Here is a 72,089-nt window from a genome sequence, read left to right on the forward strand (position 1 = left end):
GCCTCTGCATCACTCTCTTGAGCCTCTGCATTACTCTATTGAGTGTCTGCATCACTCTCTTAAGCCTCTGAATCCCTCTCTTGAGCCTCTGAATCCCTCTCTTGAGCCTCTGCATCACTCTCTCGAGCCTCTGCATCACTCTCTTGATCCTCTGCATCACTCTCTTGAGCCTCTGCATCACTCTCTTAAGCCTATGCATCACTCTGTAGAGCCTCTGCATCTCTCTCATCAGCCTCTCCATCACTCTCTTAAGCCTCTGCTTCCCTCTCTTGAGCCTCTGCATCACTCTCTTGAGCCTCTGCATCACTCTCTTGAGCCTCTAAATCCCGCTCTTGACCCTCTGCATCACTCTCTCGAGCTGCTGCATCACTCTCTTGATCCTCTGCATCACTCTCTTAAGCCTTTGCATCATTCTCTTGAGCCTCTACATCCCTCTCTTAAGCCTCATTCTCTTGAGCCCCTGCATCACTCTCTTGAGCCTCTGCATCACTCTCTTAAGCCTCTGCATCTATCTCTTCAACCTCTGCATCACTCTCTTGATCCTCTGCATCACTCTCTTGAGCCTCTGCATCATTTCGTGAGCCTCTGCAACCCTCTCTTAAGCCTTTGCAACACTCTCTTGAGCCTCTGCATCCCTCTCTAGAGCCTCTGCATCCCTCTCTTGAGCCTCTGCATCCCTCTCTTAAGCCTTTGAATCACTCACTTAAGCCTCTGCATCACTCTCGTAAGCCTCTGAATCACTCTCCTGAGCCTCTGCATCCCTCTCTTGAGCCTCTGCATCACTCTCTTGAGCCTCTGCATCCCTCTTTTGAGCCTTTGCATCATTCTCCTAAGCCTCTGCATCACTCTCCTTAGCCTCTACATCACTCACTTTACCCTCTGCATCACTCTCTTGGGGCCTCTGTATCACTCTCTTGAGCCTCTGCATCACACTCCTGAGCCTCTGCATCACTATCTTGAGCCTCTGCATCACTCTCTTGAGCCTCTGCATCACTCTCTTAAGCCTATGCATCACTCTGTAGAGCCTCTGCATCTCTCTCATCAGCCTCTCCATCACTGTCTTAAGCCTCTGCTTCCCTCTCTTGAGCCTCTGCATCACTCTCTTGAGCCTCTGCATCACTCTCTTGAGCCTCTAAATCCCTCTCTTGAGCCTCTAAATCCCTCTCTTGAGCCTCTGCATCACTCTCCCGAGCTGCTGCATCACTCTCTTGATCCTCTGCATCACTCTCTTGAGCCTCTGCTTCATCCTCTTAAGCCTCTGCATCACTCTCTTGAGGCTCTGCATCCCTCTCCTAAGCCTCTACCTCACTCTCTTAAGCCTCTGCATCACTCTTGTAAGCCTCCGAATCACTCTCCTGAGCCTCTGCATCCCTCTCTTGAGCCTCTGCAGCACTCTTTTCAGCCTCTTCATCCCTCTTTTGAGCCTCTGCAACACTCTCTTCAGCCTCTGCATCACTCTCTTAAGCCTCTGAATCCTTCTCTTCTGGCCTCTGCATCACTCTCTTAAGCCTCTGAATCCCTCTCTTGAGGCCTTTGCATAACTCTCTCGAGGCTCTGCATCACTCTCTTGATCCTCTGCATCACTCTTTGTAATCCTCGGAACCACTCTCTTGAGCCTCTGCATCCCTCTCTTGAGCCTCTGCATCCCTCTCTTAAGCCTCTGCATCACTCTCTTAAGCCTCTGCATCACTCTCTAGAGCCTCTGCATCACTCTCTTCAGCCTCTTCATCACTCTGTTAAGCCTCTGCTTCCTTCTCTTGATCCTCTGCATCACTCTCTTGAGCCTCTGCATCACTCTCTTGATCGTCTGCATCACTCTCTTCCCAGCAAACACAAATCATCTACACAACGTTCGCCTATCTCTTCCCATAGGTGTGGGAATGATTTGCATTGAGAATGGTGCAGGAGAGCCTTTGAGAAACTTTTACTCAAAAAATCCAAACACAAAGGTTTAATTATAAATAGTTTTTCTACAATTATTTTCTTCCAAATGTAAAACAAATAGTTTTTACATGTTTAAATATAAAATTTATGGTGTTTTTTTGTAAAATTCATTAATAAATTGTGAATGATATATATTGGGTGAGTGAAACCTTTAAAATCCATTTAGTTATAATTTGAACAGAAAAAAGGAGTTTTCCAAATTTTCTAAAAATCGCTCTTTTTAACACAATTTGACTCCTTATGCATTCCACTAAACACTAATATCATGTTTAAATATATAATTTATGTATTATTCCCTAAGATAATTTATATAAATTATAAAAGTTGCTGGAAAGTGGTGAGAAAGAATCTGAAAACGTTTTGTTGTCTTATATTGGCGTGTTCTTATTAACTAGAGTGAGTAAGAGTGAGCGAGAGTGGGTAAGAGTGAGTAAGAGTGACTGAAGGTGAGTGAGAGTGCCAGAGAGTGTGTAAGTGTGAGTAAGAGTGAGTATAAGTAAGAGTGACTGAGAGTGAGTAAGAGTGACAGAGTGAGTAAGAGTGAGAGTAAGGGTGACAGAATGAGTAAGAGTGAGAGTAAAGTGATTGAGAGTAAGGGTGAGTATGAGAGTAAGAGTGATTGAGAGTTAGAGTGAGAGTAAGAGTGATTGAGAGTTAGTGAGAGTAAGAGTGATTGAGAGTAAGAGTGATTGAGTAAGAGTGATTGAGAGTAAGAGTGATTGGGAGTAAGAGTGATTGAGAGTAAGAGTGATTGGGAGTAAGAGTGATTGGGAGTAAGAGTGAGAGTAAGAGTAAGAATGAGAATAAGAGTGATTGAGAGTAAGAGTGATTGGGAGTAAGAGTAAGAATGAGAGGAGGAGTGATTGAGAGTAGGAGTGATTGGGAGTAGGAGTGATTGGGAGTAAGAGTGATTGAGAGTAAGAGTAATTGAGAGTAAGAGTATGAGAGTAAGAGTGAGAGAGTGAGTATGAATGGGTAAGGGTGACTGAGAGTGAGTAAGAGTGACAGAGTAAGAATGACAGAGTAAGAGTGATAGAGAGTAAGAGTGACAGAGAGTAAGAGTGACAGAGAGTAAGAGTGACAGAGTGTAAGAGTGACAGAGAGTAAGAGTGACAGAGAGTAAGAGTGACAGAGAGTAAGAGTGACAGAGAGTATAAGTGACAGAGTAAGAGTGAGTATGAGAGTGAGTAAGGATGACTGAGAGAAAGAGTGAGTAATAGTGCGTAGGAGTGATTGAGAGTTAGAGTGAGAGTAAGAGTGATTGAGAGTTAGTGAGAGTAAGAGTGATTGAGAGTAAGAGTGATTGAGAGTAAAAGTGATTGAGAGTAAGAGTGATTGAGAGTAAGAGTGATTGGGAGTAAGAGTGATTGAGAGTAAGAGTGATTGAGAGTAAGAGTGATTGGGAGTAAGAATGATTGGGAGTAGGAGTAAGAATGAGAATAAGAGTGATTGAGAGTAAGAGTGAGTAAGGGTAAGAATGAGAGTAAGAGTGATTGAGAGTAGGAGTGATTGAGAGTAAGAGTGATTGAGAGTAAGAGTGATTGGGAGTAAGAATGATTGGGAGTAGGAGTAAGAATGAGAATAAGAGTGATTGAGAGTAAGAGTGAGTAAGGGTAAGAATGAGAGTAAGAGTGATTGAGAGTAAGAGTGATTGGGAGTAAGAGTGATTGAGAGTAAGAGTGATTGGGAGTAAGAGTGATTGGGAGTAGGAGTAAGAATGAGAATAAGAGTGATTGAGAGTAAGAGTGAGTAAGAGTAAGAATGAGAGTAAGAGTGATTGAGAGTAAGAGTGATTGAGAGTAAGAGTGATTGAGAGTAAGAGTGATTGGGAGTAAGAGTGATTGGGAGTAAGAGTAAGAGTGAGAGTAAGAGTAAGAATGAGAATAAGAGTGATTGAGAGTAAGAGTGATTGGGAGTAAGAGTAAGAGTAAGAATGTGAGTAGGAGTGATTGAGAGTAGGAGTGATTGGGAGTAGGAGTGATTGGGAGTAGGAGTGATTGGGAGTAAGAGTGATTGAGAGTAAGAGTAATTGAGAGTAAGAGTATGAGAGTAAGAGTGAGAGAGTGAGTATGAATGGGTAAGGGTGACTGAGAGTGAGTAAGAATGACAGAGTAAGAGTGACAGAGAGTAAGAGTGACAGAGAGTAAGAGTGACAGAGAGTAAGAGTGAAAGAGTAAGAGAGACAGAGAGTAAGAGTGACAGAGAGTAAGAGTGACAGAGAGTAAGAGTGATAGAGAGTAAGAGTGACAGAGAGTAAGAGTGACAGAGTAAGAGTGACAGAGTAAGAGTGACAGAGTAAGAGTGACAGAGAGTAAGAGTGACAGAGAGTAAGAGTGACAGAGAGTAAGAGTGACAGAGTAAGAGTGACAGAGAGTAAGAGTGACAGAGTAAGAGTGACAGAGTAAGAGTGATAGAGAGTAAGAGTGACAGAGAGTAGGAGTGACAGAGAGTAAGAGTGACAGAGTAAGAGTGACAGAGTAAGAGTGATAGAGAGTAAGAGTGACAGTGAGTAAGAGTGACAGGGAGTAAGAGTGACAGAGTAAGAGTGACAGAGAGTAAGAGTGACAGAGTGTAAGAGTGACAGAGTAAGAGTGACAGAGTAAGAGTGACAGAGAGTAAGAGTGACAGAGAGTAAGAGTGACAGAGTGTAAGAGTGACAGAGTAAGAGTGACAGAGTAAGAGTGACAGAGAGTAAGAGTGACAGAGTGTAAGAGTGACAGAGTAAGAGTGACAGAGTAAGAGTGACAGAGAGTAAGAGTGACAGAGTGTAAGAGTGACAGAGTAAGAGTGACAGAGTAAGAGTGACAGAGTAAGAGTGACAGAGAGTAAGAGTGACAGAGAGTAAGAGTGACAGAGAGTAAGAGTGACAGAGAGTAAGAGTGACAGAGAGTAAGAGTGACAGAGTAAGAGAGTGAGAGTGATTATGAGAGAGTTAAGAGTGTGAGGTGTGTGAGTGTAGCAGGCCAGGGAGGCAGGATGTGTGGTCACAGGCGAGGCCTAGGCCTCGTGATCTCTAATGTTGGTTTTTATATATATGTGGGATTTTTTGTCCTGTTTCAAATTATAATTATTTAGCAGGAATGTAATAAGATATTGCACAGTATTAATGTGACAATAATATATGCATTATTTCCTTGATAATCAAACTTGTTGTTCAAAGATAATATACAATCTTTGAAGGAAACATTTTGAGAGCGCGAGCTGGCAACACTGGGCTGGTGGGTGAGAGAGACATATGGTTAGTTGTGCTCAGACCTTCAGTGGTGAAGGGTGTGTCCCAGCTGGCCGCCACCAGCCGCCACCCGCCGCCACCCGCCGCCACCCGGCGCCACCCGCCACCCACCACCCACCACCCACCACCCACCACCAGCCGCCACCTGCCGCCCACCACCAGCCACCACCCGCCGCCCACCCACCACCAGCCGCCACCCACCACCAGCCGCCACCCGCCACCACCCACCACCAGCCGCCACCCGCCGCCACCCCGCCACCCACCACCAGCCGCCACCCGCCACCCACCACCCACCACCAGCTGCCACCCGCCACCACCCACCACCCACCACCAGCCGCCACCTGCCACCACCAGCCGCCACCCGCCACCACCCACCACCAGCCGCCACCCGCCACCACCCACCACCCGCCACCACCCACCACCAGCCGCCACCCGCCACCACCCACCACCAGCCGCCACCGCCACTCACCACCCGCCGCCACCACCCACCACCCGCCACCCACCACCAGCCGCCACCCGCCACCACCCACCACCAGCCGCCACCCGCCACCACCAGCCGCCACCCGCCACCACCCACCACCAGCCGCCACCCGCCACCAGCCGCCACCAGCCGCCACCAGCCACCGCCACCCACCACCGCCACTCACCACCCGCCGCCACCACCCACCACCAGCCGCCACCCGCCACCAGCCACCGCCACCCACCACCGCCACCCGCCGCCACCACCCACCACCAGCCGCCACCCGCCACCACCACCACCAGCCGCCACCCGCCACCAGCCACCGCCACCCACCACCGCCATTCACCACCCGCCGCCACCACCCACCACCCGCCGCCACCCGCACCCACCACCAGCCGCCACCCGCCACCACCCACCACAGCCGCCACCCACCACCAGCCGCCACCCGCCACCACCCACCACCAGCCGCCACCCGCCGCCACCCACCACCAGCCGCCACCCGCCACCCACCCGCCACCAGCCGCCTCCCGCCACCAGCCACCGCCACCCGCCGCCACCACCCACCACCAGCCGCCACCCGCCCACCACGCACCACCAGCCGCCACCCGCCACCACCCACACCAGCCGCCACCCGCCACCAGCCACCGCCACCCACCACCGCCATTCACCACCCGCCGCCACCACCCACCACCCGCCGCCACCCGCCACCCACCACCAGCCGTCACCCCGCCACCACCCACCACCAGCCGCCACCCACCACCAGCCGCCACCCGCCACCACCCACCACCAGCCGCCACCCGCCGCACCCACCACCAGCCGCCACCCGCCACCACCCGCCACCAGCCACCACCCGCCACCAGCGCACCGCCACCCACCACCGCCACTCACCACCCGCCGCCACCACCCACCACCAGCCGCCACCCGCCACCAGCCACCGCCACCCACCACCGCCACCCGCCGCCACCACCCACCACCACCACCCAGCACCACCAGCCGCCGCCGCCACCACCACCCACCACCACCGCCGCCGCCAACCACCCATCACCGCCGCCGCCACCACCACCTGCCACCAGCCGCCACCACCGCCCGCTATCAGCCGTCACCGCCCGTTGCCACAGTCGCCACCGCAAGCCGCCACCGCCAGCCGCCACCAGCCCCCCCACCGCCGATCGTCACCACCCACCACAGCCGCCGCCGCCCGCCACCGCCCGCCACCGCCCGCCACCACCCACCACAGCCGCCACCACCCGCCCGCCACCACCCGCCGCCACCACCCACCACCACCAGCCGCCGCCGCCACCCACCACCCGCCGCCACAACCCACTACCACCACCAGCCGCCGCCGCCACCACCACCCACCACCACCCACCACCACCAGCCGCCGCCGCCATCACCACCCACCACCACCGCCGCCACCACCACCCCACCACCACCACCGCCGCCCACCACCCACCACTGCCAGCCTGCCACTACTCATCACAGACGCCGCCACCCGCCACCGCCCGCCACCACCGCCAGACACAGCCGCCAGTGTCCGCCACCGCCGCCACTGTCCGCCACCGCCGCCACTGTCCGCCACCGCCGCCACTTTCCGCCCGCCGCCACTGTCCGCCCGCTGCCACTATCCGCCACCGCCACCACTGTCCGCCACCGCCACCACTGTCTGCCACCGCCACCACTGTCTGCCACCGCCACCACTGTCCGCCCGCCGCCACCACTGTCCGCCCGCCGCCACTACTGTCCGCCCGCCGCCACCACTGTCCGCCCGCCGCCACCACTGTCCGCCCGCCGCCTCCACTGTCCGCCCGCCGCCACCACTGTCCGCCCGCCGCCACCACTGCCGCCCGCCGCCGCCACTGTCCGCCCGCCGCCGCCACTGTCCGCCCGCCGCCGCCACTGTCCGCCCGCCGCCACTGTCCACCACCGCCGCCGCCACTGTCCACCACCGCCGCCAAAGCCGCCACGGTCCGCCCGCCGCCACTATCCGCCACAGCCGCCACTATCCGCCACCGCCGCCACTGTCCGCCCGCCGCCACTATCCGCCACCGCCGCCACTGTCCGCCCGCCGCCACTATCCGCCACCGCCGCCACTGTCCGCCCGCCGCCACTGTCCGCCCGCCGCCGCCACTGTCCGCCCGCCGCCACTGTCCGCCCGCCGCCACTATCCGCCACCGCCGCCACTGTTCGCCACAGCCGCCACTCTCCGCCATACAGCCTCCCCTCTCTCCGGTAGTAAATAATTTTAATTGTTAGTAAATAATAAAAGAAATATAAATTATTAGATTTTTTTTACCCTTCAATTGGTTTTAATATTAAAATTGAAAATAATAATATAATATAAAATATAATAAAATAATATAATATAAAATATAATAAAATAATATAATATAAAATATAATTTAATTTCAAGAAATTTATCTTTACACACAAAGATGTGAAAAGGGTTCAGATATTGGCTCAAACCTTTCATAAGAGATTCATATTGGTATATGAATGGATTATGAATGACTCATGTTAGGAGTGTAAAGTTGCCACAACATCTCAAAATTAGTGTTAGATACATATGTCTTGGTTATAAGTTTTGGAAACCTATTTAAGTCCACACACAATATCGTATCTGATACGATAAAACAAACGTTTCCAATACTTTCAAATACTTTCCAGATATGTTGTGGCAACCTAAAATTGTTTGCTGGGTTGAGCCTCTGCATCACTCTCTTGAGCCCCTGCAATCCTTTCTTGAGCCTCCTGCATCACTCTCTTAAGCCTCTGCATTTCTCTCTTCAGCCTCTGCATCACTCTCTTGAGCCTCTGCATTACTCTATTGAGTGCCTGCATCACTCTCTTAAGCCTCTGAATCCCTCTCTGAGCCTCTGAATCCCTCTCTTGAGCCTCTGCATCACTCTCTCGAGCCTCTGCATCACTCTCTTGATCCTCTGCATCACTCTCTTGAGCCTCTGCATCACTCTCTTAAGCCTATGCATCACTCTGTAGAGCCTCTGCATCTCTCTCATCAGCCTCTCCATCACTCTCTTAAGCTCTGCTTCCCTCTCTTGAGCCTCTGCATCACTCTCTTGAGCCTCTGCATCACTCTCTGAGCCTGTGTATCACTCTCTTGAGCCTCTGCATCACTCTCTTGAGCCTCTGCATCACTCTCTTGAGCCCTCTGCATCCCTCTCTGGAGCCTCAGCATCCCTCTCTTAAGCCTCTGCATCACTCTCTTGAGCCTCTGCATCATACTCTTGAGCCTCTGCATCCCCTCTCTTAAGCCACTGCATCACTCTCTTGAGCCTCTGCATCCCTCTATTAAGCCTCTGCATCACTCTCTTGAGCCTCTGCATCCCTCTCTAGAGCGTCTGCATCACTGTCTTGAGCCTCTGCATCACTCTCTTGAACCTCTGCATCACTCTCTTGAGCCTCTGCATTACTCTCTAAAACGTCTGCATCCCTCTCTTGATCCTCTGCATCACTCTCTTGAGCCTTTGCATCATTCTCTTGAGCCTCTACATCCCTCTCTTAAGCCTCATTCTCTTGAGCCCCTGCATCCCTCTCTTGAGCCCCTGCATCCCTCTCTTGAGCCTCTGCATCCCTCTCTATAAGCCTCTGCATCACTCTCGTAAGCCTCCTGAATCACTCTCTTGAAGCCTCTGCATCCCTCTCTTGAGCCTCTGCATCACTCTCTTGAGCCTCTGCATCCCTCTTTTGAGCCTTTGCATCCCTCTTTTGAGCCTTTGCATCATTCTCCTAAGCCTCTGCATCACTCTCCTTAGCCTCTACATCACTCACTTTACCCTCTGCATCACTCTCTTGGGGCCTCTGTATCACTCTCTTGAGCCTCTGCATCACACTCTTGAGCCTCTTGCATCACTATCTTGAGCCTCTGCATCACTCTCTTGAGCCTCTGCATCACTCTCTTAAGCCTATGCATCACTCTGTAGAGCCTATGCATCTCTCTCATCAGCCTCTCCATCACTGTCTTAAGCCTCTGCTTCCCTCTCTTGAGCCTCTGCATCACTCTCTTGAGCCTCTGCATCACTCTCTTGAGCCTCTAAATCCCTCTCTTGAGCCTCTAAATCCCTCTCTTGAGCTCTGCATCACTCTCCCGAGCTGCTGCATCACTCTCTTGATCCTCTGCATCACTCTCTTGAGCCTCTGCCTTCATCCTCTTAAGCCTCTGCATCACTCTCTTGAGGCTCTGCATCCCTCTCCTAAGCCTCTACCTCACTCTCTTAAGCCTCTGCATCACTCTCGTAAGCCTCCGAATCACTCTCCTGAGCCTCTGCATCCCTCTCTTGAGCCTCTGCAGCACTCTTTTCAGCCTCTTTCATCCCTCTTTTGAGCCTCTGCAACACTCTCTTCAGCCTCTGCATCACTCTCTTAAGCCTCTGAATCCTTCTCTTCTGGCCTCCTGCATCACTCTCTTAAGCCTCTGAATCCCTCTCTTGAGGCCTTTTGCATAACTCTCTCGAGGCTCTGCATCACTCTCTTGATCCTCTGCATCACTCTTTGTAATCCTCGGAACCTCTCTCTTGAGCCTCTGCATCCCTCTCTTGAGCCTCTGCATCCCTCTCTTAAGCCTCTGCATCACTCTCTTAAGCCTCTGCATCACTCTCTAGAGCCTCTGCATCACTCTCTTCAGCCTCTTCATCACTCTGTTAAGCCTCTGCTTCCTTCTCTTGATCCTCTGCATCACTCTCTTGAGCCTCTGCATCACTCTCTTGATCGTCTGCATCACTCTCTTGAGCCTCTGCATCACTCTCTTGAGCCCCTGCAATCCTTTCTTGAGCCTCTGCATCACTCTCTTAAGCCTCTGCATTTCTCTCTTCAGCCTCTGCATCACTCTCTTGAGCCTCTGCATTACTCTATTGAGTGCCTGCATCACTCTCTAAGCCTCTGAATCCCTCTCTTGAGCCTCTGAATCCCTCTCTTGAGCCTCTGCATCACTCTCTCGAGCCTCTGCATCACTCTCTTTATCCTCTGCATCACTCTCTTGAGCCTCTGCATCACTCTCTTAAGCCTATGCATCACTCTGTAGAGCCTTTGCATCTCTCTCATCAGCCTCTCCATCACTCTCTTAAGCCTCTGCTTCCCTCTCTTGAGCCTCTGCATCACTCTCTTGAGCCTCTGCATCACTCTCTTGAGCCTGTGTATCACTCTCTTGAGCCTCTGCATCACTCTCTTGAGCCTCTGCATCACTCTCTTGAGCCTCTGCATCCCTCTCTGGAGCCTCAGCATCCCTCTCTTAAGCCTCTGCATCACTCTCTTGAGCCTCTGCATCATACTCTTGAGCCTCTGCATCCCTCTCTTAAGCCACTGCATCACTCTCTTGAGCCTCTGCATCCCTCTATTAAGCCTCTGCATCACTCTCTTGATCCTCTGCATCACTCTCTTGAGCCTCTGCATCATATTCTTGAGCCTCTGCAACCCTCTCTTAAGCCTTTGCAACACTCTCTTGAGCCTCTGCATCCTTCTCTGGAGCCTCTGCATCCCTCTCTTGAGCCTCTGCATCCCTCTCTTAAGCCTTTGAATCACTCACTTAAGCCTCTGCATCACTCTCGTAAGCCTCTGAATCACTCTCATGAGCCTCTGCATCCCTCTCCTGAGCCTCTGCATCACTCTCTTGAGCCTCTGCATCCCTCTTTTGAGCCTTTGCATCATTCTCCTAAGCCTCTGCATCACTCTCCTTAGGCTCTACATCACTCACTTTACCCTCTGCATCACTCTCTTGGGGCCTCTGTATCAACTCTCTTGAGCCTCTGCATCATACTCCTGAGCCTCTGCATCACTATCTTGAGCCTCTGCATCACTCTCTTGAGCCTCTGCATCACTCTCTTAAGCCTATGCATCACTCTGTAGAGCCTCTGCATCTCTCTCATCAGCCTCTCCATCACTGTCTTAAGCCTCTGCTTCCCTCTCTTGAGCCTCTGCATCACTCTCTTGAGCCTCTGCATCACTCTCTTGAGCCTCTAAATCCCTCTCTTGAGCCTCTAAATCCCTCTCTTGAGCCTCTGCATCACTCTCCCGAGCTGCTGCATCACTCTCTTGATCCTCTGCATCACTCTCTTGAGCCTCTGCTTCATCCTCTTAAGCCTCTGCATCACTCTCTTGAGGCTCTGCATCCCTCTCCTAAGCCTCTACCTCACTCTCTTAAGCCTCTGCATCACTCTCGTAAGCCTCCGAATCACTCTCCTGAGCCTCTGCATCCCTCTCTTGAGCCTCTGCAGCACTCTTTTCAGCCTCTTCATCCCTCTTTTGAGCCTCTGCAACACTCTCTTCAGCCTCTGCATCACTCTCTTAAGCCTCTGAATCCTTCTCTTCTGGCCTCTGCATCACTCTCTTAAGCCTCTGAATCCCTCTCTTGAGGCCTTTGCATAACTCTCTCGAGCCTCTGCATCACTCTCTTGATCCTCTGCATCACTCTTTATAATCCTCGGAACCACTCTCTTGAGCCTCTGCATCCCTCTCTTGAGCCTCTGCATCCCTCTCTTAAGCCTCTGCATAACTCTCTTAAGCCTCTGCATCACTCTCTAGAGCCTCTGCATCACTCTCTTCAGCCTCTTCATCACTCTGTTAAGCCTCTGCTTCCTTCTCTTGATCCTCTGCATCACTCTCTTGAGCCTCTGCATCACCCTCTTGATCGTCTGCATCACTCTCTTGAGCCTCTGAATCACTATCTTGAGCCCCTGCAATCCTTTCTTGAGCCTCTGCATCACTCTCTTAAGCCTCTGCATTTCTCTCTTCAGCCTCTGCATCACTCTCTTGAGCCTCTGCATTACTCTATTGAGTGTCTGCATCACTCTCTTAAGCCTCTGAATCCCTCTCTTGAGCCTCTGAATCCCTCTCTTGAGCCTCTACATCACTCTCTCGAGCCTCTGCATCACTCTCTTGATCCTCTGCATCACTCTCTTGAGCCTCTGCATCACTCTCTTAAGCCTATGCATCACTCTGTAGAGCCTCTGCATCTCTCTCATCAGCCTCTCCATCACTCTCTTAAGCCTCTGCTTCCCTCTCTTGAGCCTCTGCATCACTCTCTTGAGCCTCTGCATCACTCTCTTGAGCCTCTAAATCCCGCTCTTGACCCTCTGCATCACTCTCTCGAGCTGCTGCATCACTCTCTTGATCCTCTGCATCACTCTCTTGAGCCTCTGCTTCATCCTCTTAAGCCTCTGCTTCATCCTCTTAAGCCTCTGCATCACTCTCTTGAGGCTCTGCATCCCTCTCCTAAGCCTCTACCTCACTCTCTTAAGCCTCTGCATCACTCTCGTAAGCCTCCGAATCACTCTCCTGAGCCTCTGCATCCCTCTCTTGAGCCTCTGCAGCACTCTTTTCAGCCTCTTCATCCCTCTTTTGAGCCTCTGCAACACTCTCTTCAGCCTCTGCATCACTCTCTTAAGCCTCTGAATCCTTATCTTCTGGCCTCTGCATCACTCTCTTAAGCCTCTGAATCCCTCTCTTGAGGCCTTTGCATAACTCTCTCGAGCCTCTGCATCACTCTCTTGATCCTCTGCATCACTCTTTGTAATCCTCGGAACCACTCTCTTGAGCCTCTGCATCCCTCTCTTGAGCCTCTGCATCCCTCTCTTAAGCCTCTGCATCACTCTCTTAAGCCTCTACATCACTCTCTTGAGCCTCTGCATCACTCTCTTGATCGTCTGCATCACTCTCTTGAGCCTCTGCATCACTCTCTTGAGCCCCTGCAATCCTTTCTTGAGCCTCTGCATCACTCTCTTAAGCCTCTGCATTTCTCTCTTCAGCCTCTGCATCACTCTCTTGAGCCTCTGCATTACTCTATTGAGTGTCTGCATCACTCTCTTAAGCCTCTGAATCCCTCTCTTGAGCCTCTGAATCCCTCTCTTGAGCCTCTGCATCACTCTCTCGAGCCTCTGCATCACTCTCTTGATCCTCTGCATCACTCTCTTGAGCCTCTGCATCACTCTCTTAAGCCTATGCATCACTCTGTAGAGCCTCTGCATCTCTCTCATCAGCCTCTCCATCACTCTCTTAAGCCTCTGCTTCCCTCTCTTGAGCCTCTGCATCACTCTCTTGAGCCTCTGCATCACTCTCTTGAGCCTCTAAATCCCGCTCTTGACCCTCTGCATCACTCTCTCGAGCTGCTGCATCACTCTCTTGATCCTCTGCATCACTCTCTTGAGCCTCTGCTTCATCCTCTTAAGCCTCTGCTTCATCCTCTTAAGCCTCTGCATCACTCTCTTGAGGCTCTGCATCCCTCTCCTAAGCCTCTACCTCACTCTCTTAAGCCTCTGCATCACTCTCGTAGGCCTCCAAATCACTCTCCTGAGCCTCTGCATCCCTCTCTTGAGCCTCTGCAGCACTCTTTTCAGCCTCTTCATCCCTCTTTTGAGCCTCTGCAACACTCTCTTCAGCCTCTGCATCACTCTCTTAAGCCTCTGAATCCTTCTCTTCTGGCCTCTGCATCACTCTCTTAAGCCTCTGAATCCCTCTCTTGAGGCCTTTGCATAACTCTCTCGAGCCTCTGCATCACTCTCTTGATCCTCTGCATCACTCTTTGTAATCCTCGGAACCACTCTCTTGAGCCTCTGCATCCCTCTCTTGAGCCTCTGCATCCCTCTCTTGAGCCTCTGCATCCCTCTCTTAAGCCTCTGCATCACTCTCTTAAGCCTCTGCATCACTCTCTAGAGCCTCTGCATCACTCTCTTCAGCCTCTTCATCACTCTGTTAAGCCTCTGCTTCCTTCTCTTGATCCTCTGCATCACTCTCTTGAGCCTCTGCATCCCTCTCTAGAGCGTCTGCATCACTGTCTTGAGCCTCTGCATCACTCTCTTGAACCTCTGCATCACTCTCTTGAGCCTCTGCATTACTCTCTAAAACGTCTGCATCCCTCTCTTGATCCTCTGCATCACTCTCTTGAGCCTTTGCATCATTCTCTTGAGCCTCTACATCCCTCTCTTAAGCCTCATTCTCTTGAGCCCCTGCATCCCTCTCTTGAGCCCCTGCATCCCTCTCTTGAGCCTCTGCATCCCTCTCTTAAGCCTCTGCATCACTCTCGTAAGCCTCTGAATCACTCTCTTGAGCCTCTGCATCCCTCTCTTGAGCCTCTGCATCACTCTCTTGAGCCTCTGCATCCCTCTTTTGAGCCTTTGCATCCCTCTTTTGAGCCTTTGCATCATTCTCCTAAGCCTCTGCATCACTCTCCTTAGCCTCTACATCACTCACTTTACCCTCTGCATCACTCTCTTGGGGCCTCTGTATCACTCTCTTGAGCCTCTGCATCACACTCTTGAGCCTCTGCATCACTATCTTGAGCCTCTGCATCACTCTCTTGAGCCTCTGCATCACTCTCTTAAGCCTATGCATCACTCTGTAGAGCCTATGCATCTCTCTCATCAGCCTCTCCATCACTGTCTTAAGCCTCTGCTTCCCTCTCTTGAGCCTCTGCATCACTCTCTTGAGCCTCTGCATCACTCTCTTGAGCCTCTAAATCCCTCTCTTGAGCCTCTAAATCCCTCTCTTGAGCCTCTGCATCACTCTCCCGAGCTGCTGCATCACTCTCTTGATCCTCTGCATCACTCTCATGAGCCTCTGCTTCATCCTCTTAAGCCTCTGCATCACTCTCTTGAGGCTCTGCATCCCTCTCCTAAGCCTCTACCTCACTCTCTTAAGCCTCTGCATCACTCTCGTAAGCCTCCGAATCACTCTCCTGAGCCTCTGCATCCCTCTCTTGAGCCTCTGCAGCACTCTTTTCAGCCTCTTCATCCCTCTTTTGAGCCTCTGCAACACTCTCTTCAGCCTCTGCATCACTCTCTTAAGCCTCTGAATCCTTCTCTTCTGGCCTCTGCATCACTCTCTTAAGCCTCTGAATCCCTCTCTTGAGGCCTTTGCATAACTCTCTCGAGGCTCTGCATCACTCTCTTGATCCTCTGCATCACTCTTTGTAATCCTCGGAACCACTCTCTTGAGCCTCTGCATCCCTCTCTTGAGCCTCTGCATCCCTCTCTTAAGCCTCTGCATCACTCTCTTAAGCCTCTGCATCACTCTCTAGAGCCTCTGCATCACTCTCTTCTGCCTCTTCATCACTCTGTTAAGCCTCTGCTTCCTTCTCTTGATCCTCTGCATCACTCTCTTGAGCCTCTGCATCACTCTCTTGATCGTCTGCATCACTCTCTTGAGCCTCTGCATCACTCTCTTGAGCCCCTGCAATCCTTTCTTGAGCCTCTGCATCACTCTCTTAAGCCTCTGCATTTCTCTCTTCAGCCTCTGCATCACTCTCTTGAGCCTCTGCATTACTCTATTGAGTGCCTGCATCACTCTCTTAAGCCTCTGAATCCCTCTCTTGAGCCTCTGAATCCCTCTCTTGAGCCTCTGCATCACTCTCTCGAGCCTCTGCATCACTCTCTTTATCCTCTGCATCACTCTCTTGAGCCTCTGCATCACTCTCTTAAGCCTATGCATCACTCTGTAGAGCCTTTGCATCTCTCTCATCAGCCTCTCCATCACTCTCTTAAGCCTCTGCTTCCCTCTCTTGAGCCTCTGCATCACTCTCTTGAGCCTCTGCATCACTCTCTTGAGCCTGTGTATCACTCTCTTGAGCCTCTGCATCACTCTCTTGAGCCTCTGCATCACTCTCTTGAGCCTCTGCATCCCTCTCTGGAGCCTCAGCATCCCTCTCTTAAGCCTCTGCATCACTCTCTTGAGCCTCTGCATCATACTCTTGAGCCTCTGCATCCCTCTCTTAAGCCACTGCATCACTCTCTTGAGCCTCTGCATCCCTCTATTAAGCCTCTGCATCACTCTCTTGATCCTCTGCATCACTCTCTTGAGCCTCTGCATCATATTCTTGAGCCTCTGCAACCCTCTCTTAAGCCTTTGCAACACTCTCTTGAGCCTCTGCATCCTTCTCTGGAGCCTCTGCATCCCTCTCTTGAGCCTCTGCATCCCTCTCTTAAGCCTTTGAATCACTCACTTAAGCCTCTGCATCACTCTCGTAAGCCTCTGAATCACTCTCTTGAGCCTCTGCATCCCTCTCCTGAGCCTCTGCATCACTCTCTTGAGCCTCTGCATCCCTCTTTTGAGCCTTTGCATCATTCTCCTAAGCCTCTGCATCACTCTCCTTAGGCTCTACATCACTCACTTTACCCTCTGCATCACTCTCTTGGGGCCTCTGTATCACTCTCTTGAGCCTCTGCATCATACTCCTGAGCCTCTGCATCACTATCTTGAGCCTCTGCATCACTCTCTTGAGCCTCTGCATCACTCTCTTAAGCCTATGCATCACTCTGTAGAGCCTCTGCATCTCTCTCATCAGCCTCTCCATCACTGTCTTAAGCCTCTGCTTCCCTCTCTTGAGCCTCTGCATCACTCTCTTGAGCCTCTGCATCACTCTCTTGAGCCTCTAAATCCCTCTCTTGAGCCTCTAAATCCCTCTCTTGAGCCTCTGCATCACTCTCCCGAGCTGCTGCATCACTCTCTTGATCCTCTGCATCACTCTCTTGAGCCTCTGCTTCATCCTCTTAAGCCTCTGCATCACTCTCTTGAGGCTCTGCATCCCTCTCCTAAGCCTCTACCTCACTCTCTTAAGCCTCTGCATCACTCTCGTAAGCCTCCGAATTACTCTCCTGAGCCTCTGCATCCCTCTCTTGAGCCTCTGCAGCACTCTTTTCAGCCTCTTCATCCCTCTTTTGAGCCTCTGCAACACTCTCTTCAGCCTCTGCATCACTCTCTTAAGCCTCTGAATCCTTCTCTTCTGGCCTCTGCATCACTCTCTTAAGCCTCTGAATCCCTCTCTTGAGGCCTTTGCATAACTCTCTCGAGCCTCTGCATCACTCTCTTGATCCTCTGCATCACTCTTTATAATCCTCGGAACCACTCTCTTGAGCCTCTGCATCCCTCTCTTGAGCCTCTGCATCCCTCTCTTAAGCCTCTGCATAACTCTCTTAAGCCTCTGCATCACTCTCTAGAGCCTCTGCATCACTCTCTTCAGCCTCTTCATCACTCTGTTAAGCCTCTGCTTCCTTCTCTTGATCCTCTGCATCACTCTCTTGAGCCTCTGCATCACCCTCTTGATCGTCTGCATCACTCTCTTGAGCCTCTGAATCACTATCTTGAGCCCCTGCAATCCTTTCTTGAGCCTCTGCATCACTCTCTTAAGCCTCTGCATTTCTCTCTTCAGCCTCTGCATCACTCTCTTGAGCCTCTGCATTACTCTATTGAGTGTCTGCATCACTCTCTTAAGCCTCTGAATCCCTCTCTTGAGCCTCTGAATCCCTCTCTTGAGCCTCTACATCACTCTCTCGAGCCTCTGCATCACTCTCTTGATCCTCTGCATCACTCTCTTGAGCCTCTGCATCACTCTCTTAAGCCTATGCATCACTCTGTAGAGCCTCTGCATCTCTCTCATCAGCCTCTCCATCACTCTCTTAAGCCTCTGCTTCCCTCTCTTGAGCCTCTGCATCACTCTCTTGAGCCTCTGCATCACTCTCTTGAGCCTCTAAATCCCGCTCTTGACCCTCTGCATCACTCTCTCGAGCTGCTGCATCACTCTCTTGATCCTCTGCATCACTCTCTTGAGCCTCTGCTTCATCCTCTTAAGCCTCTGCTTCATCCTCTTAAGCCTCTGCATCACTCTCTTGAGGCTCTGCATCCCTCTCCTAAGCCTCTACCTCACTCTCTTAAGCCTCTGCATCACTCTCGTAAGCCTCCGAATCACTCTCCTGAGCCTCTGCATCCCTCTCTTGAGCCTCTGCAGCACTCTTTTCAGCCTCTTCATCCCTCTTTTGAGCCTCTGCAACACTCTCTTCAGCCTCTGCATCACTCTCTTAAGCCTCTGAATCCTTATCTTCTGGCCTCTGCATCACTCTCTTAAGCCTCTGAATCCCTCTCTTGAGGCCTTTGCATAACTCTCTCGAGCCTCTGCATCACTCTCTTGATCCTCTGCATCACTCTTTGTAATCCTCGGAACCACTCTCTTGAGCCTCTGCATCCCTCTCTTGAGCCTCTGCATCCCTCTCTTAAGCCTCTGCATCACTCTCTTAAGCCTCTACATCACTCTCTTGAGCCTCTGCATCACTCTCTTGATCGTCTGCATCACTCTCTTGAGCCTCTGCATCACTCTCTTGAGCCCCTGCAATCCTTTCTTGAGCCTCTGCATCACTCTCTTAAGCCTCTGCATTTCTCTCTTCAGCCTCTGCATCACTCTCTTGAGCCTCTGCATTACTCTATTGAGTGTCTGCATCACTCTCTTAAGCCTCTGAATCCCTCTCTTGAGCCTCTGAATCCCTCTCTTGAGCCTCTGCATCACTCTCTCGAGCCTCTGCATCACTCTCTTGATGCTCTGCATCACTCTCTTGAGCCTCTGCATCACTCTCTTAAGCCTATGCATCACTCTGTAGAGCCTCTGCATCTCTCTCATCAGCCTCTCCATCACTCTCTTAAGCCTCTGCTTCCCTCTCTTGAGCCTCTGCATCACTCTCTTGAGCCTCTGCATCACTCTCTTGAGCCTCTAAATCCCGCTCTTGACCCTCTGCATCACTCTCTCGAGCTGCTGCATCACTCTCTTGATCCTCTGCATCACTCTCTTGAGCCTCTGCTTCATCCTCTTAAGCCTCTGCTTCATCCTCTTAAGCCTCTGCATCACTCTCTTGAGGCTCTGCATCCCTCTCCTAAGCCTCTACCTCACTCTCTTAAGCCTCTGCATCACTCTCGTAGGCCTCCGAATCACTCTCCTGAGCCTCTGCATCCCTCTCTTGAGCCTCTGCAGCACTCTTTTCAGCCTCTTCATCCCTCTTTTGAGCCTCTGCAACACTCTCTTCAGCCTCTGCATCACTCTCTTAAGCCTCTGAATCCTTCTCTTCTGGCCTCTGCATCACTCTCTTAAGCCTCTGAATCCCTCTCTTGAGGCCTTTGCATAACTCTCTCGAGCCTCTGCATCACTCTCTTGATCCTCTGCATCACTCTTTGTAATCCTCGGAACCACTCTCTTGAGCCTCTGCATCCCTCTCTTGAGCCTCTGCATCCCTCTCTTGAGCCTCTGCATCCCTCTCTTAAGCCTCTGCATCACTCTCTTAAGCCTCTGCATCACTCTCTAGAGCCTCTGCATCACTCTCTTCAGCCTCTTCATCACTCTGTTAAGCCTCTGCTTCCTTCTCTTGATCCTCTGCATCACTCTCTTGAGCCTCTGCATCACTCTCTTGATCGTCTGCATCACTCTCTTGAGCCTCTGCATCACTCTCTTGAGCCCCTGCAATCCTTTCTTGAGCCTCTGCATCACTCTCTTAAGCCTCTGCATTTCTCTCTTCAGCCTCTGCATCACTCTCTTGAGCCTCTGCATTACTCTATTGAGTGTCTGCATCACTCTCTTAAGCCTCTGAATCCCTCTCTTGAGCCTCTGAATCCCTCTCTTGAGCCTCTGCATCACTCTCTCGAGCCTCTGCATCACTCTCTTGATCCTCTGCATCACTCTCTTGAGCCTCTGCATCACTCTCTTAAGCCTATGCATCACTCTGTAGAGCCTCTGCATCTCTCTCATCAGCCTCTCCATCACTCTCTTAAGCCTCTGCTTCCCTCTCTTGAGCCTCTGCATCACTCTCTTGAGCCTCTGCATCACTCTCTTGAGCCTCTAAATCCCGCTCTTGACCCTCTGCATCACTCTCTCGAGCTGCTGCATCACTCTCTTGATCCTCTGCATCACTCTCTTGAGCCTCTGCTTCATCCTCTTAAGCCTCTGCATCACTCTCTTGAGGCTCTCCATCCCTCTCCTAAGCCTCTACCTCACTCTCTTAAGCCTCTGCATCACTCTCGTAAGCCTCTGAATCACTCTCTTGAGCCTCTGCATCCCTCTCGTGAGCCTCTGCATCACTCTTTTCAGCCTCTGCATCCCTCTTTTGAGCCTCTGCAACACTCTCTTCATCCTCTGCATCACTCTCTTCAGCCTCTGAATCCCTCTCTTCAGGCCTCTGCATCACTCTCTTATGCCTCTGAATCCCTCTCTTGTGACCTCTGCATAACTCTCTCGAGCCTCTGCATCACTCTCTTGATCCTCAGCATCACTCTCGTAATCCTCGGAATCACTCTCTTGAGCCTCTGCAGCCCTCTCTTGAGCCTCTGCATAACTCACTTAAGCCTCTGCATCACTCTCTAGAGCCTCTGCATCACTCTCTTCAGCCTCTTCATCACTCTGTTAAGCCTCTGCTTCCTTCTCTTGATCCTCTGCATCACTCTCTTGAGCCTCTGCGTCACTCTCTTGATCGTCTGCATCACACTCTTGAGCCTCTGCATCACTTTCTTGAGCCTGTGTATCACTCTCTTGACCCTCTGCATCACTCTCTTGAGCCTCTGCATCACTCTCTTGAGCCTCTGCATCCCTCTCTGGAGCCTCAGAATCCTTCTCTTAAGCCTCTGCATCACTCTCTTGAGCCTCTGCATCATACTCTTGAGCTTCTGCCTCCCTCTCTTAAGACAATGCATCACTCTCTTGAGCCTCTGCATCCCTCTATTAAGCCTCTGCATCACTCTCTTGAGCCTCTGCATCCCTCTCTTGAGCGTCTACATCACTCTCTTGAGCCTCTGCATCACTCTCTTGAACCTCTGCATCACTCTCTTGAGCCTCTGCATCACTCTCTAAAACTTCTGCATCCCTCTCTTGATCCTCTGCACCTCTCTCTTGAGCCTTTGCATCATTCTCTTGAGCCTCTACATCCCTCTCTTAAGCCTCATTCTCTTGAGCCCCTGCATCACTCTCTTGAGCCTCTGCATCACTCTCTTAAGCCTCTGAATCTCTCTCTTCAGCCTCTGCATCACTCTCTTGATCCTCTGCATCACTCCCTTGAGCCTCTGCATCATTTTCTTGAACCTCTGCAACCCTCTCTTAAGCCTTTGCAACACTCTCTTGAGCCTCTGCATCCCTCTCTCAAGCCTCTGCATCTCTCTCTTGAGCCTCTACATCCCTCTCTTAAGCCTTTGAATCACTCACTTAAGCCTCTGCATCACTCTCGTAAGCCTCTGAATCACTCTCTTGAGCCTCTGCATCCCTCTCTTGAGCCTCTGCATCACTCTCTTGAGCCTCTGCATCCCTCTTTTGAGCCTTTGCATCAATCTCCTAAGCCTCTGCATCTCTCTCCTTAGCCTCTGCATCACTCACTTTACCTTCTGCATCACTCTCTTGGGGCCTCTGTATCACTCTCTTGAGCCTCTGCATCACACTCCTGAGCCTCTGCATCACTATCTTGAGCCTCTGCATCACTCTCTTGAGCCTCTGCATCACTCTCTTAAGCCTATGCATCACTCTGTAGAGTCTCTGTATCTCTCTCATCAGCCTCTCCATCACTCTCTTAAGACTCTGCTTCCCTCTCTTGAGCCTCTGCATCACTCTCTTGAGCCTCTGCATCACTCTCTTGAGCCTCTAAATCCCTCTCTTGAGCCTCTAAATCCCTCTCTTTAGCCTCTGCCTCACTCTCTCGAGCTGCTGCATCACTCTCTTGATCCTCTGCATCACTCTCTTGAGCCTCTACTTCATCCTCTTAAGCCTCTGCATCACTCTCTTGAGGCTCTGCATCCCTCTCCTAAGCCTCTACCTCACTCTCTTAAGCCTCTGCATCACTCTCGTAAGCCTCCGAATCACTCTCCTGAGCCTCTGCATCCCTCTCTTGAGCATCTGCATCACTCTTTTCAGCCTCTTCATCCCTCTTTTGAGCCTCTGCAACACTCTCTTCAGCCTCTGCATCACTCTCTTAAGCCTCTGAATCCCTCTCTTGAGGCCTTTGCATAACTCTCTCGAGCCTCTGTATCACTCTCTTGATCCTCTGCATCACTCTTTGTAATCCAATTTACAATTAATTTATTTTTACAAATAAGAGAGTGATGAGTGATTCACTCTCACTCAAGAGAGTGAGAGTGATTAGATAACCTTAAGGTTATCTAATCAATTATGTGTTTGCATAATTTTTATCGTATATATAATGAATTAATACCCATAGACTGAAAATTCACAAAAACGTGGAAAAACGGCAAAATATTGCCTAATTCGATGATATTTTGTTTAAATCACATAAAGGAAAAGGAGATGATACACGTCAAAATATTGCTAAATTCGATGATTTTTCGTACGAAACAAAATGCAAGAAAACTTGTTTAAAATGCAATATTATGCGAAATTCTGAGATTTGAAGGCCAAATCACATATCGTGATACTACATGAAATAGTATCGAAATATTGGTAAAAATGAAAATATTTACGTAATATCAAACTACATGAAAAACGTGAAAAAAAGTCACTATTTTACCATATTTGAGGATTTTAACTTCAAATCATAGAGCGAGGTTTCGTATTATTTAGATCCAAGAAAAGACATATGACAATGTTGTTTCCAATACAAATGATAAAACCAATGTGTTTTCATTAGAATTAACTAAAATGTTCCTGATTTTCCGTTAATATTACCGATGGAAGATGTACACGTAAAACCGCTCTAATCCGGCTGAAACGTCGAGATATGCAATAAAAACCGAATTTCTCCCCTTTTCAATATCCTACTCAGTATTTTAACGAGAAACAAATGGTTGATTGAAAAGGAAGTATTTAAGGTTAATTTCTAATCAATTATGTGTTTCCATCACTTTTTATCGTATATTTAATGAATTAATAACAATAAACTGAAAATTCACAAAAACGTGGAAAAACGGCAAAATATTGCCTAATTCGACGATATTTTGTTTAAATCACATAAGGAAAAAGGGGATGATAAACGTCAAAATATTGCTGAATTCGATGATTTTTCGTACGAAACAAAATGCAAGAAAACTTGCTTAAAATGCAATATTATGCGAATTTCTGAGATTTGAGGTCAAATCACATATCGTGATACTACATGAAATAGTATCGAAATATTGGTATAAACGAATATATTTACGTATTATCAAACTACATGAAAAACGTAAAAAAAGTCACGTTTATATTTATATTTAACCATATTTGAGGCTTTTAACTTCAAATCATAGAGCGAGGTTTCGTATTATTTAGATCCAAGAAAAGACATATGACAATGTTGTTTCCAATACAAATGATAAAAATCAATGTGTTTTCATTACAATTAACTAAAATGTTCTTGATTTTCTGTTTATATTACCGATGGAAGATGTACACGTAAAACCGCTCTAATCCGGCTGAAACGTCGATATATGCAATAAAAACCGATCTTCTCCCCTTTTCAATATCTTGCTACGTATTTTAACGAGAAACAAATAGATGATTGAAAAATGAAGTATTTAAGGTTATTATCTAATCAATTATGTGTTTGAATAATTTTTATCGTATATATAAAGAATTATTACCCATAGATTGAAAATTAAAAAAAACGTGGAAAAACGGCAAAATATTGCCTAATTCGATGATATTTTGTTTAAATCACATAAAGGAAAAGGTGATGATACACGTCAAAATATTGCTAAATTCGATGATTTTTCGTATGAAACAAAATGCAAGAAAACTTGCTTAAAATGCAATATTATGCGAAATTCTGAGATTTGAAGGCCAAATCACATATCGTGATACTACATGAAATAGTATCGAAATATTGGTAAAAATGAATATATTTACGTAATATCAAACTACATGAAAAACGTGAAAAAGGTCACTATTTTACCATATTTGAGGATTTTAACTTCAAATCATAGAGCAAGGTTTCGTATTATTTAGATCCAAGAAAAGACATATGACAATGTTGTTTCCAATACAAATGATAAAACCAATGTGTTTTCATTGGAATTAATTAAAAGTTCCTGATTTTCCGTTTATATTACCGATGAAAGATGTACACGTAAAACCTCTCTAATCCGGCTGAAACGTCGATATATGCAATAAAAACCGAACTTCTCCCCTTTTCAATATCTTACTCAGTATTTTAACGAGAAACAAATAGATGATTGAAAATGAAGTATTTAAGGTTATTATCTAATCAATTATGTGTTTGCATCATTTTTATCGTATATATATAATGAATTAATACCCATAGACTGAAAATTCACAAAAACGTGGAAAAACGGCAAAATATTGCCTAATTCGCTGATATTTTGTTTAAATCACATAGAGGAAAAGGGGATGATAAACGTCAAAATATTGCTAAATTCGATGATTTTTCGTACGAAACAAAATGCAAGAAAACTTGCTTAAAATGCAATATAATGCGACATTCTGAGATTTAAAGGCCAAATCACATATCGTGATACTACATGAAATAGCATCGAAATATTGGTAAAAATGAAAATATTTACGTAATATCAAACTACATGAAAAACGTGAAAAAGTCACTATTTTACCATATTTGAGGATTTTAACTTCAAATCATAGAGCGAGGTTTCGTATTATTTAGATCCAAGAAAAGACATATGACAATGTTGTTTCCAATACAAATGATAAAACCAATGTGTTTTCATTAGAATTAACTAAAATTTTCCTGATTTTCCGTTCATATTACCGATGGAAGATGTACACGTAAAACCGGTATAATCTGACTGAATCGTCGATATATGCAATGAAGACCGAACTTCTCCCCTTTTCAATATCTTACTCAGTATTTTAACGAGAAACAAATAGATGATTGAAAATGAAGTATTTAAGGTTATTATCTAATCAATTATGTGTTTGCATCATTTTTATCGTATATATAATGAATTAATACCCATAGACTGAAAATTCACTAAAACATGGAAAAACGGCAAAATATTGCCTAATTCGATGATATTTTGTTTAAATCACATAAAGGAAAAGGAGATGATAAACGTCAAAATATTGCTAAATTCGATGATTTTTCGTACGAAACAAAATGCAAGAAAACTTGCTTAAAATGCAATTTTATGCGAAATTCTGAGATTTGAAGGCCAAATCACATATCGTAATACTACATGAAATAATATCGAAATATTTGTAAAAATGAATATATTTACGTAATATCAAACTACATGAAAAACGTGAAAAAAGTCACTATTTTACCATATTTGAGGATTTTAACTTCAAATCATACAGCGAGGTTTCGTATTATTTAGATCCAAGAAAAGACATGACAATGTTGTTTCCAATACAAATGATAAAATCAATGTGTTTTCATTAGAATTAATTAAATGTTCCTGATTTTCCGTTTATATTACCGATGGAAGATGTACACGTAAAACCGCTCTAATCCGACTGAAACGTCGATATATGCAATAAAAACCGAAATTCTCCCCATTTCAAAATCCAACTCAGTATTTTAACGAGAAACAAATGGTTGATTGAAAAGAAGTATTTAAGGTAAATTTCTAATCAATTATGTATTTGCATCATTTTATCGTATATTTAATGAATTAATAACAATAAACTGAAAATTCACAAAAACGTGGAAAAACGGCAAAATATTGCCTTATTCGATGATATTTTGTTTAAATCACATAAAGGAAAAGGGGATGATAACCGTCAAAATATTGCTAAATTCGACGATTTTTCGTACGAAACAAAATGCAAGAAAACTTGCTTAAAATGCAATATTATGCGAAATTCTGAGATTTGAAGGCCAAATCACATATCTTGATACTACATGAAATAGTATCGAAATATTGGTAAAAATGAATATATTTACGTAATATCAAACTACATGAAAAACGTGAAAAAAGTTACAATTTTACCATATTTGAGGATTTTATCTTCAAATCATAGAGCGAGGTTTTGTATTCTTTAGATCCAAGAAAAGACATATGACAATGTTGTTTCCAATACAAACGATAAAAATCAATGTGTTTTCATTAGAATTAACTAAAATGTTCTTGATTTTCTGTTTATATTACCGATGAAAGATGTACATGTAAAACCGCTCTAATCCGGCTGAAACGTCGATATATGCAATAAAAACCGAACTTCTCTCCTTTTCAATATCTTACTCAGTATTTTAACGAGAAACAAATGGTTGATTGAAAATGAAGTATTTAAGGTTAATTTGTAATCAATTATGTGTTTTCATCATTTTTATCGTATATATAATGAATTAATAACAATAAACTGAAAATTCACAAAAACGTGGAAAAACGGCAAAGTATTGCCTAATTCGATGATATTTTGTTTAAATTACATAAAGGAAAAGGAGATGATAAACGTCAAAATATTGCTAAATTCGATAATTTTTCGTACGAAACAAAATGCAAGAAAACTTGCTTAAAATGCAATATTATGCGAAATTCTGAGATTTGAAGGCCAAATCACATATCGTGATACTACATGAAATAGTATCGAAATACTGGTAAAAATGAATATATTTACGTAATATCACACTACATGAAAAACGTGAAAAAAGTCACTATTTAACCATATTTGAGGATTTTAACTTCAAATCATAGAGCGAGGTTTCGTATTATTTAGATCCAAGAAAATACATATGTCAATGTTGTTTCCATTACAAATGATAAAACCAATGTGTTTTCATTAGAATTAACTAAAATGTTCCTGATTTTCCATTTTTATTACCGATGGAAGCAGAGGCTCAAGAGAGGGATATAGAGGCTCAAGAGAGTGATGCAGAGGCTCAAGAGAGTGATGCAGAGGCTCTAGAGAGGGATGCAGAGGCAGAAGAGAGTGGTGCAGAGGCTGAAGAGAGGGATGTGGAGGCTCAAGAGAGTGATTCAGCAACCTGTCCTCTTAAAAAGAACGTCAACATTTGCCGTTTGACTCTACGGCTGTTTTTGGACGTTATTTTGTGTAAAACTACGTCTATTTTCGCTTCCATGGACTATCTCTTGTTATTCAATTAAATACCACACTCTTATTATTCTATAACTCACTGACTATGCTCTGATATTTGTTCTTCAAGTAAAAATATATATATTTTTGCCTTAATTAGGCCATTATCCAGAAAATTCCAGCCTATCGATCTTTATATTTACGAAAACATCTAATAAATTTGGAAATGAATTTTTCGTTCGCCGACAGTTGCCTGTTACTATTTAACCCTCTATGCTTTAATGTCGCTGGTCATTGTGACTTTCCCAGGATTTATATATGTTTTGTAGTAGCATTTAGTCAGACTACAGTAATTTAACTAATGGGAAACCTCTATAGTTGTCGTAAATTAATAATAATCATTTATCAAATAATAAATTAGCAAACATATGCAACATTTTATGTTACGACTTTTCGGGTAGGCCGTTCTGTTTGTTTACAACCCCAATGGTTCAAAATACACAATACTTTTAATATATAAGTGACTAAGTATGCTCTAATATATGGTCCTCAATGAAAATTATCGTTTTTTTTTGTTAATTTGTCCATAATGAATAAGATTCCTTACTGTTGATCTTTATATTAAGAAAAACATCTAAACAAATTGGTATTGTGTTTTCGTTCAGATAAAGTTTCCAGATACTATTTCCTAGTTATCAATTAATGTAGGTGGTTATTTTAATTCGCGGCTACCAGGGGCTTTCTCCCATTATACAATATAAATGTACTCACTAACTATTCTCTGGTATCTGTTCTTCAAGTAAAATTACCTATTTTTTTTTAATTAGTCCATAATTCATAAAATTCCTTCAGGTCGATCTTTATATTTAGAAAAACATCTAATCAATTTGGAATTTAATTTTTCGTTCACCTACAGTTACCTGCTATTATTTCATTGTTATATTTTATGTCGCTGGTCATTACAATTTTCCAAGAATTTAAACAGCTAAACAGCAAGTAGCATCTTGTTAGAGTACAGGAATTTACCTATGGAGAACCTCGATAGCTGCCGAATATTATTAATGATTATATATGTAATTTAAAATAATGAATTATATACCATTTCTTATGTTACGTCTTTGGCGGGTAGGCCGTTCTGCGAGTTTACAACCGAATTGTTTAAAAATCACACTATTTTAAATGTATGAGTCACTAGTATGCTCTGATATATGTTCTGCAATGAAAATAAAGATTGTTTTGTTGTTAATTACTCCATAAATGTGTAATATGTTAATTCAGTCTAAAATCTTTTTGCAACGTTTATATGCGATATACGTAGCTGGAAACTACCTAATATTTAAAAATAATAGTTACAACATTCTATTAATATATAATGTTGAAATAAATATCACACAAAGTCTGTATATCTGTTTTTAGATGTCTTATAAATCTTCTTTTAAAATAGTATTAATGATTTTTATGAATCTTGAGTAAAAATTATGTTAATTATTATTAATCTAATTGTTATTATTTTAAGTAAAAGAATTGCAAGTATTCGCATAACCACGGGATCTCTGTTTGTGTATGAATGCACGGATTTGTTTTTGTTATGAGAGGGACGCCTTAGAAAGCATGGTGTAGGCCACCTGTGGCTCGCATCCGATCCCACGATCGTCGTCGCCCCTAAATCAACACAACAGGTATTTAGTATTTACGATTATAATAAGTAATATTTCTTTTATAATAATATTGCAGCAGGTGGTGTAGTGGTAGGACACTCGCCTGGCGTTCCGCGAGCGCTATGTCATGGGTTCGTATCCTGGCCGGGGAGGATTTACTGGGCGCAATTCCTTAACTGTAGCCTCTGTTTAACGCAACAGTAAAATGTGTACTTGGATGAAAAAACGATTCTTCGCGGCGGGGATCGTATTCCAGGGACCTGCCCGAAACGCTACTCGTACTAGTGGCTGTACAAGAATGTAACAACTCTTGTATATATCTCAGGTAAGGGGCTAGGCATTTACACTCTTAGGTCAGCAAACTAGCTAGAAGGTTAGACTATTAGACTCCACTGGTCAATCGGGGCCCTGCATGACTCAGCTTATCCTAACCTAGCCCAGCTTAAACCATCTTAGCATAGTTCATTCTAGCTGTGCATAGTGCTTGCACAGCCTTGCTTATCCTAGTTTACCTCTTCCTAGCCTACCGTAGCCAAGCCTATCCCAGTATACCCTTACCTAGTCTTGCCTAGCCTAACCCTGCCTTGCTTTTAAACATGACCAGTCCTTCCTACCCAAGCCAAGCCCTGACCAGCTTAGCCAAGCCAATCCCTGCCTAGATTTAGCATAGCCTTGCCTCTTTATTAATATATAGAGGGTACCACCTCTGGTTGAGTTTGTAGGAACCCTCCACTTATAGGGTTGAGGGTTCCATATATATATATATATATATATATATATATATATATATATATATATATATATATATATATATATATATATATATATATATATATATATATATATATATATATATATATATATGACAATGTCAGACCACGAAGGAAAATGAAACAGGAAATTTCCTTAAGTACTTTCGTATATTAAATACATCTTCAAAAGGACCTTTTGAAGATGTATTTAATATACGAAAGTACTTAAGGAAATTTCCTGTTTCATTTTCCTTCGTGGTCTGACATTGTCACATTCTTAATCACGTGTTTATTTTCGTGATATACATATATATATATATATATATATATATATATATATATATATATATATATATATATATATATATATATATATATATATATATATATATATATATATATATATATATATGTCGTACCTAGTAGCCAGAACGCACTTCTCGGCCTACTATGCAAGGCCTGATTTGCCTAATAAGCCAAGTTTTCCTGAATTATTATATTTTCTCAATTTTTTTTCTTATGAGATGATAAAGCTACCCATTTCATTATGTATGAGGTCAATATTTTTTTATTGGAGTTAAAATTAACGTAGATATATGACCAAACCCAACCAACCCTACCTAACCTAACCTAACCTTTCATTTTAGGTTAGGTTAGGTTAGGTAGCTGAAAAAGTTAGGTTACGTTTGGTTAGGTAGGTTAGGTAGTCGAAAAACAATTAATTCATGAAAACTTGGCTTATTAGGCAAATCGGGCCTTGCATAGTAGGCAGAGAAGTGCGTTCTGGCTATTAGGTACGACATATATATATATATATATATATATATATATATATATATATATATATATATATATATATATATATATATATATATATAGAATATAAATAATGTGTGTGTAAACATGCCACGTGTGTGTAAATCACAAAAATTAACACTTGATGAAAAATGTGACAGTGTCAGACCACGGAGGAAGAATTGAAACAGGAATTTCCTTAAGTACTTTCATATATTAATACATCTTCAGAAGGAATAATTTTTTATATAAATTAAATTAAAAAAAATCATTCCTCCATCGTCTGACACTCATATATATATATATATATATATATATATATATATATATATATATATATAATATATATATATATATATATATATATATATATATATATATGTATATATATATATATATATGCGAACAAGCCTGAATGGTCCCCAGGACAATATGCAACTGAAAACTCACACCCCAGAAGTGACTCGAACCCATACTGCCAGGAGCAACGCAACTGGTATGTACAGGGATGCCTTAATCCGCTTGACCATCACGACCAGACATAAGGAAGTGATAGCCGAGGCTATTTGACCCACTTCCCCGCTGGCACTCGGATGGTAATCTTGGGCATAGCATTTTATCAAATCACCTCATTTTTGGGGCAACATGTGAGGAACACAAATGCGAACAAGCCTGAATGGTCCCCAGGACAATATGCAACTGAAAACTCACACCCCAGAAGTGACTCGAACCCAATACTGCCAGGAGCAACGCAACTGGTATGTACAGGGACGCCTTAATCCGCTTGACCATCACGACCAGACATAAGGAAGTGATAGCCGAGGCTATTTGACCCACTTCCCCGCTGGCACTCGGATGGTAATCTTGGGCATAGCATATGGGTTCGAGTCACTTCTGGGGTGTGAGTTTTCAGTTATATATATATATATATATATATATATATATATATATATATATATATATATATATATATATATATATATATATATATATATATATATATATTATTGATGCCGCAACAGCTCAAGCCCTAAGGGAGAAACACCCACCCAGGGCTCCGAGTGAGGACGACATTGTACAAGTGGGGGCTACCGGAGCAGAACCTCTCTGGGTGGCTGAATCTGTGGTCCATAAAGCAGCCATGTCCTTCCCTACAGGATCAGCAGGTGGGTTCACAGGACTAAAACCCAACCACCTCAAGCAAATGCTCAACCCTGCACTGGGTGACATTGCAAAGAACCTCTTGGTGGAACTAACCAGATTCACCAACACATGTCTAGCTGGCAACATACCAGCGTCCATAAGACCTATCTTTTTTGGAGCATCTCTCTGTGCTCTAAAGAAAAAGGATGGAGGGATCAGGCCAATAGCTGTGGGCAATTCTCTCCGGCGTCTCGTCGCAAAGGCAGCTGCAAGAACAGTTAGTGATGCAGCGGCCAACATGCTGAAGCCAAAACAGCTCGGGTTTGGCATTCCACAAGGGTGTGAGGCGGCAGCCCATGCAGCTCGAGCCTTCATCGCCAACATCACAGACGAAAAGGCCCTTATCAAGCTAGATTTCAAAAATGCCTTCAATTTGGTGCGGAGGGATGCTGTACTCCGTGCGGTTCATAGTCATTTCCCTTCCCTCTACCCTTTTGTACATTCATGCTACAGTATGGATCTTAAGCTACTTTTTGGCGAACATGAAATTGACTCGCGAGAAGGCGTCCAACAGGGTGACCCCCTCGCTCCTCTCCTTTTCTGCTTAGTCATCAAACAAGTCACAGAGGTCCTGTCCAGCGAGCTTAACATCTGGTTCTTGGATGATGGTACCCTAGCTGGTTCCCAAGACTCCCTCCTGGAGGACATCAGAAAAATCCAGGAGCAAGGTGCAGTTTTAGACCTCACCCTGAACCCTTCTAAATGTGAAATAATATGTTCCAACAAGGGCATCGTAGAGAGAATAGAGGGTCTTCTGCCAAATATCCATAAAACTAAACCTGAAGACAGCACACTCCTAGGAGCTCCCCTGGGGTTGAAAGCCATCGATGAGGTCCTTGATAAGAAAATCGCCGACCTTAAGAGGATGGATGGGAGGATTGAGGATATTGATGCTCATGATGCACTCTACCTCATCACCAGATGTCTGTCCCTCCCCAGGTTAACCTACTTTCTGAGGTGTTCACCATCTTACAGTAGCCAAAAACTAAGTGAGTATGACCGGTTACTGAAATCAATGCTAGAAAAAGCCCTTAACCTCTCTCTCGATGACCTACAGTGGAAACAAGCCTCTCTTCCCGTAAGACTTGGGGGCCTCGGAGTTCGAACAGCAACGCAAATCGCTGTTCCAGCCTTCCTGTCCTCCTTATCAGCATCCGACGACCTTGTGAAGGAAATTCTACCTGCCCACTTACATCAGCTGGCAGGTGTACATGATCCCAATTTTACACGCTGTGCCACAGAGTGGGCCTCTCGTGCAGGCCAATCACCTCAACCACCATCCCCAAAATCCCACAAGCAATCCAGCTGGGATGGTCCCATTGTAGACCAAGTTGCTGCAGAGTGCCTGGGTGCTGCAACAACACAACACGACATTGCTCGCCTCACAGCAGTAGCAGCACCACATGCAGGGGATTTCCTGTTAGCAACCCCAATGTCGGCAACTGGCACGCGTCTCACACCACACGCCCTCCGAATTGCTGTGGCCCTCCGCCTTGCTGCCCCAATCCACACCAGATATAGGTGTATTTGCGGCGAGGTGGTGGCTGACAGGTACGGTCACCATGGCCTACTCTGCCAAAGCACAGGGGGATGGCACTCGAGGCACAGTGAAGTTAACGACATCATTAAGAGGAGCCTCACCACAGCTGGATGCCCAGCTGAAAGGGAGCCCCGTTACCTAACGCCCCGTAACTCTGATGCTCTTATTGGTCGCCCGGATGGTATCACAGTGAACCCCTGGAAGAATGGCAAGCAGTTGGTATGGGACTACACGTGCGTATCAACCCTGGCTAACACCTACATTAACCTCAGTGTTGCACTACCAGGTGGCGCTGCCACCCACAGGGAAGCAGCCAAATCCCGTAAGTATAGAGAACTGGATCACCACTACAATTTTGTCCCCATTGCTTCTGAGACGCTCGGCGCCTGGGGTAAAAGTGCTACCAGTTTTTTGAAGGAACTGGGTTCTAGGCTCATTGAAACAACAAGGGACCCGAGAGCTGCAAGCTTTCTTTTCCAGCGCCTCAGTGTGGCGATACAGAGGGGAAATGCGCACTGCATCCAGGGTTCCTGCCCGCCATCTGAGGAGCTGGAGGAACTCGACAACCTATGACAACAATCTTTGTAACCCATATGTAACTCCTTTTTTGTAACAAAGTTCAAATAAAGTAAATATATATGTGTACATACAAAAGAATGGGGGTGGTAGAAGATAATATTAGTGTTCAGTGAGAAACCACAAGGTCTCCTCTGAATACTTTTTATTTTCTTCTCCGAGGCTATGGGTCCCCACATTGGCACCAGAGGTGGTACCCTCACAAACTTTAAAATATATATATATATATATATATATATATATATATATATATATATATATATATATATATATATATATATATATATATATATATATATATATATATATATATATATATATATAATATTAATATATATCCTGCCTGAAATGCTGCGTGTACTAGTGGCTTTACAAGATTTTGTGGTTATTCTCTATATCTGGTTCACCTAACAGTAAATAAGTACCTGGGAGTTAGACAGCTGTTATGGGCTGCTTCCTAGGGATGTGTGTGTGTGTTTGTATTCATGTTGAATTTTACAAAGTAGGAAGAGATGTTTGTAAAAAAAAAAAAAATCAAATATTTTTGAAAGTATAAGTAGATTTGATATTTTTCTCTAATTGTTTATTTCTGCTGTCTCGCCTCCTTTATAAAATGGCATCATTCTTGCTTTTTTAAGGATATCAGGAAAAGTAAGGCACTCCAGAGATTTGTTGACTCCTTCCTAGTGTTGCCTAGCCCAGCCCAGCCTAGACAAGGCAGGCTGGGCATCCTAGCCTCACGCAGCTTAGCCCCAACCTACATGTAGCATCCCAGTCCATCCTAAGTGATCATTACCTTACTGGATGTGTTTTCTCTTCAGCCCTGAATGTAATGTGGTGGAACATAAGCAGATACATATCAGGTCGTAGAGAATCTGTACTTCATACATTTCTTAATAATGTCTCACAAATATTTAAATAATTAAACAAAAATTGTATAATAACTTCATATTATTCTTGCAATTTATTTTTGCATTTTTTTTATACAAAATTTACATTTTAAAAGATTACCTCTATTTTTAGATTGATGACTTGAAGACTACAGTGCCATCCACAGCAAATCATGGTCTTAAAATATCTCCTAGCAATGACGAGACCAATTTTCACAGAGATCAAATTTTTGCTAAGCAGTAGTCACAGGTAAATATATATTATATATATATAATATTATATATATAAAATTAACTACTTCATTGCTCAAAGCACCTTTAGACATTCTGAGAGTTGTGCTATTTTATTAATTAATTAATTAGGCTATATTTTAATGTTTTGTAATGTTTTCATTACTTTTTTTGTTTTGAAATATAAATTGTTGAGTTTTGAAACATTTCGACATTAACTATACCTGAATATTTATAAACAAAAAAATACCAGAACTATGTCCTTGACAATTGCACTAAGAAGTCTTTGCCAAAATCAGGTGCTCAGTGCAGTAGTTAAAAACTTAAAAGTTGTACCACCTCTGGTGCAAGATTAGGGACCCATAGCCTCAGAGAAGAAAATAGAGAGTACTCAGAGAAGGCCTTGAATAATAGGCAGGCTGTTTGTGTGTGTTTCGACGGTAAGCTTGCTGACACCAAATGTAGTTACCTAAGTGTAGTTACAGGATTAGAGCTACGCTCGTGGTGTCCCGTCTACCCAGCACTCTTTGTCACATAATGCTTTGAAACTACTGACGGTCTTGGCCGCCACCACCTTCTCACTTAACTTGTTCCAACCGTGTACCACAATGTATGCGAAAGGAAATTTTTTTATATTTCTTTGTCATCTTTGTTTAGTTAGTTTAAATCTATGACCTTTTGTTCTTGAAGTTCCAGGTCTCGGGAAATCTTCCCTATCGATTTTATCAATTCCTGTTACTATTTTGTACATAGTGATTTTATCACCTCTTTTTGTTGTCTTCTAGTTTTGGCATATTTAATGCCTCTGACCTCTCCACATAGCTCTTGCCCTTTAGTTCTGGGAGCCACTTAGTAGCATGTCTTTGCACCTTTTCCAGTTTGTTGATGTGCTTCTTAAGATATGGGCACCAAACAACCGCTGCATATTCTAGCCGTGGCCGAACAAAACTCGTGAACAATTTCTTTAGTATTTCGCCATCCTTGTATTTAAACAAAATTCTTAAGTTAGAAAGCGTGGCATAGGCTCCTCACACAACGTTCTTTATGTGGGCCTCAAGTGATAGTTTTCTATCTAGAATCAACCCTAGACCTCTTTCTTTTATCAGAATTATATAAAGATTTCTCACATAATTTGTAGGTTGTGTGGGATCTATGTTCTATTCCACATTCCATAACATGGCATTTATTCACATTAAATTTCATTTGCCAAGTGGTGCTCCATATATTTATTTTGTCCAGGTTTTCTTGAAGGGCATGACAATCATCTAAATTTCTTATCCATCCCATTATCTTAGCATCATCAGCAAACATGATTATATAATTCTGTATTCCTACTGGTAGATCATTTATGTAGACAATGAACATTTCTGGTGCATGTACTGTGGTACTCCACTTGTGACACTTCTCCAGTCCGATTGCCTCTGATTACTGCCCTCATTTTTCTATCAGTCAGAAAATTTTTCATCCATGTTAGAAGCTTACCTGTCACCCATCCAAAATTTTCTAGTTTCCAGAACAACCTCTTATGTGGAACTCTGTCGAAAGCCTTTTTTATGTCTAGATGGATGCAGTCAACCCAACTACCTTTTTCCTTTAAAATCTCTGTGGCTCAATCATAGAAACTGAGTAAATTCGATACACAGGATCTTCCAGATCGAAAACAATACTGTCTGTGTGATATTATATAATTTCTCTCCAGGTGTTCTACCCATTTAGTTTTTATTATTTTTTTTCAATTTTTTCACTGTTACACTTGTCAATGATTCAGGTCTATAACTGAGAGAGGTGGGGTCTTCCCTGTTGCCACTTTTGTAGATTGGAACTATGTTAGCCTTTTTCCACATGTTTGCTATGACTCCTATACACAGGGATGCCTGAAAGATCAGGTGAAGTGGAAGGCTGAGCTCAGATGCACATTCTCTCAGAACCCATGGGGAAACTCCATCTGGACCAACTGCTTTGTTCTTACTTAGCTCCTTTAGCATATTTTCCACTTCATCTCTAGACACCTCTATACGCTCTATGATGTTCTCAGAAATTCTTATTGTGTCTGGTTCTCTTAAGATTTCATTTTGTATAAACACACTTTGGAACTTTTGGTTTAATGTTTCACACATTGCATTATCATTTTCTGTGAATCTGTTTCCTATTTTCAACCTCTGGATATTATCCTTTACCTGCAATTTGTTGTTTATGAATTTGTAGAATAGGCCCTGTTTTGTTTTACATTTATCCATTATCCCTTTTTAAAAATTTCTTTCTGCCTCTTCCCTTACTGCTGTATAGTTGTTTCTCGCATCTTTGTATCGCTGGTATGATTGGGGGTTTGGCTTCTTTCTATTTTGATACCTGCTTGATGGGGTTCTGCTCTTCTACTCCCCAAGCCCGGCCCGAGGCCAGGCTCGACTTGTGAGAGTTTGGTCCACCAGGCTGTTGCTTGGAGCGGCCCGCAGGGCCACATACCCACAACATCCCGGCTGATCCGGAACTTCTCTTAGAAAACAGTCCAGTTTTCTCCTGAAGATGTCCACGGTTGTTCCGGCAGGAACAACCGTGCAACCGTGCTCTGAAGGGGAAAGTGAATACTGAGCAGTACTCGAGACGGGACAACATAAGTGACTTGAAGAGTACAACCATTGTGATGGGATCCCTGGATTTGAAAGTTCTCATAATCCATCCGATCATTTTTCTGGCCGACGCAATATTTGCTTGGTTATGCTCCCTAAACATTAGATCGTCGGACATCATTATTCCCAAATCCTTGACATGCTGTTTTTCTACTATGGGAAGATTCGATTGTGTTTTGTACCCTGTATTATGTTTCAGATCCTCATTTTTGCCATACCTGAAATTTATCACTGTTAAACATCATGTTATTTTCTGCTGCCCAATCGAAAACTTTGTTGACATCTGCTTGTAGTTTTTCAATGTCTTTCATTCCATTTTTGTGTCTTTTGGTCTGTGGCCCTCTCTCAATTTCTGTTGAACCAATCCTGTTTCCTGGCCCTGCATCTCTGTTTTGGTATGAATGTTTGTGTGCCTTCATTGTATATTTTGCAAAATTTGGCATACATTTAATTTACTTCCCTGTCTAGCAACAAGTCTGCCTAATTACTTATTAAAAAAAAATTGAAGTTCCCCATAGTGACCTCTCTCTCTTGAAATCAAGTTTATCAACTGTTTCAATGTCCCCATTTTCTGTGTGTGTGTGTTTTGAGGCTAAGCTTGCTGATACCATGTGTGTGTGTGTGTGTTTGGAGGCTAAGTTTGCTGATACCATGTGTGTGTGTGTGTTTGGAGGCTAAGCTTGCTGATACCATGTGTGTGTGTGTGTTTGGAGGCTAAGTTTGCTGATACCATGTGTGTGTGTGTGTGTTTGGAGGCTAAGCTTGCTGATACCATGTGTGTGTGTGTGTGTGTGTGTTTAGAGGCTAAGCTTGCTGATACCATGTGTGTGTGTGTATTTGGAGGCTAAGCTTGCTGATACCATTTGTGTGTGTGTGTTTAGAGGCTAAGCTTGCTGATACCATGTGTGTATTTGGAGGCTAAGCTTGCTGATACCATGTGTGTGTGTGTTTGGAGGCTAAGCTTGCTGATACCATGTGTGTGTGTGTGTTTGGAGGCTAAGTTTGCTGATACCATGTGTGTGTGTGTTTGGAGGCTAAGTTTGCTAACACCGTGTGTGTACTCACCTGTTTAAATAATAATAGGGGTGTGTACCACCTCTGGTGCAATTGTAGGGACCCACAGCCTTGAAGAAAATAAAGAGTATTCAGAGAAGACCTTGTGGATTCTCACTGAACACTAATCTTTTCTTCTCCTACCACCCCTCTTATTTTGTTTTATGCTGTATTCTATTATATATCATATAAATACATAGCCAAATGGCAATATTTATTATGTCTATACAAAAAAGAAGACATCCACTTTATTTTTTTTCTCTCCTTTGTTTCTATGTGGATTTTGTTGTGACTAATGATTCTCCTCCTTCCGATCAACAGGTCTTCCTCACTGGGCTTGCTCGGCTTTTGTGTTACTGTGAGGGTGCCATCATCGTTTACCCTTCAAGACTGACTCATGATGGCATTGCATTTGTGGACTTCCCTTCACAGTAAACAGTCCTTCTCCATATGGTGATTGTCCAGGGCAAGCAGGGTGTGACTGCCATCTTGGAGAAGCAGGGTCTTTTAATATGAAGAATCTTCCGTCTTCTCTACTTACGCCAGCTTGTGCCGGCCTTGCATTCTTGTTACTTCATGGCCCTTGGGCCTTTTTTATTTATTTTACATAATAATTTTTTTTATTAATACCCGTGTTTCACAAGAGATCCTTAACATTTTAAGCACCAATTGTATTGACTAATGTACGTCTTGTAACCTTTAAGACATAAATAGACAAGACATAGATAAATGAGTGAATAATACTGAGTGACTAGGTTAGGGCGAGGAACATAGTACAGTGTCTGGCTTTGGAAGAATGCCTACTGTTTTAGAAACCTTATTGCCATGATCATAATCGTATGGGTTAAAAAGCATTTGTTGTCACTCCTACACTGTGGCTTGTTGAGCTTGAAACCTTTGCTCCTTGTTCGTGTTACATCTGACCTTTTGAAGAAATTGTATGAATCAATATCCTCCAAATTGTTCAGTATTTTAAAGGTTTCGCTCTATTACTCTCTCATTTGCATATATCTAAGCATATAGATTATATATAGATTTAGATTAGATTTTTTAGTCAGGTAAAGGTACATACATTGCAGATGAGTTACAAAGGGAAAAACAATGACTAGAGTTCACTAGCTCTATTGGAAGAGAAACGTCTGCAAGACAAGTGTGGGCAAAAATTAAGGTAGCTAAGGGGAGCAGAGCCCGGCCTGCGGCTCACAACGACCCCCAGGGTAAGGCTGAAGAACTAATTCACAAGTGGAGTGATGCAGCATCATCCTCCTCCCTCCCTGCAGAAGTAAGCAGGGAACAGCTCCTCCGACATAATGACAGAAGGATTAGGATAACAAGAGCACAATCTAGTGATGACGAGTATGGGGAACCAATTACAGCCAAGGAAGTAAAGGGGGCTATGAAAAGGGTAAAAGTACAGCACCTGGTGAAGATGGCGTCACCTACGACATACTCAATGCACTGTGTGAAGTGTCTGGCAATTCACTACTCCACCTGTTTAACAAGTCATTCCTATGTGGAGTGTTGCCCACACAATGGAAACATGCAATAATGGTCCCAATACCGATACCCAATGACCCTGGCAATTATAGACCTATCAGTCTCATGTAATGCACTTGGAAGATGCTTGAAAGGATCATCCTAAACCGACTATTGCACAAAATAGGTAGGTTAGGGGAGGGGTCAATGGATTTGTTAAAGGACGGAGGACAGCAAACTATAGTTAATTACCTTGCTAATGATACAGCTAAGTACTCCCAATAAATTCGCACCTCGGGGCAAAATTTTAAAATTTAAAATACAATACCTAAAGCCACTAATACGCATAGCGTTTCGGGCAAATATATACGAAGTAAAACCCAAACAAAGAACTGTCTCCGTAGGACCCATAAAAGATGAGACTAACAATTTTAAGTTGTATGATAAAAGGGCGGCAAACACTCTCAATGAATACCTAACATCAGTGTTCACACTAGAAAGCTTGAATGACATCCCATCACCAACACAAATGTTTGTCGGAGGTAAGGAGAATGAATTAAGAGAAATACCAACTACACGCGACACAATCAGGAAGAGCATTGACAAACTAAAAGACTCAGAAGCCCAAAGTGTAAATGGATTTAAGTCCCAAGTCGTAAAGGAACTGGCAAATTAATTGGGTGGTTGTAGGTAGGAGCTGGCTTGTATGGGCCGGTGGGCCTTCTGCAGTTATCTTTGTTCTTGTGTTCTTGTGTTCTTATGTTGAGTAGCAACATTTGCAAATTTGCAGATGATACAAAAATAGGTAGGGAAATTAACACGGAAGAAGACTCACTATCACTTCAAGTTGATCTAAATAGGGTTTTGAAATGGTCAAAAGATTGACAGATGCAGTTTAATGCTGATAAATGTAAAGTTTTGAGACTAGGTAATGATGATAGTTACAAGATACGAGCTAGATGGTGTTGAGATTGCGAAGTTGGATTGTGAAAGGGATCTGGGAGTTATGATTAGTAAGAATTTAAAACAAAAGGATCAATTCATGAATGCTCGTAATAAGGCAAATAGGACACTGGGATTTATTAATCGAAGTGTTAGTAACAAGACACCTGGTGTGGTTCTTCAGCTATATCTTGCTCTGGTTAGGCCCCATTTACATTATGCAGTTCAGTTTTGGTCGCCATATTATAGAATGAATATAAATTCACTTGAACGTGTCTAGAGTAGGGTGACTAAGTTAATTCCCCAAAATAGAAATCTTTTATATGAAGAAAGATTAACAAAGCTTAAATTGCATTCACTGGAAAAGCGAAGAGTTAGGGGTGATATGATAGAGGTTTACAAGTGGATGAATGGACATAACAAAGGGGATATTAGTAGGGTATTAAAAGTATCAACACATGACAGAACACAAAACAATGGGTATAAATTGGATAAGTTTAGATTTAGGAAAGACTTGGGTAAATACTGGTTTGGCAACAGGGTTGTTGATTTGTGGAACCAATTACCGCGTAACGTGGTGGAGGTGGGGTCCTCGATTGTTTCAAGCGTGGGTTGGACATGTATATGAGTGGGTTTGGGTGGTTATAGATAGGAGCTGCCTCGTATGGGCCAATAGGCCTTCTGCAGTTACCTTTATTCTTATGCTCTCAATTCACTATGCTTGCCAGTGAAACTCCTTTTCAGAAAATCGCTGGGCCATGGAATAGTTCCCCTGGTAATAGTTGAAGGTGATGTAGTGATCGAGTAATCCTTATACTCCATTATCTCATCATCATAATGGCATAACTAATTACACAAGCATTAATCCTATCCCTATTTACAGGTAACGGTTTTCCACCCTTCTATATCTTACTGTGAGGTGTCGTCACCGTACATAAGCAAGCGACTTGAGAATAGCACATTACGGGCTATTCATGCCCGTGCCACCTCTTGGGTGGCTTAATCTTTATAAATAAATCAGAATAACACACACCACACGGGAGACATCTCCCGTCACGCAGGGTGCAGTCGCACCTCCACATATCTCCAGTATCAGCTCTTGATATTGGTAATGGCTCAAAAGGGCCACCACTTACGGGGTATTCATGCCCGTGTCACCTCTTGGGTGGCTTAATCTTCATCAATCAATCGAATAGCACACAGTACAATCTCCAGTCAAGAATGTAGCACTCGGCGTGTACAGTTCTAATCGACCCAAGACGCTACAGCCTCGACACAGAGCAGACAGCAGACTACGACCGTTGTTCAGGTCCATGTAAATTACATCTACCCGAAGTCCTTCGTCTGAATAGCCAGTTACCAGTTACAGGAGATACTTTTTCACCCACAGAGTTATTAACTCATGGAACCGCCTACCCACCGAAGCGGTACGTGGCAAAACGATGCTGATTTTCAAAATATACCTGGAAAAGATCATTCCTCCCTACACCTGGGGGGTACCTTCGTTAAAGTAAAAAGGTATACAGAAATAACAAAGAAAATAGATATGAATACTATTACCTTCGATGTTAGTAGTAGTTGTGCAAGTGAGGAGAAAGAAAAAATATTACGGAGTTCATGGATGAAAGTAGATTGATAATATTATCTTGGAACGTTAATGGATTAAAAACTAGAGCGGTGGATGTACACTATTATACTCTTAGAGAGAATATTAACATAGCAGCACTCCAGGAAACTGGGGATAGGGATGGTAACAATCTGAACATGAAGATGAACATGTTGAACATGAAGATGTTCAACTGCTGGGCGAGCCCTCTCCTACTCATCTGAGGGGAGGGAGATTAGATTATGCTTGTTTGATAAATGCTGAGGGCATAGAGGAGAATTGTCTTACTGTGGATGAAATGCTAAGAGATTTTGCATTACAAATACAGCTTAAACTAGATAAAAAGCATGCCTGCCTTCAGAGGAAAAGCTTAAAGTTTAATAAGGGAGAATTAAGGGGTCTTGTTGGTCATATTAAGTCTTGGTATGATACTTATAAGCCAGTTTCGGCAGAAGCATTTTATTAAGATTTAATTAAGGAGGTAGATGTATTTAATGCAACATTGACCCGGAAAACATCTGGTATAGAAAAGCATCCCCCCATAAAAGTGTGCGGAGAAGAGAAAGGAAATTTGGAGCAAGTATTGGCAGGAGTTTGCAGAGAAAGTTAGGAGTAACAAACTTGAAGGAAATCTGGCAAGACATAAATGAAATAAGGGGTAAAAAGCATAATTTTGTTGCACATCCTGACCAGTAAGGAATTGCAAAAGGTCTCGTAAATAAATGGGCGGAAGCTGCCAAACTTAGTTCATTTAATTACCCGCTGTAATGAGAGAGTCGTTTGATTCTTGGAAAGATCTAAGAAAGGATTTTATACTTACAGCAGGTAACAGTGGTGATGTCACTTGCACAGGTATTACCAGAGAAGAACTAATAACGGCGATTAAAGTTGGGAAATCTACCGCCCCCTGGGGAGGATGGAGTAACTTATGAAATACTTAATAAACTTGCCATTATGACGAAAAGCCCGCTGTTAGACCTCTTTAATATTAGTTATAAAGAGGGCAGAATTCCCAGTAAATGAAAAAGAACTATGATCATCCTTATCCCTAAAGCCAATGGAGAGTATAGACCTGTGTCTTTAACCTCGTGTTTTTGTAAAATGATGGAGAGGATCATTTTAAATAAACTTTTGTATATAATAGGTGATCAGCTGTCTAATAATTTTTCGGGTTCCTCAGAGGAAAAAGTACCTCTGACTGTATTATTAAATGTCTAGCTAATGGTAATGATTATTATAGATTTTTTATTGATTTATAAGGAGCTTTTGATAAAGCCAACAAAGAGGTTATTTTATATGAATTAGCTGGTCTTGGTGTTGAAGGGAGATTATTGCGCTGGATAGGGGATTATCTTCAGGAAAGGAAGGCTCAGGTGTGGTATCAAGGTTGTATGGTTCAAGGTATCAAGGTCAAGAACTCTGCACACCTCAGGGAGGAGTGTTGAGTCTCACCCTGTTTAATGTACTAATGAATAAGATAGCATCTGAGAAATACTCAAATTGGGTAACTCCAATCATATATGCTGATGATATTTTGTTTCAGGGCAAAGATATTTCAAAGATTCAAACAGTGTTGGACAATTTCGGAAACCAGTGTCACCACATGGGACTAGTGGTTAATGAAGACAAAACTAAAGTTTGAATGTAGAAGTCGGAGGCCCATTATATTGGAAATAAACGGTAAAAATATAGAGAGTTAATATATATAAATATTTAGGCATATATGTTGGATATACCCATGAGAGTTTGGAAACTGAGATGAACAGACTGTTGAGTCAATGTCGGAAGAGATTACAACCTCTGAAGGCCTTGGCATGCTGTGGAAAGGAGTGGGAGTCCAAGTGCTACGAATGATGTACTTGAGTACTGTAAGATTTCTTATTGATTATGCTGCACCTGTCATTTCTTGTTTTGGTAAAGGTAGGATGGGCAAGTTGGAGAAGATACAAAATGAAGCCGTTGGGGGTCGTTGTGAGCCGCTGCTACCTTAATTTTTGCCCACACTTGTCTTGCAGACGTTTCTCTTTCAATAGAGCTAGTGAACTCTAGTCATTGTCTTTCCCTTTGTAACTCATCTGCAATGTATGTACCTTTACCTGAATAAAAAATCTAATCTAAATCTATATCTAATCTATATGCTTAGATATATGCAAATGAGAGAGTAATAGAGCGAAACCTTTAAAATACTGAACAATTTGGAGGATATTGATTCATACAATTTCTTCAAAAGGTCAGATGTAACACGAACAAGGAGCAAAGGTTTCAAGCTCAACAAGCCACAGTGTAGGAGTGACAACAAATGCTTTTTAACCCATACGATTATGATCATGGCAATAAGGTTTCTAAAACAGTAGGCATTCTTCCAAAGCCAGACACTGTACTATGTTCCTCGCCCTAACCTAGTCACTCAGTATTATTCACTCATTTATCTATGTCTTGTCTATTTATGTCTTAAAGGTTACAAGACGTACATTAGTCAATACAATTGGTGCTTAAAATGTTAAGGATCTCTTGTGAAACACGGGTATTAATAAAAAAATTTATTATGTAAAATAAATAAAAAAGGACCAAGGGCCATGAAGTAACAAGAATGCAAGGCCGGCACAACCTGGCGTAAGTAGAGAAGACGGAAGATTCTTCATATTAAAAGACCCTGCTTCTCCAAGATGGCAGTCACACCCTGCTTGCCCTGGACAATCACCATATGGAGAAGGACTGTTTACTGTGAAGGGAAGTCCACAAATGCAATGCCAGCATGAGTCAGTCTTGAAGGGTAAACGATGATGGCACCCTCACAGTAACACAAAAGCCGAGCAAGCCCAGTGAGGAAGACCTGTTGATGGGAAGGAGGAGAATCATTAGTCACAACAAAATCCACATAGAAACAAAGGAGAGAAAAAAAATAAAGTGGATGTCTTCTTTTTGTATAGACATAATAAATATTGCCATTTGGCTATGTATTTATATGATATATAATAGAATACAGCATAAAACAAAATAAGAGGGGTGATAGGAGAAGAAAAGATTAGTGTTCAGTGAGAATCCACAAGGTCTTCTCTGAATACTCTATTTTCTTCAAGGCTGTGGGTCCCTACAATTGCACCAGAGGTGGTACACACCCCTATTATTATTTAAACAGGTGAGTACACACACGGTGTTAGCAAACTTAGCCTCCAAACACACACACACACATGGTATCAGCAAACTTAGCCTCCAAACACACACACACACATGGTATCAGCAAGCTTAGCCTCCAAACACACACACACATGGTATCAGCAAGCTTAGCCTCCAAATACACACATGGTATCAGCAAGCTTAGCCTCCAAATACACACATGGTATCAGCAAGCTTAGCCTCTAAACACACACACACACACACAAACGGTATCAGCAAGCTTAGCCTCCAAACACACACACACACACACACACACACACATGGTATCAGCAAGCTTAGCCTCCAAACACACACACACACATGGTATCAGCAAGCTTAGCCTCCAAATACACACATGGTATCATCAAGCTTAGCCTCTAAACACACACACACACACACACACAAACGGTATCAGCAAGCTTAGCCTCCAAACACACACACACACACACATACATGGTATCAGCAAGCTTAGCCTCCAAACACAGACACACACGGTATCAGCAAGCTTAGCCTCCAAACACACACACACACATGGTATCAGCAAGCTTAGCCTCCAAACACACACACACACATGGTATCAGCAAGCTTAGCCTCCAAACACACACACACACATGGTATCAGCAAGCTTAGCCTCCAAACACACACACACACAGAAAATGGGGACATTGAAACAGTTGATAAACTTGATTTCAAGAGAGAGAGGTCACTATGGGGAACTTCAATTTTTTTTTAATAAGTAATTAGGCAGACTTGTTGCTAGACAGGGAAGTAATTTAAATGTATGCCAAATTTTGCAAAATATACAATGAAGGCACACAAACATTCATACCAAAACAGAGATGCAGGGCCAGAAAACAGGATTGGTTCAACAGAAATTGAGAGAGGGCCACAGACCAAAAGACACAAAAATGGAATGAAAGACATTGAAAAACTACAAGCAGATGTCAACAAAGTTTTCGATTGGGCAGCAGAAAATAACATGATGTTTAACAGTGATAAATTTCAGGTATGGCAAAAATGAGGATCTGAAACATAATACAGGGTACAAAACACAATCGAATCTTCCCATAGTAGAAAAACAGCATGTCAAGGATTTGGGAATAATGATGTCCGACGATCTAATGTTTAGGGAGCATAACCAAGCAAATATTGCGTCAGCCAGAAAAATGATCGGATGGATTATGAGAACTTTCAAATCCAGGGATCCCATCACAATGGTTGTACTCTTCAAGTCACTTATGTTGTCCCGTCTCGAGTACTGCTCAGTATTCACTTCCCCCTTCAGAGCAGGAGAGATTGCTGAAATAGAGGGAATACAGAGAACATATACGGCACGCATAGACGAGATAAAACACCTAAATTATTGGGATCGTCTCAAAGCTCTCCAAATGTACTCTCTAGAAAGGAGACGAGAGAGATACCAAATAATATACACATGGAAGATACTGGAGGGCCAGGTCCCAAATCTACACAGTAAAATAACAACGTACTGGAGTGAACGATATGGAAAAAAATGCAAGATTGAACCAGTGAAGAGCAGAGGTGCCACAGGCACAATCAGAGAGCACTGTATAAACATCAGAGGTCCGCGGTTGTTCAACGTCCTCCCAGTGACTATAAGAAATATTGCCGGAACAACCGTGGACATCTTCAGGAGAAAACTGGACTGTTTTCTAAGAGAAGTTCCGGATCAGCCGGGCTGTGGTGGGTATGTGGCCCTGCGGGCCGCTCCAAGCAACAGCCTGGTGGACCAAACTCTCACAAGTCGAGCCTGGCCTCGGGCCGGGCTTGGGGAGTAGAAGAGCAGAACCCCATCAAGCAGGTATCAACATAGAAAGAAGCCAAACCCCCAATCATACCAGCGATACAAAGATGCGAGAAACAACTATACAGCAGTAAGGGGAGAGGCAGAAAGAAATTTTTAAAAAGGGATAATGGATAAATGTAAAACAGAACTGGGCCTATTCTACAAATTCATAAACAACAAATTGCAGGTAAAGGATAATATCCAGAGGTTGAAAATAGGAAACAGATTCACAGAAAATGATAATGCAATGTGTGAAACATTAAACCAAAAGTTCCAAAGTGTGTTTATACAAAATGAAATCTTAAGAGAACCAGACACAATAAGAATTTCTGAGAACATCATAGAGCGTATAGAGGTGTCTAGAGATGAAGTGGAAAATATGCTAAAGTAGCTAAGTAAGAACAAAGCAGTTGGTCCAGATGGAGTTTCCCCATGGGTTCTGAGAGAATGTGCATCTGAGCTCAGCCTTTCACTTCACCTGATCTTTCAGGCATCCCTGTGTATAGGAGTCATAGCATGTGGAAAAAGGCTAACATAGTTCCAATCTACAAAAGTGGCAACAGGGAAGACCCCACCTCTCTCAGTTATAGACCTGAATCATTGACAAGTGTAACAGTGAAAAGATTGAAAAAAAAATAATAAAAACTAAATGGGTAGAACACCTGGAGAGAAATTATATAATATCGCACAGACAGTATTGTTTTCGATCTGGAAGATCCTGTGTATCGAATTTACTCAGTTTCTATGATTGAGCCACAGAGATTTTAAAGGAAAAAGGTAGTTGGGTTGACTGCATCTATCTAGACATAAAAAAGGCTTTCGACAGAGTTCCACATATGAGGTTGTTCTGGAAACTAGAAAATTTTGGATGGGTGACAGGTAAGCTTCTAACATGGATGAAAAATTTTCTGACTGATAGAAAAATGAGGGCAGTAATCAGAGGCAATCGGACTGGAGAAGTGTCACAAGTGGAGTACCACAGTACATGCACCAGAAATGTTCATTGTCTACATAAATGATCTACAAGTTGGAATACAGAATTATATAAACATGTTTGCTGATGATGCTAAGATAATGGGATGGATAAGAAATTTAGATGATTGTCATGCCCTTCAAGAAAACCTGGACAAAATAAATATATGGAGCACCACTTGGCAAATGAAATTTAATGTGAATAAATGCCATGTTATGGAATGTGGAATAGAACATAGACCCACACAACCGACAAATTATGTGAGAAATCTTTATATAATTCTGATAAAAGAAAGAGGTCTAGGGTTGATTCTAGATAGAAAACTATCACTTGAGGCCCACATAAAGAACGTTGTGTGAGGAGCCTATGCCACGCTTTCAAACTTCAGAATTTCGTTTAAATACAAGGATGGCGAAATACTAAAGAAATTGTTCACGAGTTTTGTTCGGCCACGGCTAGAATATGCAGCGGTTGTTTGGTGCCCATATCTTAAGAAGCACATCAACAAACTGGAAAAGGTGCAAAGACATGCTACTAAGTGGCTCCCAGAACTAAAGGGCAAGAGCTATGTGGAGAGGTCAGAGGCATTATATATGCCAAAACTAGAAGACAACAAAAAGAGGTGATAAAATCACTATGTACAAAATAGTAACAGGAATTGATAAAATCGATAGGGAAGATTTCCCGAGACCTGGAACTTCAAGAACAAAAGGTCATAGATTTAAACTAACTAAACAGAAAAGAAATATAAAAAAATTTCCTTTCGCATACAGAGTGGTACACGGTTGGAACAAGTTAAGTGAGAAGGTGGTGGCGGCCAAGACCGTCAGTAGTTTCAAAGCATTATGTGACAAAGAGTGCTGGGTAGACGGGACACCACGAGCGTAGCTCTAATCCTGTAACTACACTTAGGTAACTACATTTGGTGTATCAAGCTTACCGTCGAAACACACACAAACAGCCTGCCTATTATTCAAGGCCTTCTCTGAGTACTCTCTATTTTCTTCTCTGAGGCTTTGGGTCCCTAATCTTGCACCAGAGGTGGTACAACTTTTAAGTTTTTAACTACTGCACTGAGCACCTGATTTTGGCAAAGACTTCTTAGTGCAATTGTCAAGGACATAGTTCTGGTATTTTTTTGTTTATAAATATTCAGGTATAGTTAATGTCAAAATGTTTCAAAACTCAACAATTTATATTTCAAAACAAAAAAAGTAATGAAAACATTACAAAACATTAAAATATAGCCTAATTAATTAATTAATAAAATAGCACAACTCTCAGAATGTCTAAAGGTGCTTTGAGCAATGAAGTAGTTAATTTTATATATAATATTATATATATAATATATATTTACCTGTGACTACTGCTTAGCAAAAATTTGATCTCTGTGAAAATTGGTCTCGTCATTGCTAGGAGATATTTTAAGACCATGATTTGCTGTGGATGGCACTGTAGTCTTCAAGTCATCAATCTAAAATAGAGGTAATCTTTTAAAATGTAAATTTTGTATAAAAAAAATGCAAAAATAAATTGCAAGAATAATATGAAGTTATTATACAATTTTTTTTTTAATTATTTAAATATTTGTGAGACATTATTAAGAAATGTATGAAGTACAGATTCTCTAAGACCTGATATGTATCTGCTTATGTTCCACCACATTACATTCAGGGCTGAAGAGAAAACACATCCAGTAAGGTAATGATCACTTAGGATGGACTGGGATGGAACATGTAGGTGGGGGCTAAGCTGCGTGAGGCTAGGATGCCCAGCCTGCCTTGTCTAGGCTGGGCTGGGCTAGGCAACACTAGGAAGGAGTCAACAAATCTCTGGAGTGCCTTACTTTTCCTGATATCCTTAAAAAAGCAAGAATGATGCCATTTTATAAAGGAGGCGAGAATGCAGACATAAACAATTAAAGAAAAATATCAAATCTACTTATACTTTCAAAAATATTTGATTTTTTTTTTTACAAACATCTCTTCCTACTTTGTAAAATTCAACATGAATACAAACACACACACACATCCCTAGGAAGCAGCCCATAGCAGCTGTCTAACTCCCAGGTACTTATTTACTGTTAGGTGAACCAGATATAGAGAATAACCACAAAATGCTATCTTTATAAGAACTATCTTGTAAAGCCACTAGTACACGCAGCATTTCAGGCAGGATATATAAAATATTATATATATATATATATATATATATATATATATATATATATATATATATATATGTCGTACCTAATAGCCAGAACGCACTTCTCAGCCTACTATTCAAGGTCCGATTTGCCTAATAAGCCAAGTTTTCATGAATTAATGTTTTTTCGTCTACCTAACCTACCTAACCTAACCTAACCTAGCTTTTTTTGGCTACCTAACCTAACCTTACCTATAAATATAGGTTAGGTTAGGTTAGGTAGGGTTGGTTAGGTTCAGTCATATATCTACGTTAATTTTAACTCCAATAAAAAAAAATTGACCTCATACATAGAGAAAAGGGTTGCTTTATCATTTCATAAGAAAAAAATTATAGTAAATATATTAATTCAGGAAAACTTGGCTTATTAGGCAAATCGGGCCTTGAATAGTAGGCTGAGAAGTGAGTTCTGGCTATTAGGTACGACATATATATATATATATATATATATATATACATACATATATATATATATATATATATATATATATATATATATATATATATATATATATATATATACATATATATATATATATATATATATATATATATATATGTCGTACCTAATAGCCAGAACGCACTTCTCAGCCTACTATGCAAGGCCCGATTTGCCTAATAAGCCAAGTTTTCCTGAATTAATATATTTTTTCTAATTTTTTTCTTATGAAATGATAAAGCTACCCATTTCATTATGTATGAGGTCAATTTTTTGTTATTGGATTTAAAATTAACGTAGATATATGACCGAACCTAACCAACCCTACCTAACCTAACCTAACCTATCTCTATCGGTTAGGTTAGGTTAGGTAGCAGAAAAAGTTAGGTTAGGTTAGGTTAGGTAGGTTAGGTAGTCGAAAAAACATTAATTCATGAAAACTTGGCTTATTAGGCAAATTGGGCCATGTATAGTTGGCTGAGAAGTGCGTTCTGGCTATTAGGTACGACATATATATATATATATATATATATATATATATATATATGTCGTACCTAGTAGCCAAAACACCCTTCTCAGCCTACTATGCAAGGCCCGATTTGCCTAATAAGCCAAGTTTTCCTGAAATAATATATTTTCTCTAATTTTGTTCTTATGAAATGATAAAGCTACCCATTTCATTATGTATGAGGTCAATTTTTTTTATTAGAGTTAAAATTAACGTAGATATATGACCGAACCTAACCAACCCTACCTAACCTAATCTAATCTATCTTTATAGGTTAGGTTGGGTTAGGTTGCCAAAAAAGTTAGGTTAGGTTTGGTTAGGTAGGTTAGGTAGTCGAAAAACAATTAAGTCATGAAAACTTGGCTTATTAGGCAAACCGTGCCTTGCATAGTAGGTTGAGAAGTGCGTTCTGGCTACTAGGTACGACATATATATATATATATATGAATACATACATACGGGACAAAGAGCCAGAGCTCAACCACCGCAAGCACAACTAGGTGAGTACACACACACACACACACACACACACATATATATATATATATATATATATATATATATATATATATATATATATATATATATATATATATATATATATATATATACATACATATATATATATATATATATATATATATATATATATATATATATATATATATATATACATATATATATATATATATATATATATATATATATATATATGTCGTACCTAGTAGCCAGAACTCACTTATCAGCCTACTATTCAAGGCCCGATTTGCCTAATAAGCCAAGTTTTCCTGAATTAATTTATTTACTATAATTTTTTTCTTATGAAATGATAAAGCTACCCTTTTCACTATGTATGAGGTCAATTTTTTTTTATTGGAGTTAAAATTAACGTAGATATATGACCGAACCTAACCAACCCTACCTAACCTAACCTAACCTATATATATAGGTAAGGTTAGGTTAGGTAGCCAAAAAAAGCTAGGTTAGGTTAGGTTAGGTAGGTTAGGTAGACGAAAAAACATTAATTCATGAAAACTTGGCTTATTAGGCAAATCGGGCCTTGCATAGTAGGCTGAGAAGTGAGTTCTGGCTACTAGGTACGACATATATATATATATATATATATATATATATATATATATATGTCGTACCTAATAGCCAGAACGCACTTTTCAGCCTACTATGCAAGGCCCGATTTGCCTAATAAGCCAAGTTTTCCTGAATTAATATATTTTCTCTAATTTTTTTCTTATGAAATGATAAAGCTACCCATTTCATTATGAATGAGGTCATTTTTTTTTATTGTAGTTAAAATTAACGTAGATATATGACCGAACCTAACCAACCCTACCTAACCTAACCTAACCTATCTTTATAGGTTAGGGTAGGTTAGGTAACCGAAAAAGTTAGGTTAGGTTAGGTTAGGTAGGTTACGTAGTCGAAAAACAATTAATTCATGAAAACTTGGCTTATTAGGCAAATCGGGCCTTCCATAGTAGGCATAGAAGTGCGTTCTGGCTACTATATATATATATATATATATATATATATATATATATATATATATATATATATATATATATATATATATATATATGTCGTACCTAGTAGCCAGAACGCACTTTTATGCCTACTATGCAAGGCCCGATTTGCCTAATAAGCCAAGTTTTCCTGAATTAATATATTTTCTCTATTTTTTTTCTTATGAAATGATAAAGCTACCCATTTCATTATGTATGAGGTCAATTTTTTTTAATGGAGTTAAAATTAATGTAGATATATGACCAAACCTAACCAACCCTACCTAACCTAACCTAACCTATCTTTATAGGTTAGGTTGGGTTAGGTAGTAGAAAAATTTAGGTTAGGTTAGGTAGGTTAGGTAGTCGAAAAAACATTAATTCATGAAAACCTGGCTTATTAGGCAAATCGGACCTTGCATAGTAGGCTGAGAAGTGCGTTCTGGCTACTAGGTACGACATATATATATATATATATATATATATATATATATATATATATATATATATATATATATATATATATATATATATATATATATATATATATATATATATGTCGTACGACATGTATATAAATATATATATATATATATATATATATATATATATATATATATATATATATATATATATATATATATATATATATATATATATATATATATATGAGTGTCAGACCATGGAGGAATGATTTTTTTTAATTTAATTTATATAAAAAATTATTCCTTCTGAAGATGTATTAATATATGAAAGTACTTAAGGAAATTCCTGTTTCAATTCTTCCTCCGTGGTCTGACACTGTCACATTTTTCATCAAGTGTTAATTTTTGTGATTTACACACACGTGGCATGTTTACACACACATTATTTATATTATATATATATATATATATATATATATATATATATATATATATATATATATATATATATATATATATATATGCGAACAAGCCTGAATGGTCCCCAGGACAATATGCAACTGAAAACTCACACCCCAGAAGTGACTCGAACCCATACTCGTTGCTTCTGGGAGTATGGGTTCGAGTCACTTCTGGGGTGTGAGTTTTCAGTTATATATATATATATATATATATATATATATATATATATATATATATATATATATATATATATATATATATATATATATATATATATATGCAATTGACGATAACAAAACACTGATCATTTTATGCGGAATATCCACAGAGAAATATGAAATGAGGTGAACGTTTCGGCTTTGTTAAAGCCTTTGTCAACACCAGACTGACCTAACGCAACTGATCTAACTGATCCCGTGGTCAGTCTGGTGTTGACAAAGGCTTTAACAAAGCCGAAACGTTCACCTCATTTCATATTTCTCTGTAGATTTTCCGCATATATATATATATATATATATATATATATGGAACCCTCAACCCTATAAGTGGAGGGTTCCTACATACTCAACCAGAGGTGGTACCCTCTATATATTAATAAAAAGGCAAGGCTATGCTAAATCTTGGCAGGGATTGGCTTGGCTAAGCTGGTCAGGGCTTGGCTAGGGTAGGAAGGACTGGTCATGTTTAAAAGCAAGGCAGGGTTAGGCTAGGCAAGACTAGGTAAGGGTATACTGGGATAGGCTTGGCTACGGTAGGCTAGGAAGAGGTAAACTAGGATAAGCAAGGCTGTGCAAGCACTATGCACAGCTAGAATGAACTATGCTAAGATGGTTTAAGCTGGGCTAGGTTAGGATAAGCTGAGTCATGCAGGGCCCCGATTGACCAGTGGAGTCTAATAGTCTAACCTTCTAGCTAGTTTGCTGACCTAAGAGTGTAAATGTCTAGCCCCTAACCTGAGATATATACAAGAGTTGTTACATTCTTGTACAGCCACTAGTACGAGTAGCGTTTCGGGCAGGTCCCTGGAATACGATCCCCGCCGCGAAGAATCGTTTTTTCATCCAAGTACACATTTTACTGTTGCGTTAAACAGAGGCTACAGTTTAGGATTTGCGCCCAGTAACTCCTCCCCGGCCAGGATACGAACCCATGACATAGCGCTCGCGGAACGCCAGGCGAGTGTCCTACCACTACACCACCTGCTGCAATATTATTATAAAAGAAATATTACTTATTATAATCGTAAATACTAAATACCTGCTGTGTTGATTTAGGGGCGACGACGATCGTGGGATCGGATGCGAGCCACAGGTGGCCTACACCATGCTTTCTAAGGCGTCCCTCTCATAACAAAAACAAATCCGTGCATTCATACACAAACAGAGATCCCGTGGTTATGCGAATACTTGCAATTCTTTTACTTAAAATAATAACAATTAGATTAATAATAATTAACATAATTTTTACTCAAGATTCACAAACATCATTAATACTATTTAAAAAAAAAATTTATAAGACATCTAAAAACAGATATACAGACTTTGTGTGATATTTATTTAAACATTATATATTAATAGAATGTTGTAACTATTATTTTTAAATATTAGGTAGTTTCCAGCTACGTATATCGCATATAAACGTTGCAAAAAGATTTTAGACTGAATTAACACATTACACATTTATGGAGTAATTAACAACAAAACAATCTTTATTTTCATTGCAGAACATATATCAGAGCATACTAGTGACTCATACATTTAAAATAGTGTGATTTTTAAACAATTCGGTTGTAAACCCGCAGAACGGCCTACCCGCCAAAGACGTAACATAAGAAATGGTATATAATTCATTATTTTAAATTACATATATAATCATTAATAATATTCGGCAGCTATCGAGGTTCTCCATAGGTAAATTCCTGTACTCTAACAAGATGCTACTTGCTGTTTAGCTGTTTAAATTCTTGGAAAATTGTAATGACCAGCGACATAAAATATAACAATGAAATAATAGCAGGTAACTGTAGGTGAACGAAAAATTAAATTCCAAATTGATTAGATGTTTTTCTAAATATAAAGATCGACCTGAAGGAATTTTATGAATTATGGACTAATTAAACAAAAAAATAGGTAATTTTACTTGAAGAACAGATACCAGATAATAGTTAGTGAGTACGTTTATATTGTATAATGGGAGAAAGCCCCTGGTAGCCGCGAATTAAAATAACCACCTACATTAATTGATAACTAGGAAATAGTATCTGGAAACTTTATCTGAACGAAAACACAATACCAATTTGTTTAGATGTTTTTCTTAATATAAAGATCAACAGTAAGGAATCTTATTCATTATGGACAAATTAACAAAAAAAAACGATAATTTTCATTGAGGACCATATATTAGAGCATACTTAGTCACTTATATATTAAAAGTATTGTGTATTTTGAACCATTGGGGTTGTAAACAAACAGAACGGCCTACCCGAAAAGTCGTAACATAAAATGTTGCATATGTTTGCTAATTTATTATTTGATAAATGATTATTATTAATTTACGACAACTATAGAGGTTTCCCATTAGTTAAATTACTGTAGTCTGACTAAATGCTACTACAAAACATATATAAATCCTGGGAAAGTCACAATGACCAGCGACATTAAAGCATAGAGGGTTAAATAGTAACAGGCAACTGTCGGCGAACGAAAAATTCATTTCCAAATTTATTAGATGTTTTCGTAAATATAAAGATCGATAGGCTGGAATTTTCTGGATAATGGCCTAATTAAGGCAAAAATATATATATTTTTACTTGAAGAACAAATATCAGAGCATAGTCAGTGAGTTATAGAATAATAAGAGTGTGGTATTTAATTGTATAACAAGAGATAGTCCATGGAAGCGAAAATAGACGTAGTTTTACACAAAATAACGTCCAAAAACAGCCGTAGAGTCAAACGGCAAATGTTGACGTTCTTTTTAAGAGGACAGGTTGGATTCAGAGGCTTACGAGAGTGATTCAGAGGCTTAAGAGAGTGATGCAGAGGCTTAAGAGAGTGATGCAGAGGCTCAAGAGAGGGATGCAGAGGCAAAAGAGAGTGATGCAGGGGCTCAAGAGAGGAATGCAGATGCTCAAGTGAGGGATGCAGAGGTACAAGAGAGGGATGCAGAGGCTTAAGAGAGGGATGCTGAATCTTTAGCGAGTGATGCAAAGGCTCAAGAGAGGGATGCAGAGGCTCATGAGAGGGATGCAAGAGTTCAAGAGAGAGAGGCAGAGGCTCAAGAAAGGGATGCAGAGGCTTAAGAAAGTGATGCAGAGGCCCATAAGAGGAATGCAGAGGCTTAAGAAGGTGATGCTGAGGCTCAAGAGAGTGATGCAGAGGCTCAAGAGAGTGATTCAGATGTTTACGAGAGCGATGCAGAGGCTTACGAGAGTGATGCAGAGGCTTAAGAGAGTGATGCAGTGGCTCATGAGAGGGATGCAGAGGCTTACGAGAGTGATGCAGAGGCTTACGAGAGTGATGCAGAGGCTTAAGAGAGTGATGCAGAGGCTCAAGAGATGGATGCAGAGGCTCAAGAGAGGGATGAATAGGCTCAAGAGAGGGATGCAGAGGCTCAAGAGAGGGATGCAGAGGCTCAAGAGAGGGATGCAGAATCTAAAGTGAGGGATGCAGAGGCAAAAGAGAAAGATGCAGAGGCACTTGAGAGTGATGCAGAGGCACTTGAGAGTGATGCAGAGGCTCAAGAGAGGGATGCAGAATCTCAAGAGAATGATGTAGAGGCTTAAGAGAGAGATGCAGAGGCTCTAGAGAATGATGCACAGGCTCAAGAGAGTGATGCAGAGGATCATGAGAGTGATGCAGAGGCTAAAGAGAGAGATGCAGAGGCTTAAGAGAGTGATGCAGAGGCTCAAGCGAGTGATGCAGGGGCTCAAGGCAATGATGTAGAGGCTTAAGAGAGGGATGTAGAGGCTCAAGAGAATGATGCAGAGGCTCAAGAGAGTGATGCAGAGGATCAAGAGAGGGATGCAGAGGTTAGGGAGAGTGATGCAGAGGCTCAAGAGAGTGATGGAGAGGCTCAAGAGAGTGATGCAGAGGCTCAAGAGAGTGATGCAGAGGCTTAAGCGAATGATGCAGAAGCTCAGGAGAGTGATGCAGAGGCTTAAGAGAGGGATGCAGAGGCTCAAGAGAATGATGCAGAGGCTCAAGAGAGTGTTGTCAAAGGCTCAAGAGAAGGATGCTGAGGATCCGGAGAGGGATGCAGAGGCTCAAGAGAGTGATACAGAGGGTCAAGAGAGAAAGGCAGAGGCTTAAGAGAGTGATGCAGAGGCTCAAGAGCGTGATGCAGAGGCTCAAGAGAATGATGTAGAGCTTCAGAGAGGGATGCAGAGGCTCAAGAGAATGATGCAGAGGCTCAAAAGAGTGATTCATTTGTATTGGAAACAACAATTTTATGTCTTTTCATCTTCAAAATCCTCAAATATGGTTAAATAGTGATTTTTTCACGTTTTTCATGTAGTTTTATATTACGTAAATATATTCATTTTTACTAATATTTCGATACTATTTCATGTAGTTTCACGATATGTTGCTTGGCCTCAAATCTCAGAATTTCTCATAATATTGCATTTTAAGCAAGTTTTCTTGGATTTTGTTTCGTAAGAAAAATCATCGAATTACGATGATTCGATAAATCCGATAAAAATCGATACATACGATAAAAATAATGCAAACACATAATTGATTAGATAATAACCTTAAATATTTCCTTTTCAATCATCTATTTGTTTCTCGTTAAAATACTGAGTAAGATATTGAAAAGGGGAGAAGTTCGGTTTTTATTGCATATATCGACATTTCAGCCGGATTAGAGCGGTTTTACGTGTACATCTTCCATCGGTAATATAAACAGAAATCAAGAACATTTTAGTTAATTCTAATGAAAACACATTTATTTTTATCATTTGTATTGGAAACAACATTGTCATATGTCTTTTCTTGGATCTAAATAATACGAAACCTCGCTCTATGATTTGAAGTTAAATTCCTCAAATATGGTTAAATAGTGACTTTTTCACGTTTTTCATGTAGTTTGATAATACGTAAATATATTCATTTTTACCAATATTTCCATACTATTTCATGTAGTATCAAGATATGTGATTTGGCCTTCAAATCTCAGAATTTCGCATAATATTGCATTTTAAGCAAGTTTTCTTGCATTTTGTTTCGTACGAAAAATCATCGAATTTAGCAATATTTTGACGTGTATCATCTCCTTTTCCTTTATGTGATTTAAACAAAATATCATCGAATTAGGCAATATTTTGCCGTTTTTCCACGTTTTTGTGAATTTTCAGTTTATTGTTATTAATTCATTAAATATACGATAAAAATGATGCAAACACATAATTGATTAGAAATTAACCTTAAATACTTCATTTTCAATCAACCATTTGTTTCTCGTTAAAATACTGAGTTGGATATTGAAAAGGGGAGAAGTTCGGTTTTTATTGCATATATCGACGTTTCAGTCGGATTAGAGCGGTTTTACGTGTACATCTTCCATCGGTAATATAAACGGAAAATCAGGAACATTTTAGTTAATTCAAATGAAAACACATTGGTTTTTATCATTTGTATTGGAAACAACATTGTCATATATCTTTTCTTGGATCTAAATAATACGAAATCTCGCTCTATGATTTGAAGATAAAATCCTCATATATGGTAAAATAGTGATTTTTTTCACGTTTTTCATGTAGTTTGATATTATGTAAATATATTCATTTTTACCAATATTTCGATACTATTTCATGTAGTATCACGATATGTGATTTGGCCTTCAAATCTCAGAATTTCGCAAAATATTGCATTTTAAACAAGTTTTCTTGCATTTTGTTTCGTACGAAAAATCATCGAATTTAGCAATATTTTGACGTGTATCATCTCCTTTTCCTTTATGTGATTTAAACAAAATATCATCGAATTAGGCAATATTTTGCCGTTTTTCCACGTTTTTGTGAATTTTCAGTCTATGGGTAATAATTCATTATATATACGATAAAAATGATGCAAACACATAATTGATTAGATAATAACCCTAAATACTTCATTTTCAATCATCTATTTGTTTCTCGTTAAAATACTTAGCAAGATATTGAAAAGGGGAGAAGTTCGGTTTTTATTGCATATATCGACGTTTCAGCCGGATTAGAGCGGTTTTACGTGTACATCCTCCAACGGTAATATAAACAGAAAATCAAGAACATTTTAGTTAATTCTAATGAAAACACATTGATTTTTATCGTTTGTATTGGAAACAACATTGTCATATGGCTTTCCTTGGATCTAAATAATACGAAACCTCGCTCTATGATTTGAAGTTAAAATCCTCAAATATGGTTAAATAGTGACTTTTTTCACGTTTTTCATGTAGTTTGATATTACGTAAATATATTCATTTTTACCAATATTTCGATACTATTTCATGTAGTATCACGATATGTGATTTGGCCTTCACATCTCAGAATTTCGCATAATATTGCATTTTAAGCAAGTTTTCATGCATTTTGTTTCGTACGAAAAATCATCTAATTTAGCAATATTTTGACGTGTATCATCTCCTTTTCCTTTATATGATATAAACAAAATATCATCGAATTATGCAATATTTTGCCGTTTTTCCACGTTTTTGTGAATTATCAGTCTATGGGTATTAATTCATTATGTATACGATAAAAATGATGAAAATTCATAATTGATTAGATAATAACCTTAAATACTTCATTTTCAATCATCTATTTGTTTCTCGTTAAAATACTGAGCAAGATATTGAAAAGGGAAGAAGTTCGGTTTTTATTGCATATATCGACGTTTCAGTCGGATTAGAGCGGTTTTACGTGTACATCTTCCATCGGTAATATAAACAGAAAATCAAGAACATTTTAGTTAATTCTAATGAAAACACATTGATTTTTATCGTTTGTATTGGAAACAACATTGTCATATGTTTTTTCTTGGATCTAAATAATACGAAACCTCGCTCTATGATTTGAAGTTAAGATCCTCAAATATGGTTAAATAGTGACTTTTTCACGTTTTTCATGTAGTTTAATATTACGTAAATATTTTCATTTTTACCAATATTTCGATACTATTTCATGTAGTATCAAGATATGTGATTTGGCCTTCAAATCTCAGAATTTCGCATAATATTGCATTTTAAGCAAGTTTTCTTGCATTTTGTTTCGTACGAAAAATCATCGAATTTAGCAATATTTTGACGTTTATCATCCCCTTTTACTTAATGTGATTTAAACAAAATATCGTTGAATTAGGCAATATTTTGCCGTTTTTCCACGTTTTTGTGAATTTTCAGTTTATTGTTATTAATTCATTAAATATACGATAAAAAATGATGCAAACACATAATTGATTAGAAATTAACCTTAAATACTTCATTTCCAATAAACCATTTGTTTCTCGTTGAAATACTGAGTAGGATATTGAAAAGGGGAGAAGTTCGGTTTATATTGCATATATCGACCTTTCAGCCGGATTAGAGTGGTTTTACGTGTACATCTTCCATCGGTAATATAAACGAAAAATCAAGAACATTTTAGTTAATTCTAATGAAAACACATTGGTTTTATCATTTGTATTGGAAACAACATTGTCATATGTCTTTTCTTGGATCTAAATAATACGAAACCTAGCTCTATGATTTGAAGTTAAATTCCTCAAATATAGTTAAATAGTGACTTTTTTCACGTTTTTCATGTAGTTTGATAATACGTAAATATATTCACTTTTACCAATATTTCCATAATATTTCATGTAAAATCAAGATATGTGATTTGGCCTTCAAATCTCAGAATTTCTCATAATATTGCATTTTAAGCAAGTTTTCTTGCATTTTGTTTCGTACGAAAAATCATCGAATTTAGCAATATTTTGACGTTTATCATCCCCTTTTCCTTTATGTGATTTAAACAAAATATCATCGAATTAGGCAATATTTTGCCGTTTTTCCACGTTTTTGTGAATTTTCAGTTTATTGTTATTAATTCATTAAATATACGATAAAAATGATGCAAACACATAATTGAATAGAAATTAACCTTAAATACTTCATTTTCAATCAACCATTTGTTTCTCGTAAAAATACTGAGTAGGATATTGAAAAGGGGAGAAGTTCGGTTTTTATTGCATATATCAACGTTTCAGTCGGATTAGAGCGGTTTTACGTGTACATCTTCCATCGGTAATATAAACGGAAAATCAAGAACATTTTAGTTAATTCTAATGAAAACACGTTGGTTTTTATCATTTGTATTGGAAACAACACTGTCATATGTCTTTTCTTGGATCTAAATAATACGAAACCTCGCTCTATGATTTGAAGTTAAGATCCTCAAATATCGTTAAATAGTGACTTTTTCACGTTTTTCATGTAGTTTGATATTACGTAAATCAATTCATTTTTACCAATATTTCGATACTATTTCATGTAGTATCAAGATTTGGCCTTCAAATCTCAGAATTTCGCATAATATTGCATTTTAAGCAAGTTTTCTTGCATTTTTGTTTCGTACGAAAAATCATCGAATTTAGCAATATTTTGACGTTTATCATCCCCTTGTCCCTTATGTGATTTAAACAAAATATCGTCGAATTAGGCAATATTTTGCCGTTTTCCACGTTTTTGTGAATTTTCAGTTTATTGTTATTTATTCATTAAATATACGATAAAAAATGATGCAAACACATAATTGATTAGAAATTAACCTTAAATACTTCATTTTCAATAAACCATTTGTTTCTCGTTAAAATACTGAGTAGGATATTGAAGAGGGGAGAAGTTCGGTTTATATTGCATATATCGACGTTTCAGCGGATTAGAGCGGTTTTACGTGTACATCTTCCATCGGTAATATAAACGAAAAATCAGGAACATTTTAGGTAATTCTAATGAAAACACATTTATTTTTATCGTTTGTATTGGAAACAACATTGTCATATGTCTTTTCTTGGATCTAAATAATACGAAACCTCGCTCTATGATTTGAAGTTAAAATCCTCAAATATGGTAAAATAGTGATTTTTTTCACGTTTTTCATGTAGTTTGATATTACGTAAATATATTCATTTTTACCAATATTTCGATACTATTTCATGTAGTATCACGATATGTGATTTGGCCTTCAAATCTCAGAATTTCGCATAATATTGCATTTTAAGCAAGTTTTCTTGCATTTTGTTTCGTACGAAAAATCATCGAATTTAGCAATATTTTGACGTGTATCATCTCCTTTTCCTTTATGTGATTTAAACAAAATATCATCGAATTAGGCAATATTTTGCCGTTTTTACACGTTTTTGTGAATTTTCAGTTTTGGTATTAATTCATTAAATATACGATAAAAATGATGCAAACACATAATTGATTAGAAATTAACCTTAAATACTTCATTTTCAATCAACTATTTGTTTCTCGTTAAAATACTGAGTAGGATATTGAAAAGGGAAGTTCGGTTTTTATTGCATATATCGACGTTTCAGACGGATTAGAGCGGTTTTACGAGTACATCTTCTATCGATAATATAAACGGAAAATCAGGAACATTTCAGTTAATTCTAATGAAAACACATTGGTTTTTATCATTTGTATTGGAAACAACATTGTCATATGTCTTTTCTTGGATCTAAATAATACGAAACCTCGCTCTATGATTTGAAGATAAAATCCTCATATATGGTAAAATAGTGATTTTTTCACGTTTTTCATGTAGTTTGATATTATGTAAATATATTCATTTTTACCAATATTTCGATACTATTTCATGTAGTATCACGATATATGGTTTGGCCTCAAATCTCAGAATTTCTCATAATATTGCATTTTAAGCAAGTTTTTTTGGATTTTGTTTCGTACGAAAAATCATCGAATTTAGCAATATTTTGACGTTAATCATCTCCTTTTCCTTTATTTGATTTAAACAAAATATCATCGAATTAGGCAATATTTTGCCGTTTTTCCACGTTTTAGTGAATTTTCAGTCTATGGGTATTAATTCATTATATATACGATAAAAATGATGCAAACACATAATTGATTAGATAATAACCTTAAATACTTCATTTTCAATCATCTATTTGTTTCTCGTTCAAATAATGAGTAAGATATTGAAAAGGGGAGAAGTTCCGTGTTTATTGCATATTTCGACGTTTCAGCCGGATTAGAGCGGTTTTACGTGTACATCTTCCATAGGTAATATAAACAGAAAATCAAGAATATTTTAGGTAATTCTAATGAAAACACATTTATTTTCATCGTTTGTATTGGAAACAATATTGTCATATGTCTTTTCTTGGATCTAAATAATACGAAACCTCGCTCTATGATTTGAAGTTAAATTCCTCAAATATGGTTATATAATGACTTTTTTCACGTTTTTCATGTAGTTTGATATTACGTAAATATATTAATTTTTACCAATATTTCGATACTATTTCATGTAGTATCACGATATGTGATTTGGCCTTCAAATCTCAGAATTTCGCATAATATTGCATTTTAAGCAAGTTTTCTTGCATTTTGTTTCGTACGAAAAATCATCGAATTTAGCAATATTTTGACGTGTATCATCTCCTTTTCCTTTATGTGATTTAAACAAAATATCATCGAATTAGGCAATATTTTGCCGTTTTTCCACGTTTTTGTGAATTTTCAGTCGATAGGGTATTAATTCATTATATATACGATAAAAATGATGCAAATACATAATTGATTTGATAATAACCTTAAATACTTCATTTTCAATCATCTATTTGTTTCTCGTTAAAATACTGAGCAAGATATTGAAAAGGGGAGAAGTTCGGTTTTTATTGCATATATCAACGTTTCAGCCGGATTAGAGCGGTTTTACGTGTACATCTTCCATCGGTAATATAAACAGAAAATCAAGAACATTTTAGTTAATTCTAATGAAAACACATTTATTTTTATCATTTGTATTGGAAACAACATTGTCATATGTCTTTTCTTGGATCTAAATAATACCCCAGCAAACAATTTTAGGTTGCCACAACATATCTGGAAAGTATTTGAAAGTATTGGAAACGTTTGTTTTATCGTATCAGATACGATATTGTGTGTGGACTTAAATAGGTTTCCAAAACTTATAACCAAGACATATGTATCTAACACTAATTTGAGATGTTGTGGCAACTTTACACTCCTAACATGAGTCATTCATAATCCATTCATACACCAATATGAATCTCTTATGAAAGGTTTGAGCCAATAATCTGAACCCTTTTCACATCTTTGTTGTTTAAAGTTAAGTTTCTTGAAATTAAATTATATTTTATATTATATTATTTTTATTATATTTTATATTATATTATTATTTTCAATTTAAATATTAAAACCAATTTAAGTGTAAAAAAAATCTAATAATTTATATTTCTTTTATTATTTACTAACAATTATAATTATTTACTAACGGAGAGAGGGGAGGCTGGACGGCGGAGAGTGGCGGACAGTGGCGGCGGTGGCGGATAGTGGCGGCGGGCGGACAGTGGCGGCGGGCGGACAGTGGCGGCGGCGGGCGGACAGTGGCGGCGGCGGGCGGACAGTGGCGGCGGGCGGACAGTGGCGGCGGGCGGACAGTGGCGGATAGTGGCGGCGGGCGGACAGTGGCGGCGGTGGCAGATGGTGGCGGCGGGCGGGCGGACAGTGGCGGCGGGCGGGCGGACAGTGGCGGCGGGCGGACAGTGGCGGATAGTGGCGGCGGGCGGACCGTGGCGGCTTTGGCGGCGGTGGTGGACAGTGGCGGCGGGCGGACAGTGGCGGCGGCGGGCGGACAGTGGCGGCGGCGGGCGGACAGTGGCGGCGGTGGGCGGACAGTGGTGGCGGCGGGTGGACAGTGGTGGCGGCGGGCGGACAGTGGCGGCGGTGGGCGGACAGTGGTGGCGGCGGGCGGACAGTGGAGGCGGCGGGCGGACAGTGGTGGCGGCGGGCGGACAGTGGTGGCGGCGGGCGGACAGTGGTGGCGGCGGGCGGACAGTGGTGGCGGCGGGCGGACAGTGGTGGCGGTGGCAGACAGTGGTGGCGGTGGCAGACAGTGGTGGCGGTGGCGGACAGTGGTGGCGGTGGCGGATAGTGGCAGCGGGCGGACAGTGGCGGCGGTGGCGGATAGTGGCGGCGGGCGGACAGTGGCCTCGGTCGGACAGTGGCGGCGGTGGCGGATAGTGGCGGCGGGCGGACAGGGTTGGCGGCGGGCGGACAGTGGCGGCGGTGGCGGATAGTGGTGGCGGGCGGACAGTGGCGGCGGGCAGACAGTGGCGGCGGGCGGACAGTGGCGGCTGTGGCGGATAGTGGCGGCGGCGGGCGGACAGTGGAGGCGGCGGGCGGACAGTGGAGGCGGCGGGCGGACAGTGGAGGCGGCGGGCGGACAGTGGAGGCGGCGGGCGGACAGTGGTGGCGGCGGGCGGACAGTGGTGGCGGCGGGCGGACAGTGGTGGCGGCGGGCGGACAGTGGTGGCGGCGGGCGGACAGTGGTGGCGGCGGGCGGACAGTGGTGGCGGCGGGCGGACAGTGGTGGCGGTGGCGGACAGTGGCGGCGGTGGCGGACAGTGACGGCGGTGGCGGACAGTGGCGACGGTGGCGGACAGTGGCGGCGGTGGCGGACAGTGGCGGCGGTGGCGGACACTGGCGGCTGTGTCTGGCGGTGGTGGCGGGCGGTGGCGGGTGGCGGCGTCTGTGATGAGTGGTGGCGGCTGGCGGTGGTGGGTGGTGGCGGCGGCGGTGGTGGGTGGTGGTGGCGGCGGCGGCTGGTGGTGGAGGGTGGTGGCGGCGGTGGTGGTGGGTGGTGGTGGCGGCGGCGGCTGGTGGTGGTGGGTGGTGGTGGCGGCGGTGGTGGTGGGTGGTGGTGGCGGCGGCGGCTGGTGGTGGTGGGTGGTGGTGGCGGCGGTGGTGGTGGGTGGTGGTGGCGGCGGCGGCTGGTGGTGGTGGCGGCGGGTGGAGAGTGGCGGCGGCGGCTGGTGGTGGTGGGTGGTGGCGGCTGTGGTGGGTGGTGGCGGGCGGTGGCGGGCGGTGGCGGGCGGTGGCGGGCGGCGGCGGCTGTGGTGGGTGGTGACGATCGGCGGTGGGGGGGGCTGGTGGCGGCTGGCGGTGGCGGCTTGCGGTGGCGACTGTGGCAACGGGCGGTGATGGCTGATAGCGGGCGGTGGTGGCGGCTGGTGGCAGGTGGTGGTGGCGGTGGTGGCGGCTGGTGGTGGCGGCTGGTGGTGGCGGCTGGTGGTGGTGGCAGCTGGTGGCGGTGATGGCGGCTGGTGGTGGTGGCAGCTGGTGGCGGTGATGGCGGCTGGTGGTGGTGGTGGTGGCGGCTGGTGGTGGTGGCAGCTAGTGGTGGTGGTGGTGGTGATGGCGGCTGGTGGCGGGCGGTGGCGGCTTGTGGCGGCTGGTGGTGGCGGCGGTGGTGGGTGGTGGTGGTGGGTGGTGGTGGCGGCTGTGGTGGGTGGTGGCGGTGGTGTCGGCGGCGGCTGTGGTGGGTGGTGGCGGCGGCGGCGGTGATGGGTGGTGGCGGCGGCGGTGGTGGTGGTGGCGGTGATGGGTGGTGGCGGCGGTGGTGGTGGTGGCGGCGGCGGCGGCTGGTGGTGGTGGGTGGTGGTGGTGGGTGGTGGCGGCGGGTGGCGGTGGTGGGTGGCGGTGGTGGGTGGCGGTGGCTGGTGGCGGCTGGTGGTGGGAGGTGGCGGCGGGTGGTTAGTGGCGGTGGTGGGTGGCGGTGTTTGGTGGCGGGTGGCGGCTGGTGGCGGCTGGTTGTGGGTGGCGGCTGGTGGTGGGTGGTGGCAGGTGGCGGCTGGTGGTGGGTGGTGGCGGGTGGCGGCTGGTGGTGGGTGGCGGCTGGTGGTGGGGGGCGGGTGGCGGCGGGTGGCGGCTGGTTGGTGGGTGGCGGGTGGCGGCGGGTGGCGGCTGGTGGTGGGTGGTGGCAGGTGGCGGCTGGTGGTGGCTGGTGGCGGGTGGCGGCTGGTGGTGGGTGGTAGCGGCGGGTGGTGAGTGGCGGTGGTGGGTGGCGGTGGCTGGTGGCTGGTGGCGGGTGGTGGCGGGTGGCGGCTGGTGGTGGGTGGTGGCGGGTGGCGGCTGGTGGTGGGTGGCGGGTGGCGGCGGGTGGTGGGTGGTGGCGGCGGGTGGTGAGTGGCGGTGGAGGGTGGCGGCGGCTGGTGGTGGGTGGTGGCGGGTGGCGGCTGGTGGTGGGTGGTGGCGGGTGGCGGCTGGTGGTGGGTGGTGGCGGGTGGCGGCTGGTGGCGGGTGGCGGCTGGTGGTGGGTGGCGGTGGGTGGCGGCGGGTGGCGGCTGGTGGTGGGTGGCGGTGGGTGGCGGCGGGTGGCGGCGGGTGGCTGGTGGTGCGTGGTGGCGGGTGGCGGCTGGTGGTGGGTGGCGGCTGGTGGTGGGTGGTGGCGGGTGGCGGCTGGTGGTGGGTGGCGGCTGGTGGTGGGTGGTGGCGGGTGGCGGCTGGTGGTGGGTGGCGGCGGGTGGTGGGTGGTGGCGGTGGGTGGTGAGTGGCGGTGGAGGGTGGCGGCGGCTGGTGGTGGGTGGTGGCGGGTGGCGGCTGGTGGTGGGTGGTGGCGGGTGGCGGCTGGTGGTGGGTGGTGGCGGGTGGCGGCTGGTGGTGGGTGGTGGCGGGTGGCGGCTGGTGGTGGGTGGCGGTGGGTGGCGGTGGGTGGCTGGTGGTGCGTGGTGGCGGGTGGCGGCTGGTGGCGGGTGGCGGCTGGTGGTGGGTGGCGGCTGGTGGTGGGTGGTGGCGGGTGGCGGCTGGTGGTGGGTGGCGGCGGGTGGTGGGTGGAGGCGGCGGGTGGTGAGTGGCGGTGGAGGGTGGCGGCGGCTGGTGGTGGGTGGTGGCGGGTGGCGGCTGGTGGTGGGTGGTGGCGGGTGGCAGCTGGTGGTGGGTGGTGGCGGGTGGCGGCTGGTGGTGGGTGGTGGCGGGTGGCGGCTGGTGGTTGGTGGTGGCGGGTGGCGGCTGGTGGTGGGTGGCGGCTGGTGGTGGGTGGCGGGTGGCGGCGGGTGGTGGGTGGCGGTGGGTGGCGGTGGGTGGCGGCGGGTGGCGGCTGGTGGCGGGTGGCGGCTGGTGGCGGGTGGCGGCTGGTGGTGGCGGGTGGCGGCTGGTGGCGGGTGGTGGCGGGTGGCGGCTGGTGGTGGGTGGTGACGGGTGGCGGCTGGTGGTGGGTGGCGGCTGGTGGTGGGTGGTGGCGGGTGGCAGCTGGTGGTGGGCGGCGGGTGGCGGCTGGTGGTGGGCGGCGGGTGGCGGCTGGTGGCGGCCAGCTGGGACACACCCTTCACCACTGAAGGTCTGAGAACAACTAACCATATGTCTCTCTCACCACCACCAGCCTAGTGTTGCCAGCTCGCGCTCTCAAAATGTTTCCTTCAAAGATTGTATATTATCTTTGAACAACAAGTTTGATTATCAAGGAAATAATGCATATATTATTGTCACATTAATACTGTGCAATATCTTATTACATTCCTGCTAAATAATTATAATTTGAAACAGGACAAAAAATCCAACATATATATAAAAACCAACATTTGAGATCACGAGGCCTTGGCCTCGCCTGTGACCACACATCCTGCCTCCCTGGCCTGCTACACTCACACACCTCACACTCTTAACTCTCTCATAATCACTCTCACTCTCTTACTCTGTCACTCTTACTCTCTGTCACTCTTACTCTCTGTCACTCTTACTCTCTGTCACTCTTACTCTCTGTCACTCTTACTCTGTCACTCTTACTCTCTGTCACTCTTACTCTCTGTCACTCTTACTCTCTGTCACTCTTACTCTCTGTCACTCTTACTCTGTCATTCTTACTCACTCTCAGTCACCCTTACCCATTCATACTCACTCTCTCACTTTTACTCTCATACTCTTACTCTCAATTACTCTTACTCTCAATCACTCTTACTCCCAATCACTCCTACTCCCAATCACTCCTACTCCCAATCACTCCTACTCTCATTCTTACTCTTACTCCCAATCACTCTTACTCTCAATCACTCTTATTCTCATTCTTACTCTTACTCTCACTCTTACTCTTACTCCCATTCACTCTTACTCCCAATCACTCTTACTCTCAATCACTCTTACTCTCAATCACTCTTACTCTCAATCACTCTTACTCTCATTCTTACTCTTACTCACTCTTACTCTCAATCACTCTTATTCTCATTCTTACTCCTACTCCCAATCACTCTAACTCCCAATCACTCTTACTCCCAATCACTCTTACTCTCAATCACTCTTACTCCCAATCACTCTTACTCTCAATCACTCTTACTCTCAATCACTCTTACTCTCAATCACTCTTATTCTCATTCTTACTCCTACTCCCAATCACTCTTACTCCCAATCACTCTTACTCTCAATCACTCTTACTCCCAATCACTCTTACTCTCAATCACTCTTACTCTCAATCACTTTTACTCTCAATCACTCTTACTCTCAATCACTCTTACTCTCACTAACTCTCAATCACTCTTACTCTCACTCTAACTCTCACTCTAACTCTCACTCTAACTCTCAATCACTCTTATGCACTATTACTCACTCTTTCTCTCAGTCATCCTAACTCACTCTCATACTCACTCTTACTCTGTCACTCTTACTCTCTGTCACTCTTACTCTCTGTCACTCTTACTCTCTGTCACTCTTACTCTCTGTCACTCTTACTCTGTCACTCTTACTCTCTGTCACTCTTACTCTCTGTCACTCTTACTCTCTATCACTCTTACTGTCATTCTTACTCTGTCACTCTTACTCACTCTCAGTCACCCTTACCCATTCATACTCACTCTCACTCTTACTCTCATACTCTTACTCTCAATTACTCTTACTCTCAATCACTCTTACTCCCAATCACTCCTACTCCCATTCACTCCTACTCTCAATCACTCCTACTCTCATTCTTACTCTTACTCTTACTACCAATCACTCTTACTTTCAATCACTCTTATTCTCATTCTTACTCTCACTCTTACTCCCAATCACTCTTACTCCCAATCACTCTTACTCTCAATCACTCTTACTCTCAATCACTCTTACTCTCATTCTTACTCTTGCTCACTCTTACTCTCAATCACTCTTATTCTCATTCTTACTCTTACTCTCACTCTTACTCCCAATCACTCTTACTCCCAATCACTCTTACTCTCAATCACTCTTACTCTCAATCACTCTTACTCTCATTCTTACTCTTACTCACTCTTACTCTCAATCACTCTTACTCTCACTCTTACTCCCAATCACTCTTACTCCCAATCACTCTTACTCTCAATCACTCTTACTCCCAATCACTCTTACTCTCAATCACTCTTACTCTCAATCACTCTTACTCTCAATCACTCTTACTCTCAATCACTCTTACTCTCACTAACTCTCAATCACTCTTACTCTCACTCTAACTCTCAATCACTCTTACTCTCATACTCACCCTTACTCTCAATCACTTTACTCTCACTCTTACTCATTCTGTCACCCTTACTCACTCTGTCACTCTTACTCTCAGTCACTCTTACTTATACTCACTCTTACTCACACTTACACACTCTCTGGCACTCTCACTCACCTTCAGTCACTCTTACTCACTCTTACCCACTCTCGCTCACTCTTACTCACTAGTTAATAAGAACACGCCAATATAAGACAACAAAACGTTTTCAGATTCTTTCTCACCACTTTCCAGCAACTTTTATAATTTATATAAATTATCTTAGGGAATAATACATAAATTATATATTTAAACATGATATTAGTGTTTAGTGGAATGCATAAGGAGTCAAATTGTGTTAAAAAGAGCGATTTTTAGAAAATTTGGAAAACTACTTTTTTTTGTTCATATTATAACTAAATGGATTTTAAAGGTTTCACTCAGCCAA

At 42.6% G+C, this 72,089-nt stretch overlaps 2 long non-coding RNA genes across 2 annotated transcripts; one reads left to right on the top strand and one right to left on the bottom strand.

Annotated features, from left to right (window-relative positions):
* Window positions 1-28,837: 28,837 nt before the first annotated feature.
* LOC138355110 (uncharacterized) lies at window positions 28,838-39,233 on the top strand. Its single transcript, XR_011223828.1, has 3 exons — window positions 28,838-29,292; window positions 34,857-34,973; window positions 38,956-39,233. It is a non-coding gene; the product is annotated as an uncharacterized lncRNA (long non-coding RNA).
* A 5,963-nt stretch (window positions 39,234-45,196) lies between these two features.
* On the bottom strand, window positions 45,197-55,497 carry LOC138355111 (uncharacterized). Its single transcript, XR_011223829.1, has 3 exons — window positions 55,411-55,497; window positions 49,952-50,068; window positions 45,197-45,491 (listed from the first exon to the last, which is right to left on the bottom strand). It is a non-coding gene; the product is annotated as an uncharacterized lncRNA (long non-coding RNA).
* Window positions 55,498-72,089: the final 16,592 nt, after the last annotated feature.

Source organism: Procambarus clarkii, chromosome 66, assembly GCF_040958095.1.
Source record: "Procambarus clarkii isolate CNS0578487 chromosome 66, FALCON_Pclarkii_2.0, whole genome shotgun sequence".
In the NCBI taxonomy this organism is placed as follows: domain Eukaryota; kingdom Metazoa; phylum Arthropoda; class Malacostraca; order Decapoda; family Cambaridae; genus Procambarus; species Procambarus clarkii.